Source organism: Anomalospiza imberbis, chromosome 1 (genome assembly GCF_031753505.1).
Source record: "Anomalospiza imberbis isolate Cuckoo-Finch-1a 21T00152 chromosome 1, ASM3175350v1, whole genome shotgun sequence".
NCBI lineage: Eukaryota > Metazoa > Chordata > Aves > Passeriformes > Viduidae > Anomalospiza > Anomalospiza imberbis.
In genome coordinates, this window is record NC_089681.1 from 136,748,423 (window position 1) to 136,820,511 (window position 72,089).

The window sequence follows — 72,089 nt, forward strand, 5'->3', positions numbered from 1 at the left end:
GAAGAAGTCATTCTGTTGCCAGAGCCTAAAAGATGGCAAAAAGCACATGAAAAATTTCATTAGCCCGGAGGGGCACAAAGTTTTGGTTTATAAGGACCTATCATTATTTCAGATTACATGAGACGAAAGAGAAATTATTTATGAGACTTTGAGGATGTGGTCATCTAGTCCCTCCCTATTCTATAAGCTTTCTGTCTTCATTTTTGCTATGAGTAGATTTATAACCTGGCTTTTGTAATTCCCATAAAAACTCCATACATTATTTTTCATTCTAACAATGCCTCTGATAAAACTAAAACCAGTCTGTTTCCTAGGATAGAGTGCAATAAATGCTTTATGTAATATCCTCCCTATAACATAGCCTGAGGAAAACTTGAAATGAGAAGTGGAATGGACAGGAAAATTTTGGGGTAACATAACATTCACATGGGCAGTGGGAGGAAGTTTTGTATATTATAGGAAGGCTAAATATAGGCTGAGTCAAGACAGTGGTTGTAGAAGTGGGAAATGTGCAATGAGAAATAGTTCTTTTTCTGATAGCAAAGAAATGGAGAATAGATTTTGGGATCCTGGTTCAAGACAGTGAAAACTGAAGAAGCAAAAGAAGTAGTGAGAGAACAGATGAGGGAAAAGACATGAGCCAGAAGGATTGAAAAAATGTCAGTGTCTGGAGGTTCAGAAAATGAAGCAATACTAAGATTTTGAAAATTAAGGATGGCTTTGGCACTGGAGGGAAAACCACTGAACAAGAGCCAAATGTTCTGTTTCCAGCACTCAGACAGCACACCAGCCTCTCTGTTCTTTGAGATATAGGATGATAAGAGAGTGTCTGAACCTGTCTGCATCAGGCAACTCTTGAGCACATTAATGTGATGGATCTGATCTGGTTCATTTTGGATGGAGAAAGCTTAGGAAGCTCAAGATCATAAAATTACAGGACTGCAGAATCATTTATGGAGAAGACATCCAAGGTAATTGAATCCAGCCTTTGATCATCACCATGTCAACTGAACCAGAGCATTAAGTGCCACATCCAGTCATGTTTTGAACACCTCCAGGGATGGTGACTCCATCACCTCCCTGGGCAATCCATTCCAATGCTTAACAACCCTTTCCATATGAAATTATTCCTGATGTCCAACCTGAACCTCCCCTGGCACAGTTTGAGCCTGTCCTCTTGTCCTGTTGCTGATTGCCTGCCAGAAGAGCCCGACCCCCATCTGGTTACAGTCTTCTTTCAGGCAGCTGTAGAGAGCAAAAAGGTCTTCCCTGAGCCTCCTTATCTTGAAGCTAAACACTCCCAGCTCCCTCATCTGTTTCTCACAGGACTTATTCCCTAGACCCTTCACCAGCTCTGTTGCCTTCTCTGGACAAGCTCCAGAGCCATTCTTGCAGTAGAGGGCCCAGAACTAAGCATAAGACCTGGGATGAAGCCTCACCAGTACTGAGTGGTGGTCCACTGACAGGTGGACAATCACTTCCCAAGTCCTGCTGGCCACACTATTTTTTGATAGAAGCCAAAATGCCACTGGACTTCTTGGCTACCTGGACACATGCTGGGTCATGTTCAGCTGCTGTAAACCAGCTCCCCCAGCTCCTTTCCTGATGAGCCACTTTCCAATCATTCTGCCTCCAGCCTGTAGGGGTTGTTGTGACCCAAGTGCAGGACCTGAGACTTGGCCATACTTAACCTCACACCATTAGCCTTGGCCCATTGATTCAGCCCATCCAGGTGTGATGATGACATGAGCCAGCTGGCATTCACTGGATGCATGTGACTAGACAGTCTTCATCTTAAATCTGGATCTTCTCTCACTGCAAGAGCTTCTGACAGTTGCCTTGAAGAGCACTGAGCAGTGCTGTCAGAGGAAAACCCAAGGTGTTCTCAAACACACTTTGTTTTATGCACTGAACACAAGGCTCAGTTGACATGGTTGTTGACAACTTGCTCTAAGACAAAAGAAAAAGTGGCTATGAAAAGCTGTGGCATCTGGGACCCTGCTTCTAAAGTGCAGACATATTCCCAAGCCTGGCCTTGCTGCTGCCTACTCTGTCAAGGATTTGTTTCCTTATGAAAATTCTTTCCCTTAATATTTGATTTATGATTGTCTGAGAAAATATTCTAATGAGCATTGAAACACTGAACAGGACTCTCCCTTGGGGAGAGATGCTGCCACCCTGGTGCTGCAGTCTGTCTTCTGTGCCCTTCTCACAGCCTGACTTGATGTCAGGAAACCCTGGATGAAAGGGGGAGTCTAGTTCTCAGGAGAACAAAACCTGACTCATGAAGTGCTCTCAGTCACACAGTAAAGTTAATTTAAATTTTCTTTTTGCCTCACTTACCTCTTGAGAGTATTCAAGTGACCTCTGCCTCTAAGCATTGGACATTACCATTTTCATTCTAACATCCCCATGTCAAAGACACAATTGCACTTTCAAGGGAAATCTGAGAAACAGAAGCAAAAGAGATAACAGAGGCTTCTGAAATGGTGGTGGTGACAGCCCAACTGGCTTCGGTGCATTTGAGTCTTCCCTACTGAGAATTTTTCTCACCTTCACAAAAAGGACCAGTATCTATTACAGCCACATGTGTCGATTCTACAGATGCACCCTGTTGATTAGGTGAACTTTGTGTACCTGATCTGCCAGTGTTCGGAAGCCCAGACACAGACAAGATGTTCCTATTATTCAAGCGCTCCCTACTCAAGTGCTCTGCGTTGCTACTGTAACTCAACCCCAAAAGATTTAGGACTGAGGACCCCTGTGTGCATCTACCAGCAGCTACAATGCTGGTCATTGTCAGCTTCTGCATGTGGCAGCGGGGCTGCCTGCAGAGGCAAGCTTTGTGTGCTGGCTAGGCCCACTTTAAAACAAAATCACAGTAGGGATGGGGAATATGGTAAATGTTTTGAAGGAGGCTGAGATTTTGAAAGGCTGAGGCTAACAGTGTTTTCCAGCTGAAGGTACAGCTGCTTCTGCTGCAGAACATTGAAGGAGGATAAATTCAGTTATCAGGCTTTCATACTACTTGAATCATATTGCATCAATATATTTAGAAACAATCTGAAAAATGGGCTGACACTGAGATGACAACATTCACTGATGGAATCATCTTAAGAAAGCAAATTTGACCAGTGAGGCACAGAGGAAACTCATAGTCTGGAGTGACTGTGTGACAAAGTGGTAAGTTGAACTCTGTAACCCTGACAGGTAAAAAGGCATGCACAGGAGGCTGGGCTGTGTAAATAACTGTGTAAGTCCCTAGTTCAGTGCCGCCAGCAGATTGAAACATATGAGGCTTATTAGACCACACCTGCAACACTGAATCCAGTTTTGGGCTCCCAGGATAGGAAAGCCTTGATAACTGTGAGTCCAGTGGAGGGCCACCTGGATGGTGGCAGCTGAAGTGCTTGTCCTTCAAAGAGTGGCTGGAAATCAGGGTCTGTCTAGCCTGAAGAAGATATGGAGTTGGAGGCCTTCCAGCATATCCTGGCTTTGAGCAGGCTGTTGGGTTTGATGACCTCCAAAAATCCAGCCTGAGCTCTCCTGCTATTCTATAATCCTTAGGAAAGTTAGCTACAGTTATTAGCTTTGTTTAAATATCAGCTTCATATATGGGAGCAATCACAATAAGTAAACAGAACATTAGAAGTTAATAGGAAGGGAGCAGAGAAAAATCAGCGATTTTTAACATAAATGAAAGGTGTGCCTGGATCATGAACATCATGTGCAAACCTGTTCTTCCACTAAAAAAAGGATAGAACTAGAAAATGTGGGTGGAAGAAGGGTAATTAAAAGTTTAAAAATGAGAGTAATTCATCTAGAACTATTCTTTCTGGAAAGAAGGTAAGAGGTGATTTACGATATAATAAATAAAGTCATGATTATCATAAGATCATGAAATAGACCAGGTGGCAAGCTCAAAACAGTCAAAGGGAACCATATCTCTGTTGTAGACAGGATGTCTCAAGAAAGCAGCTGGCTTGTGACTGGGTAGGAGAAAAGGTTGGATTTTATGGACATGATGCCAAGATTTCCATGCAAATTTTTCAGAAAATGAAGAAAAAATGGACAAAGAAAATGAAGAAAATCTAACTAATACATTACAGCAATACTGCTGTTCAAATGAATTGAGACAATGCAGATATTTACCAGTTTGCAAGTTCATTAAAGAATGGCTTCACCTTCACTTACTGCCAGTCAGTACAGCTTCCTGCAAACAACAGGTTAAAAATCTGCTGTATGAAAATCAGAGCCTTTGTTATGGAGCTCAGGACAAATATATTAGTGCATATAGCATACAGCTATTTATATGTTTATAGGGATGTACCTTCTAAAAGGTGTTTTTCATTTACCTGGTATTTACCTGGCTGTGCATGTATGGGGCAGACAGGGCAGGTGGCAAGTGGGATGTTGGCCTGTGGCCACGCCTGCAGGCAGGGGCTGCAGGCCCTGGGGCAGACTCCAGTGCTGCTCCCTTACCTGTGGAACTCCATATCACGGCTGCCTGGTGGAGCTCACATGCCATGGCTGGAAAAGGCAGTGGTGCACGTGGAGATGGATGCAACACACACCTCTGCCCACAGCATGAGCAAAGACATTCCCAGTCCCAGCAAATGTCAGCCTAAGTCCTTGGATTGCTACTGTTTTCCTGCACTTCATTCACTTGCTCTGGGTTTTATTTTTCTGTCCCATCCAAATTAATTTTCAAGTCCCATGGAAATTCTGTATTTTTTTCCCTGATGTTATCCACTGTATGTAATTTTAAAAAATCTTCCATGTGAGTTTACTGGCAAATTTTATCTTTACATTTTGGAGTAAGCAGGTCAGACCCAAAGCTGAAATTTAAGTAATATATTTTTTCACCCCCTGAAATCCTGATCAATTTTTCATGCAGTTCACCCAGTGTAGAGTTCACATAATGATTACATTTTGATGAAAGTCTTATTAAAATCTCAGAAGGTAATAGACATAAGAGGACTCATAAAAGAAATAAAACCGATCCACAAAGATTTTGTAAAAACCTTTGGTTTCTGATCTAGTTCATTCCTCTTGTATGCTGAATACTCCCAGTTTCAACCAGGACTAGGTTCATAAAATGAGAACATTTTATTATTTACGCATTCCCATTTCTACAGACTGGACCGAATTCAGACCCCTTTGGTGCTATGCCCAAAACAAATGAAAAAAAAAAAAAAAAACAAAAACCAAACACCTCAATTTGAAGGTAGATTCTGCTTTTTAACTCAGCACTAGCAAACATACGTTAAAGAAAAAAAAAAAAAAAGCCACTATAACTAAACCTTTTAATTTTATTCCCCATCTTAAAGTTTCTCTTCCAGCTTTGAATAGGTTTAGTCCCAGATAGAGCTGATCTTCTCATTATTGATGGAAACTTTGAAGCTTTATCCCCTGACAGAGAGCTGAAGGTAGAGAGTCTGTAAAATTTTCCACATAGCACAGGAATATAAGGGGCGAAGAATTCAGAAAGGAGACGCAGGGCCTTCCTTATGAACTTGAAATCCTGGCAAGCAGTTCCTTGAAGTTGTAACTGAAAATCAATCTGATATATAATGAAATTCTAGTCATCACATATGCAGCAGCCAGTCTCTCCAGCTCTTAGCTCGGCAGCGGAGGAGCGGGGCCATCGATCCGAGCGCTGCTGCCCCATCAGCAGCACTCCGCGGCTCCGCGGGGCTGCCCCGCCGCGCGGCTGGCGGGCGGTGCCGCGCTGCCCCAGACGGCAGGACAAACAGCCGACTCCAGCCGAGGTGTCCAATCGTCCCTAATCATTTAAGTGCACTGCACGGCGAGCCCCGACTAGTCCCACAGTCTCCGTGCTGCCATCAGTCTTTCCAATAAATGAGCTTTGAGCAGGCTCCAGAGAGAAGAGGAAAGTGGGTTGATCAATTCTTTCCAATATTAGGTTTTCATTTCAACTTCTGCCCCTCCATGGCTACTTGGATTGGGTGCTCTGTAATTATATTCATCAAGGTCTGTCAGCACAAATTGACAGCCTTGGTTTAAGGGCATAGCTGTAGTTTGTTTACTAAGTCAGAGTGAGAGACTGTTAGCATTGATTATTTCTTTTAAGAAGAAGAGCTAGAATGGCTTTTTTCAAATTATTTAGTGTTTCTAAAGCCAAGCTATGCAATTTATACATGGCTCTTGCTGATCTCCCTTTATTCCTGACAAAGAGAAAAATTATCTTGTCTGCTGCTCTAGCCACTTTTGATATTAGCATTAATATTAACCGACTTGTATTCCTCTCCAGTGCTACATTATTAATTTGTCTACATATTTGCAATGCGTTCATCACTGTATGCTTTGAACCCTGCCAAGATGTGCATGTCCACACACTGCCAGTACAGAAACACTTCCTAACATAGGAGTAAAATAACATCAGTAAATATCACTCTTGTCATAAATGGAAAACTAACCATGTCTGGTAAAACTAATGGAACTCTTCAAAAACGTCAATGAATATCTGAGCAGGGGAACTGATTGACATTATTTACTTGACTTTCCAAAAGAGCCATTGATAACTCCTTTAAAAAGCCCCCAAGAAGGTAAGCATGAGGCAGGAGGGAAGAAATAGCCCAAATCAAACAGCAGTAAGAGCTGGGCTGAGACCAAACCTGTGAGCCCTGGCTGGCAGATGGGGGTTGCAGGCACTTGCCTGTTAAGACACCTCCCAGTCCTAATTACAGGGCTGGTTTTCATGCTTATAATTTTAACTGTTCCTGCAGAAATTTTCCATGCTGGTGCCTGCCCCAAGCTGGCTTGTCTCTTAAAGAATTGTCCCTTCAAAACCAATCCAGCTCCCTTCGTAAGAGAGTTGTGGAAAAAAATGCATTTGCTTCTTGAAAGAACAAGCAAACAAACTCCAGTAACTCTTTGTCTGAGACTCCAGTGCCCCCGTGCTGTGTCTGGACTGTGTGGAAGGAGAAGCAGTGCTGCAGTGGAAGCTGGCCCTCCCAGACCTCTGCATCCTCCTCATGCCTGCACCCTGCCCCTCTCCTCCCTGCTCACACCAGCCCACCCTCCAGCATCCCGGCAGCGCTGCCTGCCCGGGGAAGCCTCTGAAAGCAGGAATGTGATTCACTGCAATGTGGTCGCTACTGAAACAGCTATGATTCAGTGGAGGGACAAACCTGTCCTGGTGTTGAGCATGACTCTGAAAGCAGGAAAAGCCATGGGGTCCAGGCAAGCAGCTGAGCGTGGAGAAAAGACCTTGTATGTGTCCCTGGAGACAATGAAAGGATTCAGGAAAGGACAGCAATGACATACAGAAATTATTTTATTTGGGTGTTCTTCTGCTGTGGGTAGAGCTGCTAAAATGTGTCCTTGGACAGCAGCCAAGCTGGACTTTGCTGGACATTGCTCTCATACGGTTTGTTGTGTTAATCCTCTGACTTAGGAGGAGAAGCGTGAGCTTCCTGCACTTTTGCTGTTCCTGCACTCCTGCACTTTTGCTGTTTCTGTAATAATTTTCCTTCCCTTGCTTTCCTTTCCTGAGTTTTCCTGCTCATCTTAGAGGCAGCTCTGTGGGGTTTTTTAGGGATGAAACCCATCCTTAGCCTTGTCTTTAAAGGGACTGGATAGGGACCGGTTAAGCTGAGTAGGTAAGAGAGAAAATGTCAGAAAAACAGAGATGGGGAATGGAGGCCATTTGGGAGATGCTGTGACTGCAAATCATGCTGACTGATGCTGTGATGGGGTCCTGAGAAGCAGGGCTGTGGTCAGCAGATGCTCAAGGGGACAGCTGGAGAAAAGACAGCCAGGAGCAGAAATGGTCAAGCCCGGGCTCAAGTGGGCTGTGGCACACTTCCCTCAAGAAACCAGAGATTGCTCATTTTCATCATTTGACATCCTCATGCAAAGCACTGCATGCTCAGTGACTTTCCTCTGCTCTGTCAGGGCTAATGCCTTGCTACTGATACTTTGATTTCTCAGGCTGCTGGAATCCACATACTGCACACAGCTGTCACTGGGGACTGCACCAGTGTCATGAGGATGCAGCCCAGCTGCTCTATTTATTGCTTTTTCTTGAAGGTCCCTGCTGAAAAATCAGTGTTAAGAAACACAGTGTAAAAATGTTGCCTTCAGTACTAAATTAAATGTTTATGATGCATAATTAAGTTTTTTTTGCAATGGTCTTTTGGGACATTGAATAGTTCACTGGTTTGTGCTGAAGTCAATGAACAGTTTCTGCAAGAAAAAAGCTAAAAGGAAACCTGGCACTATTTCCTTTTGCTAGTTAAATATGAACTTGAAATACTGCATTTGCCTATACTTTTCTACTTAAACGAAAATAACAAGCATGCACAGGAAGTTTTGATTTGGATTGAACAAAATTATCTTCTGGGGAGGAATAGCCCTATTTTCCCGCTGATGGGCTGAGGCTCAGAGTCCAGAGAGAGACTATCTGCTGAATTTGGAGCACCTACCTGAGATGCCAGGACCTTAATCTTTTAGCATTTGACATCAGAGTGTATTCCATTTGTGCAAAACACAGTTTACATCGACTTTGTTCATGACTGAGAGCTTGGGAACTTCAGCAAATCAGATCCTAAATTGCATCAGGCAGCCTGGAGAGGAACAACCCCAATTTCCTCTTCAGTGTGTGAGCTGAGAGCCTCAAACTTTCTCTGATCACTGTCCTTGTATTGGGGCATCAGTCCTTAAATAAATCATAGTCATATTTCTAAACAAAACCCAAGGATCCTGAGGGCTGAATCCTGTGCAGTGCATTTTGCTGCAGTGAGGATTCCCCATGGGCAGATGAAATGCCATTCCTTTTCCTTCTTATTAAGAAAATGAATAGCACTTGGGTTTGTGTAGGCTGCCTGAAAGGAAAAGTGCAGAGAACTAGGATTTTTATCTTGACCCTTCCCAGAAAATTCAAGTCCTCAGAACCCAAGGGCTGTGGAAATACCAAACAAAAAGGGCTGTATAATTGTTGTCCTTTAAAAGGAATAGAAGACTGCAAGCAAACCCTCTTGAGCATCTTGTACAGCTTTCTTATGTGCTCACTGGAAACAGGTTTCCCTTATATTCTCAAATGAGATTTTGTGTAACTTCTTTAAATTGGTTGCAACTGCTGTTTAACATGCTTGGATAGGACTCATGCAGGGGCAGTGTGACTTTTTGACCTCCAATATGAACACAGAATCACAGAATGATTTGGGTTGGGTGGGACCTTTAAAGGCTATTTTGTCCAGCCCCTGAGCATTTTGAGTAGAGTCTTTTGGATTAAGTGATACCCATGGATAAGATTAGGCTGGAAACTCCCCACTAGAAAGAGCCAACTCATGGTCCTGTGCTTGCTGTGTCCCATTACAGTACAGGGCCCACTCTTCCATGTTTAAAGTCATGTCCATAGCCCTGTGGTTCTCCCATTCTGCAGTCCAGGAAAGCACTGCACCAGCAGCTCCTTAGAGTACATTTCACCGGCACAGGTCTCTGGCCAAGTATCTCTCCCCCCTTTTGATGTTTTTTTTATTGCTAGCTGTTTCTCTTTCTACAGAGTATTATTTTCTCATGACAGAAACCAGACCTTTTTGAAATTTGCTATCAAGTCTTGGCTCTCCTTAAAAAGCTTAAGCAATAAAATCATGGACCTGGTGCTTTTCCTTTTCTAGTGAATGGGCACAGAATATAAATTACCTCTCTCTCAAATTCCTCTGCCTGGCTCAGTCAGTTTTGGTTCTGATGAGCTCTAAACTTTTGGATTTGAAGGGGGATTTATATGGGAATTGTTCCAGGTTTAAGTGCAGCTGCTCGTGCCCTGCCCCAGCACCATTTCTGTTTGCCTCAACTTCACTTGAGTCATTTGTTTGCCAGTCACTTTCTCCCCTCCTGGAAAGCCATTAGAATTGATTTCTGTAAGTATTTTAAATAATTTGGCTGGTCCCTGTAGGGCTGTCTCAGAGTTTGCATAGACTGCTGTCAGGGATGATACTGGAAGATGCTGCATTTGTACCAAGGGAGAAATCCCCCTTCCCACATCCTTCTGTTTCTCATTTCTTCTCTGGGCTTCTAAGCAGAAAATTTTCCTGGTCCTTTGAAATAAATAGTCAGTGGAAATAAATATGAAATCTGGGCTCCATGGAAATCAATAGCAAAAAGCCTGCTTGACTTCAAAGGGCTGACCTAGATGGTTAATGGCACTAATTTAATGCTGCACGTAGGATAAAATCTACTTGTGAACCATGTACTGTACCTGAGGAGCCCAGGGTTATAACACGACAGTGTTACTAGCTGGTTTAGTTGAAACAGAACCTAATTTTTCTCATGGCTTGGAAAATTGTGGACGTTGTCATCCTTTTCCTATAAGTAAGCTAATCTTTTTATTGATATAGTGCACACCAAGCACCACAGTGATTTGCGATGTGGGAAGGTCTTTTGTTGCAATTTCAGCATGGACCTGAAAGCAGCTTTAATGACAGAAATGGAAAAACCAGTAACACACGCCAAATCATTATTCTGAGAGTTCCTCCAAACGATATGGAGGAGTATGAGCCCTACAACACAGAGAGATTGTGGAAAATCTGTAGGCAGCATGTGAATCACGTTGTCATGCTTCTTTATGGCACACATGGCACCACACACTTTATTTAAGCCAGCGCCCTGCAGATCAAATCCATTTGGAAGAAAGGTGATCGGTTCTGTGGAGTTGCTGGAAATGAAAAAAAATAGGTGTGTGAGACATGCCCGCAGTTGTCTGTGAAAATGTCAGGGCAAAATAGGGGTATTAGAAAGACTTCAGAATCTGGATGTGAGGTTTTAGCTTTTGTCCTAACTGGACTTGGAAAGGTATTTCTGTAGTTTCAAGTTAACCAGTTCAAAGCCTTATTGCTTTGGGCCACATTTGCACAATGGAATTAAAAACACATATTTGAGGAAAATTGAAATCAAGAAGTTAATTACTAAGTTTCAGGATTTTTTTCTTCCAAAAGAGGACAAAAAGATAATAAGAAATAAGATCTGGGTGGTAAAGCTACTCATTGAAACATTTTTGACATTCAGTCAAGTGTCTTAAGTAATCTAACAAACTGGTGGGATTTGAAATTGCTTTTGTTCTTGTTAAGGCATTGTTCATCCCTGCCTGCATAGTCCTGCCTGCCCCACTTCTCTCTTCATAACAGCCCTGGTTTGTGCATGGCAGAGGAGTGCAGGAGAAGCCATGGAAAGGCCCATATGGCTTTCCTGCTGAAACATGCCTGCACCCCACCCATAGAAGTATGTCTCAGCCAACTTACTAGCCAAGTTAGAATAGGCAGGTGGTAATGTCCGTCTTTAGGAGCATTTCACTGTTTTTGCAGCCTGAAAAGTGAAATAATTGCTGTAATGCTATTTACTGCATTACATTAGCAGCCCAAAGGCACCAGCTCCTCAGTATGGCCATACTGGGAAATCCATTTCACAGCTGCCCTGAGTTTATTGTCACTTTGTTACTTGCCCAGACTACTGGGATATTAGGCTGGGCTTTGTAATAACTCCAACTTTGAGCCATGGTCATGGGATTTACCAGCAATTACATTCTGTCCTCGGTGAGCAGTCACACCACGGGCACAGAGGTTTCAACAGAATCTCCCACCCTGCACAGGATCACAGGATGTTTCTTCGAACGCTGCTTCCTATCACAACTCCTGCTGCACCAGGCTGAGGGTGGGAAGGCTTCTCCCTTACTACTGCCTTTCCTACCACTTGTGAGGGGACCATGTGAAGGTCTCCAAAATCAGAATGGATTGTGCTAACCTTGGGAAACTGCAGATTTTTCAAGTTAGAGTTTTCAATTAATTTTTTTTCTGCCACTACAGCATCTAAGAATCTCAAAGTATTTTATCCAAAAGTCATATTTGACAGTTCTCTGTACATAATTTATTGCCCATATGCACTTTTCATTCTAAAATCACCCTATTCAAACAAACAAACAAACTAACTTTCTGCAGGAAAAGCAATATCCAAATAAAATATTAAGTATGTGTGCTATGGTAATGAATACTTTGTATAATCAATTATAGTCTAACACAATTCAGGTAATTTATATGATTTTCATATAGTGCTGTGGATGCCACATGTACTATCTGATTATCTGGTGAGAGACTCATTCCAACACGGTGTGTAGCAATTGTGCAAGTTATAGTGCACAATGGAGAAAAAAAAGTGAAGTTCTGGCAAAACACATTTCTTAAATTCCTAAACTTTATGCTTATGAGTATTTGTTATGTACTCCAAGATTATTATGAATTTGAGCATCACAGCATCATGGAAACATTTTGAAAACCTTGTTGAATCAGGTCTCAGTTGTAATTCTTACAATATGGTAGTGGATAAATCCAAATTGTTATTTAACATCCTTTTCCCTTTTAAATACAAAGGAACTGCCTTAAAACTGTGATCTGATTGTCTGGACACCAAGAATAAAGTCTTAGTTTATGTGACTACTTCATTTATACATACATATATATATATACATACATATACATACATATATATAAAGCTAAGTTTTTATGAAGGAGAGCATAACTTCTCTATATCTTGCTGTGTCCCAAAGTACAACTAGAATAGTTTCTCCTGTTCTGAGCATGGAGGGATACTTTCAGCAGCCAGTTTTAGACTCTGACAGCACAGAAGCTCACACAAACAGCTTTATGTGGACAGGCAATTGTTGGACTGTTGTTGGTGCAAGCTAGCAAACAATGTAATAATATGTATTACCTGAAATTTCATTAAAAGTGTCATTTTTTTAATGAATTGTGTGGGAGTAAAGAAGTGATCCTCCTTTCTACACGTGGCACTTCGACCTGCCCAGTCTGCAGTACTTGCCCTGTGTGCATCCCCTAAAGGGAAGCTTTGCAGGGGTGGTAGTTGTGTGACCATATTTTGCCTGTTCATGTTGCTTTCCTGTCTGTAGTCCTATAAGAAATCCTTTGAAACCTGTAAACTAGAGGTTCAGTGGGAAAACCCTGCAATTCAGCCACACATGCACATAAGTGCTGCTGCTTGTATTTTTTGATGAGTGCTGCTGTCTGCTCTTCCATTTAAAACTGACCCAAACATTTAATCTGTGATCACAGAACATACCTGATGCAGCCACAGCAATAGTAAAGTGATGTGTGGAAACTATTTAAAGTATTTAAGCATAATTTCACGACATTTAGCAACTGGGAACAACAAAAACCTCATGTGATCTGTGTATACTTTCCAGAACATGTCCCCAGCTGGCAAAATGCCATTTCACTACTTGCTTTGCCCCACTCCCCAGCTCCTATCCCTTCCCCTGTTCAGTGGAATAACAGGCAAGGATTTGCAGCTTTCAAGAGTTTCTGCCTCTACAAAGGGTCTTTTTAAGACCAGGAAGATTGCAAAAGGAAGACACAGAAATTAATGTAATTTTCTCTACCTTTCTGAAGCTAATCATAGGGGTTTTTTTGTGTGTCTTTAAATCACTGAGTTTCATCAACAGCAAATAATAAGGGATGTCTTGTTTCCATTAGGGTTAATATCACAATTTTGCCTGATTATTCTCAGTACATAACTCAGTGGAAACAATGCATCTTTTGTAATAAAGCTTCTACCAGAAACCTTGGATGTTTTACAAGAAGGAAACATTGGCTACAACTGTAACATAAAAATGTGGTCTATGATTCCCATATAGATGTATAGTATTAATACATGCTGCCATGCCAAAAAGTTGCTGGTATACCACATCCAGAATGGGATGGATGAGGGAAATGTATTTTTCTGCTGCCTTTCCATGCCTTTTTTTTTTTTTTTAAGTGAGGGATGTAGTACAATATACTCATGTAACAATATGCTTAAAATCACTTATGTTCAAATGAAGCAAAAGACTCCAAAGCATTCACTGCCTCCAAAACTATTCTCTTACGGTTTCAATTAAAAGGAAATTATTTGCTTTGTGAAACTTTGCCTGGATCTTTAATTCTTACTTATTGTCTGAATACAGCTCTAAAAAGCTTCTGTACTTCAAATCACTAACCAGATTTCAGTTGGCAACAGTCATATGTCATGTCATATCATGTCATACAAATATTGCTTATTCAGTCCAGTCTGCAATAATGAAGGTTTCATATCATCTTGATCCTGGCCTATCTAAAACACAGTTTAGGCACTCTGCTGCCCAAGGGTATTTTCAGATTATTTTTTCTGGTACTTCCTGATGAAGTGACAGTTTAATTTTTCAAATCATAGCATTGATTACATTAGTTTTGTGCCATGCATAGGCTACTGATTCTTTCCTCAAGAAATGAGTATAAAAGCAAGCAGCAATGGCCAACTAGTCATTAACTGCAAACTTTCCTATACTCCTTAAATGTCTAGAATAGTAAGTTCTTTTAAAACAGAGTATGAAAGGAAACTACATCCAACCCAAAATGCAGAGTGCACATACATCACTGTGCCCACATCCCTGGTGTGTGGCGGTGGTTTGCGCGGCTGGTTTCACATGGAGGAGACACAATGTGCTCCAGCTGGTGGGCCCAGAGGCTCCACCTTCTGTTTGCTCACTGGCTTTCTTCTCAAGAGCTCAGTCTGCTATTCCTTCATCTTCTGTTATTTTTCTGAGCATTGGTAGCAGCTGTGAAGATCCAGGGCACTGCATCAGCAGCTTGTGGGAACTGGGTACTTCCTGTATCATCCCCAAAAGCTGCAAGGCACCACCATTCCTGAGCTGCATCTTCATGCTGAAGTGAGCACTTGTCCCTTCATGGCTCAGACTGACTTATTGCCTCTGCTTTCAGGAGAGGTTCACGCCACACAGAGTACAGAGCCTCCTCCTGCCTCACACCATGTTCCTACTGAGTGTGGAAACGTCTTCTCAACTTTTTCACATGTCAGTGCTTTCTGCACCTCCACATAAAGAAATGGATTGTTGCTTGTTTAGGTATGGCAATGTGCAGTTGTGTCAGCTAAGCAGCTGAGTACAAGAGGGACGGTTTTGTTCGAAGTGCCAGGCAGGGACAGATGTGTATCTTGTCAACTTCTCACTTTACCTTGTGATATTTCATTGCTAATTGTTATTGTGACAATGAGGGAACTGCTTCCAAAGAAGTCTATTACTTAGTCCAAAATGGCTAATAAAAATGTCCTATGAATTGAAATGTAGTTCAGTTTGAAAGGAAATTATATCTCCCTGGAGACTAGTAAATGGTTTGGGAAAAAGTGTTCCACTGTTCTCTTTGTTGCAACGATCTATGCTGGAAAAAATCTTTTTATTACAGCTGGTTGACTTTAAAGACACGCTGGTTCAAATATATTGATGGGAGAATAAATGAAGAACAAGTTCTTGTGAATGCTGCTAAATTAAAATCAATGAACTGTAGGCACTCAAGGCAAACAAGTCTTCATCTACTCAACATTTCTGTGGGCATTTTGCTGGCTGATTTTACAGCCATCGGCAAATGAATAACTTTCTTTTCCTACAGGCTAGTTGTTATTTCTTTGTGTTGTTGTTACCCATAATATTTTGCTGGCTTCTGTTTTATTTCTTTTTAATCCGCTGTCATATTTGGTCATATCAGTCTAAGAAATCTTTCCAAAAGCAGACAGACCATCAAGAACATCTGGTTTATCTCTGTGTTTTCCCTAGGTTTGGTGTCTTCAGCATGATAGTTTATGAGTGTTTTTCCACCTTCATTAGTCAGACCACTTTATGAAGCTGGGTAAACAACATTATCTCCACTTACCAGCTGGAAACAGTGATGCATAAAGAGAATGAGTGACTTCTCGAGGCAGCTCAGGAACAATGAGTTCAAAAATGAGTCACTGCTGAGGTACCCAAATGGTCTGGTTTCCTAATGCCCACCCAAGTCTGATCTGCCATGGCATGGCTCCTACATCCATGGGAGAAGTGAAGCCAGACAATCATGCAGCACTGCTTTGTTCCTTTTGTTCCTTTGGGTCTGCTGGACACGGGTGTTATGGGTGAGGAAAAATACTTGCTGTCAGACTTCCAAAAAAAAAAAAAAAAGTGTTTGGTAAAGTGTTCCCCAAAAATATTTACTGAATATTATCAACAAAACTTTTGATGTGAGAACTGAAGGCAGTTCAGCCACAGTTGAGCAGAGAATCTCCAGCTGGGTTTGGCTGAGACAGCTTCATCTCAGCAGCCATCCAGCTGTGTCACTGTCTTGGCAAGACTAGGGCCATTGCACCAGCTCAGCTATTTCTAAGTTATATTGATGACATATCTGAAGATGAGCAAGGCTGACATCCAGACTCCTAGGACATGTCAATGCAAACAATATTCGCAATGAGTGACCTGTGGTGTGTCCTGAGAGATACAGACTGTGCACAGACTCAATCCTTTATTCCTAAATATAAGGGAATCCCCAAAAATTTGAGATATGAGTTGGTTTTATACTTCTCCAAAAGTGAAGGAAATCTACATTTTCCTTCCCCTCAACCTGGACTAATGATTTCATAGCTTGTCAGTAACCTTTAAATAAGATTAACCGCTGGCCTATGACGTTTCTTGTGGTTCCTCTCCAGTAGAAGATCTGGTCTCTATTTGCCCTGTTGAAATTTTTCTTGAAGCATCTGCAGCTTGCCATGGTCAGAGGCCTGAAATTGGAGTAAGGTAGACATTTGGCCTGTCATGGCAATAGAATAAAATTAAAATTTTTGTTAACTTCCATGCTCATGAAAATAGAAAGACAGAACAGAGAATAGGTCTTATGGTACACTTTTGGTACACTGTCATGTATTATTGCCCCAAATTTGTTAAAATCAAGAGAGCCTATCTGAAATACAGAGCAGTGAATAGCCTGGATTTGCTACTTGCTTAGGCTATGATGAAGAAATGGAAGCACAGAATCCTTTGATGTGAATTTCATTCCTAGAATTAAAATTTCCTGTTTTCCTCTGTTGGTGGTGCTTTTGATCTCTTGAATTGTTAAAAGCTGTCTCATTTTAGGGTGATACCGTTTAACTGAAATACTTAACTCTTGAAAATCTTAATATCAAGAATTATCTGAACCACTGTGGGTGCCCTGTCGACTCCCTCTGCACAGACCACAGTCAGTAAAATGAGGGCAGGGGTTCTTCTTACAAAGGGTTTTGGCCAGAGAAATATCTGGTTTCTTATGAACATGAAAAACATGTTCAGTATTTGTTGCTAAAACACCAGAGAAGCAAGCTTGTTTTTGAAGGGTATTGCTGCTGCTTGTGTAAGAAAACACCACAGTTCTGTGTTTAGTGGAAATGTGCCAGTGTGCTTGGACTGGCCTGAGCATCCAGGGCGCCTGATGCTGGGTTCCTTATGGCAGTCCTCTTCCACAGTTGCTGCAGCGGCACTACTCTGTGTGTGTGAATAAATAATAAAAGCTGTGACTCCAGTATGGAGATTTTATATGACAGCAAACAACTGGTTTAAAGTCCACTACAGCTACTGTCACACAGAGCCAGTTTTCTGGCTCCCTCCTGTAGGCCCAAGGCTTTGGTTTGTAGAAGGCATCCATTTTATCCCCAGTGATTTGTGAGCCCATGTAAGCACCCATGACATACAGCAGAGCCCTCAGAGTGAAAAAGCTTTTTGTTTTCTTCTCCTCATCTTCACTGAGCATCTGTTTGGCGGCTGCTTGATAAGATGAAATTAAATTAATGGAATTTAATGCCTTGCATGCAGGAACAAAATACACAATTTGAAGCCACTGATAAAAATTACATAATGTTATATGTAATCTGGGTTTAATACATGTGAAATTATTTCTGCGAGAGTCAAATGGTGTCATTCAAGATTATATTTTAATGCAATACAAGGTCTTTGCCCTGAGAGTGTCTAACTGGTAAAATCCCAGATGGGCTCCACTGTGTCTGTTGCTTATTCTCACAAGACTATCATGAGGGCCATTCAGAGAGAAGCCTTTTCTCTTTCAGACTAATGCATCATGAATAAGCAGTGGAATCTTACTATCACATCCCTGAAATCCAGCTAGTATCATCTTTCTGTTTCCTTTTAATCAGAAATCTAACTGACAAGGTACCAGTTTTAGAAGAAGACCTATGGAGGAAACAGATACACTGATTTTGCATTCTGTTGCTTGTTTATCCTGTGTGTAAAAGAGGGTCTGCATTTTTTGTTTGCTGGTTTTGGTGGTTTTTTTTTAATACCTTGTCAACTCTGCCTGCATGGTTTTATTGGATGATTTGTTGATGTGACAGAGGAGAAGCTTTTACTGGCACCCTTCTGATGTTCCTTTTCAGGCCATTAGATGGATATCATCTACAGTGGGATTAGGCTGTGCTTGAGGGCCTGGAAGAGCTAAGATTCTTTTGAGGAACTTGAATTTGAAAACAAAAACATCACAAAAGCCAAAGCATTAATTCCATTTCCCTTTTACATGAACACCTGGAATAGTGAATAAAAATCCATAAGCCCCCAGTACCGTAAAACCTCCTGAAATAACAGGTGGAAAGCAAACAGATAGCTCATGGCATTTGAGCATGGCCTCCCCAGCCCACAGAGGGGGAAATGGCAAGAGAGGAGGAGGGATGAGCAGAAGGGCTGTATCAGGACAGGGCACGGCCTGCAGTGCTTGGGGATCTCACACTACAGTTACCCACACAATTGCTCTGAGGTCAAAGCTGTTTAAAAATCACTGCTCTGAACTGCCTCCCTTCCTGCCTTCACTGCTTTCTCCATTGTGCCACCACTCTGCTTGTAGGGGTTTTCATTTCAACCAGACATGAAAACCATGCATTAGAAGCAAAAGTACCCTCCACAAACCCACAACTTTTTCTTGAAAAGTTTCTTAAACTTGCATTATGGCATGGTTTAACAAACAGTTGCACTGGTATAAGTAAAAAGATGCTGAAATATAGCACATGGACAGAAATAACAGTCTGGGGGCAAGAGCTCCTTAACCTTAGCGAAAACAAGCTTTGCTCTTAGGGAGAATGCTCTCCTAACTGCAGCCTGGGGCTGTGCTCTGACAACCAGGCATCTGTGGGAAATGCTTTTGCAACTAATGCTTCCTTTATTCTTAAAATGTTGCAGTTCCCAGTCCCTTCTGTCTTAACAACAAAAAATGAAGTGTGGATATGGTTTGCAAAACCTGTGCAAACCATGGTTCAAAAAGTTCTGGAAAACAATTATTTTCATCAGTCCTCTAAGCAGCTTCTTTGCTTCCAGGGGCTTAGTAGGAGAGCTCCAAAATGGAGGAAGGACCTGCAGTGGGACTACATCACCTTACACTGAAATGTTTTCAATTTCTACAGTAACTTGAAGTGATCTCAGATGTGTGAGATTCCTTTCCTATTTAGCATGATGCAAACTCACAGGTTAAGAGTCCTTCCCATGCTGTGATCAGACCAGGGTCTTGGCAAGGCTTTCCAAAATTCTGCTGCAGCCCTGTGCTGACTCCATCTCCCACAGGGAATGTGACCAGTGGCAGAGACATTGTCGTGCTCACCTTGCCTTTTATCTATGGCACAGGAGGAAGAGAAGCAGGGAAGGAGGTCATTCAGGAAATATCCCTGCTGGCAGCCCTGTTTTTTGGCTAGGGTGTATTTGGTCAGACAACTGAGTGTCTCCACATCTTCACTGAAAGGGACCCATTTCAGGGTTCCCATGTCAGCCTGGCTTTTGCTGACTCTAGGACATGAAAAAGAAGTCCCCATAACACTGGTGATTCCAGCAACTGCAAGAGTCTTTGCATTTGAGATAATGCTTTGCTCACTAGGTTCAAAAATCTGCTTTTTTAACTAATCTTTCCTCAAGTTACAAGAACTTGGGCACGTGGACCTTTTCTGCTTTTGCATTTGTAAATTTCTTAATATACAGGGAGCTGATTCTTTGCTACAAACTCAATGAATGAAATAGTGAAAAAGAAACCCAGGGCTTGTCATCCTGATATGACTAAATTGCAGCTCTGGGCACTGCCTCAATACAGGCTGAAAAATGTTATTCATGCACTTGAGTATGAAGTACTTCCCCTACCAGCCATTAATATCTCTCAGCAGCTTCCTGAGAATAAGATTATAAACTGAATATATGGAGCAATCCTACGTGTGTGCTGCTCCAGGATAATCCTAATCCTTCCTGAAGAACTTGGAGTATTTTTCCTCCTCGTTTCTCTCCTGTTATGTGCCCATCCTGACAAGCTTGCAGCAGTTCTTGTGTGACACGATTAAAAAAAAAAAATCAGATGTCTCAGAAATCTAGAGACTGCAAACAAAAAGCTAATCAGAACTGTTCAGTCCTCACATAGTGTTACTCTAAGAAGGGTTATTTAAGTGCCTTAGTGTGCTTTTGCATATCTTTCTAATTTTAGTCTATTTAATAATGCTTAGCAACAAGTTCCTAGATTTGAATTGCTTGTCTGGGACTAACATAGTATTTCTGTAGAATTTTACCCTTAAGATGTGATACAACCTCAGAATTAAGACCATTTTAATATAGCTTTGAAGAGTGGAGTGCCTTTCAGACTATCCACATTGGGTGCAGGAGGGGCTCCAAACTGTGATATCCCCTTGTTCCAATGGAAGTCACTTGTGGGGAAAGCCCACAAAGTTAGTATCTGCTGGGCAGTTTGAACAACTATTCTGCCATAGCCTATAAAGCTGGTCACAAATATATTATAGCACATAATTTAAAATAATGCAGTCGAGAGAAAACTGGTAGCTGTGATTCAGTTTTAATCTTACTGCTGACATGGGAGAAATTAGGTTGTGATTCTGGCTGTTTGGGATGGTGAAAGCAGTCTAAGAAGATAAATCAAGGGCAATTTGAGGGATTGTGAGTGCAATGGATCAAAACAAAGCAATTGTCTTCTTTCCCCATCTCCCTCTCTGCCCTCTTTGAGCCTGATGTAAGTTGCCCCTAGCAATTATTTTTTAAAAAGGATAGTCATGCTTAGTAGGATGGTCTTCTTCTAAACTAATGCCAGCGGATTGGTAATAGCAGCAAGGAAAAAGACCAAACACTAAAAAATCTGTTCTTTGTTTTCCATGGGAAGAAATTAAGATTTGATGGTAAGGACTTTTCTTAAGTAGCAGCAAGTAAATTGTCAAAGCTATGTATATTCCAGCTCTGTATATAGCTATATTCTGTGATAGACTAAATCATCTGCATTGGAAACAATGGGAATTGGATTATAGTCTTCAAGGATTTTGGTGGTGTATGGCTTGAAAGAGATGAATAAGAGCCACTACTGAATGTAATAAAGGGAATGAATGTGTAACTGTGTCCCCCAAAGGTGTGGGATGATGACTGGAGGTGACTCAGGTCTGCAGGACTCTGAGTTCTTGGAGTCCTGGAAGCCACTTAATTCATGCTGAACATACAGTGAGGGCTGCCCTCCAGCCCAAGTCCTGTAAGCCTTGGTCACCTATAGACACAGATGTAAAGAGCTGTGATTACCAGTAGACTAGAAGGAGGTGAAGGTTTGTCTGGCCGGCAGGAAGATGGATGAGCTCATGGTTGGGTGCACGCTGGGGCTCCCAGCAGAGGAGCCTGAATGAGCTCTAAAGCTGCTACTGCTTTCCCAGCAGGACAGACTGTTCCTGTTTTCAAGAGTTTAGAAGCAGGTTTTTATAGGAATTTGAGCTTTACCCTTTTCCTCCAGAGAAATTAAGCTCTTTTAGCATTCTCTAAGAAAAAAAGAGGGAATAAACACAGCTATTTGAGAAATCAGATTTCTGTGATTTCCCCGCAGCTCTCTTCTGCAGTGAAGGGCTGAAGGGATATGGGAGGGAAGGGCTCTCACAGCCAGTTCCTGGTGTTCAGGTGCTGTGATACACTCCTGTAGAGTTCATTCCTTAACAAGATATGTTGTAGTAAATGTATTATGTACCTGCTCTGACACGTTCCTGCAGAAAATATTCTAGTCACCAGTAACTGACCCCATGTGAATTAAAAGGCTTATTTATTAGGAAATCAGATGAAAGGTAGCTTTATGCAAACCAGCTAGAGTTGTGAAAGGAAGCCACATTCTAGATGAAAGGGAACACTTAGTCCAAAGTAAAATATGTAGTGTGTTTGGTCACATCCCTGGCATGACAGAGGATGGCTTCCTACCCACAAATGATTATATTGTCTTCAGATAATTGCTCTCTTATCAGATAAATCACTGAATTTCTTATTAAAAAATGGGTATATTCTTCTTGAGGATTGCTGTGGTGTCAGTCCATGATGTGTGGGTGGAGACAGAGCCCTGCCACGACGCCAATGAACCCAGCCAGCTCTGTTGGGATACTGTGCTTAGTGCTTCCCAACAGTTTCCTTTTGTTCGCTTTCACAGCAATTTCAGACTGAAAAAGTCCACTAACCCCAGTGTCTCTTGCTTATTCCTGCTGTGGCACTGGGAGCTGAATGTCCTGGTTCTGCCAGCTCTCCCCCTGCACCAGGTGAGGAGAAATCATGGCCTCCTTGGAAACTGCTCAAGTTTGTTTGGATAAATGTTTGTGTCTCCGTGTCGCACCTTTGTATGGGTGCATAAGTCAGAAAGGGGGGATCTGAAGCTCTTACAGAATCCAGCAGCCATGTCTGAAAGTACAAGTGCATACTTCTGGATATTTGGGAAAGCTTTGCTGTTGAACCCCATAGATGTGCACATATGATGGACACCTATAACACTCTGTGACCCACATGGTGTCACTCAATCTGCAACATCAAAACTTCAGGAAGTACCCCACAAGGATGAGAAATGGGAGCTCAGGGTATTTTCTACTATCTGCCAGCAAACAAAACTCTTCTACATCCAGAGGCAAGGCTGCAAGTGTATTTCTGCTGTGTATGGCTCATTTCCAAAACAAAATTAAAGACCAGATGAGAACTCTGTTCTTTGAAACCTCCCCTGAAGTGGATGCTGGCATAGGTGACACTGAGTGGTGAGGAAGTGGCCTGTAAGGGAGGGTGTGCTGAGCACAGCCAGGTACTCCAGACTAATGCTTCACCCATGTCCCCAAAGCATGATTTCAATGAAAAAGTGCTGATCCTTTTATACATAAGGATCAAAATTTCCCAGCACTTAATGGGAAAGTGAATTTATAAAGACCTGGTTGGCCAGGCTGGTGCCTGCATTTGTGTCTCTAACATGCCCTCATTCAGATGGTCTCTATGGCTTTTATCACTTTAAGCAGAGTAATACTTCCACAAAAGAATGTTTTTGCAAGCAGTAGTGTGTAGTATCAATGCATTAGCAGCTTCCTGGATTTTGCTTTGGTTTTAGATAATTAGCAAGCACACAGGCAAAATTATTCCACTCTCTGACTAATAGTCAATTCACTCAGTTGCAGGATGTATGATCAGTAATTTTATTTTAAAATAAATAACTTAATAAATGTAGATTGATGGTTTTTATTTTGTCAATTTGCCTCAAGAAAGAGTCAGTGAACTACTGCTGATGGTTGGCTGTTTCCCCAGAGAGATTTCAACACATCTTGTGTCCTCTTTTTCATGGGAAGTGCCAAGTGTACAAGCATCTTATCAGATTAATTCTGGTGTGAGGCTTTACAATTATTGTTATGACCATTTATTCTAAGCACTGATGGGGAATTTAGAAAAAAATTATGATGTGATGAAGCTCACATGCAAGAATTTAGACAGAGAAAATATAATGATGAACTTATTCATATTAGACTAATGTCACTAATTAAAATTGAATTAGTCCTCATTTACACCAGCCTGAACTGAATTAAGTTAATAATGCTCATCTCCATTCAAGGAAATACTGTGGTAACATGTACTGTGGTTCAGCTAATGGAGAGAAGGTAATTTCTTTCTTATTGTTTCCAACTTTGCCTATCATGAATGGTATGGTAATTCCTCTTTGTGCTGCAAATGAGCTGTCAACTTTTCTAGCCTCTGCAGTAACTTTCAACACTGATTATATTCAAGATCAGCTGCTCATTTTGACTTTTAACACTTAGCATTTGTATGAGAACTGCCATAAACTACTGGGATCTAATGTCCTTAATGATCATAAAGGAACTAGTAATTCAAGTCCTGTTTTTTAAATAAAATTTTTATCCTACCAGTTGTTTTCAGGGATGACTGTGGCTGGAGCATATTATCTCATTTTGAATTTCTCATTTAAACAACAAAAGATTTTTCATTGACAAATATTATAAATCTTTAGATATCTACTTTGTGCCCTTAATAAGGGACAGCTTACTGCAATTGTCCAAGTCTGTAGGTAGAGGACAGGATGTTGTCCACATAAATTTAAAAAACCCCAACTTTGCAACCCTTAAATCAAAAGAAGTCTCCATACTTTTTCGGAGCAGCAGCTAAAACATCTTCAGGCCTAATTTATGCTGTTGACAGCTGTTGCATATATAACACCAGGAAGTCTGGTTTTAATTCTTGTAATATTCCTGGGGAGGTGGGTGGCTTAGTTAATAAACTTGATCTTTCACCTTCAGAATCAGATTGAGTTCCCTTGTTGCAACATGCCTGTCTTTAATTTGGATGCTCATTTACTTACAGAGGTTATCTGCTGACCTGCAAGAAGCAGAGATTGATGTCCAACACACATCCCCAAGTCCGCAGGCAGATGTGCAGTGAAAGGAGCACAGAAGTGGTCATCTGCCCTGGGCAGAATGCCAGAGGGGCATCCTCTGGTGGCCAAGAGGGCTGTAGGCATGGGTAGAGGGGAGGAAACCATGGCTTCTCCAGGTTACTGCAGTAAGGAGACATTCCTGAGGTGTTTAAGGCTGCAGGTACATATCCTGTCCCGTGCTGCCATCTTGGTCTGCTCCAAAGGGAGCAGTCAGGCTGGGATGTCAGCAAGATGGCTGTTCCTCCAAAGGTTGTTCAGAGCCATCAGGGACACCACTGAAGACACTTCCAGACAAAACAATTCAGCATTTACTGAGCATAACCCTTGCTAGACAGAGGCCATCAAAAGCAGGCATATTTTAAAGTGTCTGACTCCCATGTGCTAGCTCAAGCTCCAGCCTCAGCACTACTATAAACAGGAAACAAAGCTCTTCAGTAACAGAGAATATTCTGCCTTGGTGTCCACACACACATGGTCACTTCCCAGCTCTCATGCCCCTGAGGCATTCAGGTTCCTTCACGCCTTAGATTCCTTAGCTGTCACTTGGACATCCATCACAAAACACCCAGAAAACAGTCCCTAAAACAAAGGACAGCATCAGATTTTGACTCCTATTAACTCAAGACACTTCAGTGCCCTTAACATTGCTGGTTTGTGTATATAAAAAGAGGCTCCCAGAGGAGAGCCACTAAGGTGATCAAAGGGCTGGAGCACAAGACAGGTTGTGGAAGTTGAGGCTGTTCAGCCTGGAGAAGAGAAGGCTCTGGGGAGATCTTATAGCAGCCTTCCTGTGCATAAGGGTGGCTTATAAAAAGCTGGAGAGGGACATAACACAAGGGCATGGCCTTAAGCTAAAGGAGGGTAGGTTTAACCAGCTATTGTGAAGAAATTCTCTACTGTGAGGGTGGTGAAACACTGGAACAGGTTGTGCAGAGAGGCTGTGAATTCCCCATTCCCAGAATAGTTCAAGACCAGGCTGGATGGGACTGTGAGTAACTTGGGCAAGTGGAAAGTTCCCTGGCCTTGGCAAGGGGTTTGGAGGTAGGTGATCTTTAATGTCATTTCCAACCCAAACCATTCACCTTGTCAGGGGCTGAAAAAGGCAGAGAGCTCCCCAGGCAGCAGAATTATTTTAATTTATAGGCCCTGGAAAATATTACAATAATTATGACTTGAAATACAGTGTTTTCTGGATCACTAGATTAATATCTGAGAGTGCTAGACAGGAACCTAGCCTACCAACAAGTGTCTACTTACTGAACTTTCTGTGCTTTCTCTGATACAGCAAGAAAAGCCTGTCTGTCTGCTTTAGATTTTGAAACCCTAGACCTAAGCCTAACCTCAAATGTACCTGGGTAGCAGTTCAAACAGGAAGAGATCCTCTGCTCGGTGGGCTATATTCGTCTTACTTCCCATCTCCCTGGCTGGCCACTGCTGGATGATGCAGTAATGATGTCCTAAAATTCCTTCAGCTCTGGACTCCTAAACAGCTTCAACCTCAAATGTACTCAGGGGACCAACCACTTCTGTAAATCATGCAAGTGCCCCACTAAAAACAGCTCTCTGCCTGTCTTTCTGGGCTCTGCAGGTTGTGACAAGAATAACCAGTCTGGCTGCTTTTGCTTCTCTGACTTAACTGATTTCAGGAGAGGGATGGCCCCATGGGCTACATATCACTTCAGGGGTAAATTTCTCATGACAGACATTTATGCACTTAAAGACATTTTTACTGAGACATGCTGTAAAGCCTGGGCAATAAACCATGGGGGCTGAAGGCTGTTGTGTCCTGCTATGTAATTGCATTTCACAGCACATTTCAGGTTAGAAGTAGAGGAAAATAATCAGCCAAACAAGTTATGCTACCTGTATCCTGTACAGACCAGAAAGAGAGGGGGAGGGTTCATACTAAAGGGAATTGGGTCTCCTAATGCAGTTTATGGTCCCCTGGGAAATTATGATGCTAGGTTACAATTAGGGATATGGGGATTTAAAGGATCTAGACTGTTTTTACGGAGGGCACAGAGACTAAGAGGCATCTGTTTATGGGCTTATGGCTGGAGCTATCTTGGAGTATAATTACTAATGTCAGGATGATGAGAGAGTACCTAAAGCAACTACAGAGCCTCTCCTTGCTGCATCCTGGAGCTCCTAAAAAGACAGGAAAGAACAGAAGTTAGAGATACTCAGGGAAGGCAGGTCCTCTCTACATAGCTGCCTTGAATGCTGGGTGCAGATCCCAATGCATTTAGAGATATTTTTCTGAAGTTGCTTTGCAGCAACAAGATTTTGGGATAGAAGAGCTCTGCTTTGGAGAGTTGAAGTTGTTACTTCATTGTGCACAACTCAGTGTCATATTCCAAGAAAAGGTTCCCTGAGGACTAAGTGGACAGGCTAAGTTATGCCAGGTTTAAGGTTTGAGTTGGACAGATGAAAGAATCTGTTCTTGATGCTTTCTGCAGAGCTAGGAGGGTTTTATGGAGAGGAGTTATATTTGATGGTCAAGATCCTTTTATCATGACTTCAGGCAGGTATGGCCTTTGGAAATTTCTGAGCTTATGCACGGGGATTGGTTGTGAGACCCAAACACTTCCCTGTGGGATGGTGTAGTGGGCAGGCAGAGGTTGAAAACCTGGTGGTGAACTGAAGGCATTCTGTCCCTCATGTCTCTCTGTATATGAAGATTCCATGTACATCCATTTGGGATTTGTGTTTGGGAGTAGGGATGAAGAGCTGGAAACAACCAAACACAATTTTCCTGCTGTGCAAGAGCTCAGAAGGATGAGGTGAGAAGAAGAATTTGGCAGCCCCGAGCCCTGCTGTGATGATTTCAGGGAAGGTGCTGCTCCCCATCTACCTGCTTTTGGGGTCCAGGTCTTGACAGGCTGTCTTGCATGCTCCAGGCAGTAAGGGTGAAAGCAGCTGATAGAATGGCTGAGAAGCTTAGTTTCAGTCTGAAATAACTCCTGCTAAAATTAATTTCATGCTTGTTTTGGGTGGGGATTTGGGGTAAAGCTGGAGGGAGCAGAGTGGTTTCACAGAATCAGATACAGCCAGAAAGTTCATTATTCTTCAGTACTACACAACACAGAAAATTCTGATGAGAACAAGAGCTCTTGTCCTTGCATTGTTATTTATTGTATAGGATACACAACTTTTTAGTTCTCTAGATCCTCTCTCCATCTTTCTAGAATGAACAAGGCACAGCAAGACCAGACATTCTTCCGGCTGTAGTTTCTTAAAATGCAACCCTGACACAGACACGCCCCATCCCCACTCCCCACCTTGGCTTAAGGCCTTCACCCTGTAGATTTGCAGTATTGTAGGCCTTGGAGGAAAACACAGAGTCTCCAAGCACACTATGTTGTAGCAGCTGGAATCCACAACATGATTTGCAGCCAGATCATTGCTTCCTCTAACTCATGAGACAAAACCTAGTAACCTCCCTAACACCAGTTCTCTCCCTAACTTTTCAGACTTTTCATGGTGCTGCAAAAATAAACTGTTTGTGGTAGGTTTTCTAATCATAACCCAGCCCTCACTACCCCTGGAGCTGCAGTAAAACTGCACTAACTCCAGTCCTGCTCTGTTGCTGAGACCTAGAGGGTGCAGCAAAACTAACCTGGCAGCATGGAAAACTCTCTTACAGCAATCTTTGTCATACTGGGCAGGTGTGACACTGGTAGAGCAGCATGTGTAGATCCCCTGGCTTTACAAATGCTAAAACTGAGTTTATCATCAAGCTATTTGACAAAGCTTCTGGGTCAGAAACCTCATATTGTGGCAGTGGCAGCATCCCTGTTCTCCATAATGATCAGGGCTCTGAAAGATTCAGCAAATGTGGCTTGTCTAGGTGTGTTTTCATCTAGAATGAAACCTGATCCTATCTCTAAGGCATAAAGAAAGGAAGTAGTTCATGCAACAAAAAGCAATATAAGAGGCCTACAAACCCTGTGCTTCAGTTTTTCTCCCAACCTTTCCACCTTCCTCAAAGCTTAACAAATACAGATTTTTCTTCAAGATGCTTTTTGTTATTCATCCCCAATGCAAACTTGTAGGGTTTCCAGGGACTTGCTGTTACAGAACAGAAGAACTATAAGTACTTCTCAAGGCTGAGAAGTACTTACAGTACTTGCTATATTAGTTGCTTTCTAGACTCTGCAGAATGCAGCAATAATTAATGTACAGAGTTTTACATTCCTAAACACTAATCCCAATTGTAACTTAAAAATTTTCCACATGTTGATCTTTATTGTCAAAGGTGTTGCAGAATCTGCATGGTATCTTCAGCACCACCTGTAGTGGTCTTGATCTGTACTTAATTGGTTCAGTACTCTCAATTTATATACCTGGAAGAATCCAGAGGCTCTCTCACACCATCTAATCTCATCATACCCTACTAATCCTTTTGGCTTCTGCACGAGGAAGCAGGAAATGCCAACCCATGTCTTCAGGATCTGGATTACATGCCTCAGTCCTAATCTCAAGCACTAGGTGCACTTATGGAGCCAGACTTTAAATCTCAATAGAAGGACTTGCAACATTGAGGTGAGTCTTCAGTGCACTTTTCTAGACTCTTCAGGGTATCATAACAGTGAAGTCTTGTCAAACAGGGTGACAACGGCTGTATTTTTAGGTTCTAGAAGACCAATCCAAATGTTACTATGCTTCCTTAATTCTGGAAAAAAACCCAACACCTGTTTTGACATTTCCTGAATCTCTACGACCTGCCATGGAGCTGTGCCACTTCACACAATCCAACAGATGTTTTCTGGTATTTAATTCTACTGATGATTCATGCCAGAAAATTAAGCTGGAAGTTCGTTGGGCAGAATGCATTTGGGAGCAAAACTCAGAGAGGAGAGTTGTAGTGGCTGAATGTGTCCCCCACTCTGTGCCCTGCACGTGCCTCTTCCTCTGTAATTCAGCACTGACAAAATGGTAAGGAGAGAGGCATCACTGCTTTGGTATTCCTGGTACCCCCAGGAGTCAGACTAACTGTTTGCGTTACTTTTTTGATTGCCAGGTCCTGTTATACTGTAAGGGAATTTCTTTGCACCTCTGTTGGTTTGCCATGGATTTCATCACACTAAGGAAACAAATGGGCCGAGTTCAATCAAAGAGAATTCCTTATCTCCTGCAGACTGTCTCTGCTGGCGGCTGCAGCGCTCAGTGGTTGCTACTGTAGCAGGCAGGATTTCTCCTTATTGGTATCACCTGGGTTCAATTAAGCCTACATTCTTTATCTGGAGAATTCAAGTGCAAACGTCCAGCTACTTTTGGCTTGTGTAACTATGGGCATGGCTGGAGAGGTAATCTATAGACATCTGTGACTCTAATTCCACTGTTGCTGCTGAAGTAGGAATTTTCTAAACTTTATTCAGCATTTAAGGAGATGTGTAGATTGAGATTTAATTTATGTTAGTCATAGGCACTGTTCAGTGTGGATATTTTGCACACAGTGTCTTTTAAACTGAGATCAGTATTTTGTGACAAAGCCAAACTTTCCAGCACCAGTGACTTAAAATAATATGAAACCACAGTGTAAACCAGCTAAAGAGTGGAAACAGTATGTGAGGATGTAGGTCTACATAACAGGGCTCCAACAGCACTCCAGGCCTGGATCCTTGCCCATCTGGCATCTTTTCAGAAGACCAGATCAACGCTCATATGCCCCATATCCTATCCCACCATCTGGGATAGGGAGGAATTTAAAAGGATGACTCCATCTCACAGCCTAGATGATGCAATAGGCACCTGATGCTGATGTCCATTACAGAGGGGTGTGAGCCTCAGCCTTCACATTTCAAATGTGTGCCCTCACTTCTAGACTTTAAAACTGGGAACAAACTGCTTTTGATTAAATGGATATTAAGAAAATTTGACTACTGTGCTTCAGCTGGAGTAGTCTCTTAGCTCTCAGACATTTGAGCTCCAATGGCTTCAGAAAGTCAAATAGCCAAACAGGAGTGCCCACAAAGCTAGAGAGTGACTTAGCAGTGCCTCAGGAGGATGGAGTCAAGCAGCAAGGCAGATAAAATATCACAGCTGTGGTCTTTATGAGCTTCACACACTTCTTCAAGTGTGTGTCTTTATGAGCTTTGAAAAAGTCACCTTCCCTTTCTCTGTCTTTAAAAATGGTCTCACAAATACTACTCTGACTTAACAAGAAATTCATAACAATCCCTAGATTTTTATAAACCAGCATTTCCCAGCATTTCCTTAGCATTTCCCTTTGCCTCTACCTAGTTCAGGGCTTTACTCTGGGGTTTGACATATTCTGGTTCTTTTCAAATTGAGACCAAGCATGATGTGCATAATTTTTACAAAGGAATGGCAAGTACCCCTTCTCTGCTGTTATCTATGAGGAAAGGTTAAGAGAACTGGGATTGTTCAGACTAGAGAGGAAAAAACTTCAGTGTGATCAAATTGTGGCCTTCCAGGACCTGAAGGAAGCCTACAAGGAAGATGGAGAGAGACTTTTTATAAGAGCATGTAATGACAGGACAATGGGGAATGGCTTCAAACTGAGAGTAGGTTTAGATTATATATGAGGAAAAAATTTACTGTGAGGTTGGTGAGACACTGGAACAGGTTGTCCAGAGAAGTTGTGGCTGCCAAATCCCTGAAAGTGTTCAAGGCCACATTGGATGGGGCTCTGAAAAAACTGGTCTAGTGGAAGGTGTCTCTGCCGATCGCAGGGGGCTTGGAACCAGATGATCTTTAAGGTCTCTTCCAGCCTAAACCATTCTACAATTCTATGATTCTATGATAGATTATTTAATTGATTTATATTGCTTCTTCCCTTCACTTTTTTTCCAAAGACTGTTGCATCTATAAAAAATCCAATACTTTCATTTTGAACTGATCCATTAAACAGTACGTGATGAATACATAAGGTAATTCATGGCAAAACTTTCCATAACATCCAGTAGCTATTGGTACCATGAAGTAAAAAGTGTCATCTTTTGCAAAGTAATAGTTCAGAGCATGGTGTAGGCTGGTAGAAAAATGTGTGGTGTATTGAGTTAATTTAGCCAGCACTGAAAAAAAGAGTTGCACTTGTGTATGGAAAAACTGCTGGAAATGAAATTGAGGGGTGTGATGGACCTTTGGGTGGAAATTTCTCTCCCATGAGAATCAGTGCTCCAAAAGCCTGTGCTCAGGACTAACTAAGCCAAGTCCCAAAGGGTGACAGAGACCGGGTCTCTGATACATGAATTGGCATCACTGAGGGCTGCAGGCTTGTCTAGACCCTGAGAAGGCTTGCTGTGCAATATATACAACCTCCTGGCAATGGGGAGTGTTATGTCATATCCCTTAGTTTTCTGAGGTGGCTTGTCCATTGAGGCATTAAAAGCATCTACCTAAGGATTTCAAGCACTTATCAGACAGAAATAGAATTTGATCCAAAGTTCGGCTAAGTCTGCCTAAAATCTTAATTTATCCAGCTGAACATGAGGTCAGTGTGATCTATGAAAGCAGGTCTGTGGTCAGAGGTAGGACTACACCTGTGACTGGTGCTGATGCTCTGCCTGTCTGCATCTGCTGTACCTCTTCCCATTGCCTGCCTACACAGCTGGGTCTGGGAACATTAGTGCTATAGCTTAAATGCAAGTCTGTGTGCAAGCAGTAATCTGTCTCACACTCTGATTTTTTGAACGCAAGATCATGTTCATTTTGGAGCCTTTAGGAGACTCCTTTTGGAGAATCATTTAGGAGACCAGAGTCTGAGCTGGGCAGTGGAATTGAACAGCTTGATTGATTTTTCCTGTCAGCCTGTGGCAAATAAAAGCCCTCTTTCAGTGCAGACAGGACAGATCCTTTGCAGATCTGTTGTGTAGATCTGCAGTTATGGCAGATTTTCCAGAGGTGAAGAAAATGTTGGTCCATGACTGTAAGTCTGCTGAATGCAGTGCAGTGTCTTGGGATGACTGCTGAAGTTTCTTGCCAGCCTTCAAAAATGGAGTGAGGCCATTTCCATTCCTAATTAGCTCTATAGAAATTGAATTAGCCCAAGTTTCTGTGGAGAGCAGAGCTGGCTCTGGAAGCGATTCTGCTTCTGGCCCAGATGCTAACCAACATCTGTGCTGTCTGGGTCTTGCCTGGGTTGAAGCCAGGTACCATGTCAGTAAATACATATTTATTGCTTTACACACATATCCTTGCACAGAGCACAGCCCACATATGTACAGACATTTATCTTTGTACTTTACACATGTGAATTTCTTATTTTCTAAGGAAGACATCTTAACTGGAAATAATGTCCGAAAGCAGATGGGCTAAGAAGTCTTTGATGACCAAATGGTTATTGTTAGTTTCAGCAACAAGAGCAGTCATCAGTTAGGGAGAGTGCCACTACAATTGAATAATGATGGGTTTTAGTATTTCTTTGCATAGAAAAAGGCTGGGTTGAATGAGCTTTAAAAAAACAGTATCTGCAAATGTTTTATTTACATAGTCAAATTCCTTTTCTTAGTCTAGCTTGGAAAAAAGTCAGATGCATGCAAGATTTCAAGTGTCTCTGAAGCATTTGTTAGGGCTTAATTTGATTACAGACTCAACAGAAGTTTTTAGATCCGGTTTTGTTTCTTTAGTAGTCTTTTAGTTTATTCTCTTCAGATTTAGTGATTAACTTTACATTCTGAATGGGACACAGCCTTGTAACAGGTGGAAAATTAATTTTTTGGTGGGGACACGATAGGCAGCACAATTCAATTTGGTATATAAGCAATCATTTAGTTGAGAAAAAAAGTCAAAATGGTTGGGTAAATAATTGGGTTTGTGGAAGCGGGATTCCACAGCAGTGGATGAAAAGGCACCAGGAGCACTTCATAAGGACCAGGTCCTCAGGGAAAGAGATATCACGTAATCTTTGCATGTTGTGAAGTCCAGATTTTCTTTTCATGAAAACATTGTCTTCCTTTTCTTTTTTATTTTTTTTTCATAAATCTGACTTCAACGTAAGATTTCATTACTGTTTCATTCAAAATCCTATTTAGAGAAGTGGGTCCCTAATGTATCATGTGACATTTTCAATATGTTTCTAGAGATCCGTCTGAAATTATGTGTCCTGTCTCTCCTCGATATTAATCCTAATCCAAAACCAAAATAGATAATTGGGTTAGTCTAGTGATTTGCCATTTACAGATCCACATGGGCCCACAGCATTTCTGTGGTAAATTACAACAGGTATCCTCAGAGGATTCCTAAATACAATTTCTAATACATAATTTCAGTCCTACAATAATTTCCTGATTTTCTTGGTTGAAATATAAAGGAAAACTCATACTTTAGATATTTTTTAATACTTTACCCCTTTTATAACTGTGAGAAGATAAAAAAATTAGCTGGATGTGAGGTCAGGTCTTTTTGCTGCCAATATCTTTATAAAAGCAAGTGCATGTTCATTTTGGTTGTATTGACATTTTGGACACTTGTGTTGTCCAAGTCTATTCATTCTTTGATGCTGGACTGACATGATGGGAAGTGTTATGAGGTGTTATTTCTGATGTGGAACTGTCCAAGAATGAAATTATTTTCCAAGTCCCATGACCATATCTTGCCATGTGTTCACAGTGGTCAGTTCTGTGCCTTTTGGGACTACAAGGCAAGCAGGGATGAGCCAATGTTTCAGCTTTGTGAGGAGTATTTCACACACAGAACTCTAATAATCTTTTTTGTTTGAGAAGTTCATTGAAAGTAGCATCTGCCTTTGAAGTCCCACAGCAGCTATGCACAGGCGACAGGGACAAAAGAGTGGAAGAGAAGGGTGTATACACAAGGTGCTTGCCTCTGCATATTCATCTACTCTTCAAATTAGACTTTGCTGTTTTTTAGTCCCCATCCATCGGTCCTTAGGGGCTCTGGCCACACAGCCCAGCGTGGCTCACACCATTGGGCCATTCCTTGGGTGGCAGGATGGAGCTGGTTGCTGGATTTTGGTCACTGTCCTTGACATTCTGTCACAAATCCAGGCAGCCAGACAGATTCTCAGACTATACCTCCAGAAGTTGTGCTACCTTGGAGGTACAAACCAGCTGGAAATCCTGCAGACTGGACCAGTGGAGATTTTTTTCCATGATGAACAGGGAGCTCTTCCACAATTCAGCTGAGCTGCAATGAGGTTTGGCTGCCAGACCTGCCCAGCAGGCTGGACTCATTTCCACTGTAGGGTAATGGCTCCAAAAGGTTTAACCACCTTTGTTCCCATTCTCTGGACATATTTTGGCTATTGCTGGGGATGTAGCTGCCTCAGATAAAAAGATCACAAGCTTGCATTGTTCTTAACTAGCAGCATTTCTCTGTAATTCTCTAATTCAAAGCAGGCTTTGCTCACTTTTGTGCTCTCTGTACAAGCCATGATGATGATAGGATTTCCAAAATCAAAGCTGAGCACTGAACTGAATTAGGAGAGAAAAAGCCACACTGCCTGGTTTGGGAGAGCAGAGAATAATTGTGGAGGATCCTCCCAGCCAGTTTGGCAGTGGTGGTGAGGGAATGGTTTTCTTCTATCAAACTTGTTTTATTTTTATTGCAAAATAAACATTTTCTGGGCATTGCATGGCAATTACTCACTCTGCCCCTCCAGGGATGAGGTTGCACCAACCACACATCACAGAGGAAGGCAAAACTTTCCCATTTAGATTTAAACTTACATCAAACAAAGTGAACATCAATGGAGCTTGGTGTTTGTTCCTCTTAAGACTGGCTCACACTATTTCTCTAAACACTATGGCTGCATTAACAGATCAAGCTTTAAACTTTGATTTGACAGGTAAACTGCTCTTTAACTTTTTGCCCCAGCATGGAAATAAGATTTATTCCATATTCCTTTACCTTCTTCTTTTCAAGAAAGCTTTTTCACTGGGGCAGGCCAATCCATTCAATAATTTCAGGTATGGTATTACAAAAGTTAATTAAACAGGATAGTAAATTTATTAAAAAATGACTGATTATTAGCTAAGGTCATTCACCATGGCAGAACATAACAAAAAGAGTAGTTAAGTAAGCTGTTGGAAAAATAATGTGAAATTGAGCCTAAAGGAAGTTATCTTTCAGACTGATCTAAATTTATACTGCCCAGCCCTGCACACAGGCAGAATGATTGTAAAGTCAGAAATATGTGATTTCTCAGCTCCTTAGGGTTATCCTTCCAAAATATCTTCGGCTAATACTGAAAATAATCAAGTGATACTAAAACATTTGGTAAAAAAAAAAAGTTTTCCATGAAGTTGCAGCTGCTCAGTTAACAATTGTTTCTTGCTTCACAGGAAGAAAGAAAAGTACTTTAAATGCCACCTCAGGGTGACTGGTTTGCTAATGCTGCTTAAGTAATGGCTACCATTTCACTTTTATTGTGCTCTTGTTAATTAAGTCCCACAATTAAAGAAAACAAATTCAGTGAGAGGAAATAGAGTTCTTAAGTTATTAAATGCTATGCATCTGTGAAATCTGGCTGAGAAATAAGGTTTCAATACTTGATTTAGTATTCAATAGCTTTTTATTAAGTTTTAGAAACCAAACAAAAATCTTCTTTGCCTTACGTAGCCAGGATAAACCTCTGCTGAATGTTCTTGAAGATAAATGAAGAAGGAGAAACACTGTTTGCATGTTCTACTCAGGAAGACTGTGAGATCAGCTCTGTTGGTCAGACCATTGTGCCAGTAGCACCAAGGTCATGGTTTTGAACCCTGTATGGGCCATTAGCTTAAGAGTTGGACTTGATGATCTCTGTGTGTCCCTTCCAGCTCAGAATATTTTGTGATGTGTGCAAATCTTGGCCCTGGACCATACCCAGCTCACAGCTGCCCATTGCATTCACCATTTATGGTGTCTTTGGTCATCCACGCAGAGCTACTGCTGAGGCTTGGTTACAGCTTCATTTCAGGTGTCCTGCTCCACTGCAGGTGTCTATGAAATATAAAACAAGAAAGCAGGAGTCTACTGAACACTTAAATAGAAAATCATACAGTTCAAGATCTGAACTGTCTAATTAAGCAACATTTTTTTATTTTACTTTGTTGATCAGACAGGTGTGTTGGCCTATTTATTATCCAGGCTGCTAAATCTATAGTTCTGCAGATTCCCAGGATTGGGGTGTGACAGCAGTAGTGTGATATGCACTATTTGAGTGCATGGCAGTGACACATGAACTTTGGCTGTTTTGTTCTAGCACTGTTTTATTTTATTTTTCCAAAGGTTATATGGTTAAACATTTTGTCTCAGAAACATTTGAACAGTGGCCCAGTGGAATGGGCTTCTTTTGCCAATATGAATGAACTATATTAAAAACTGTGCTTGGATAGCACACACTGAAAAGCCATGAAATTATTTTCCAGAAAGTTTTCCCAGCTTTCTCCATGGCTAAAGGCATCCTTTTACCCCTACATTCTTCAAATTCCAACATTTACGTTGTTTGTATATTAGAGAACATTTTAGCAAAAGATATTTCTGATTTGGACAGTAAGGACATGTACAAGTTTTATTATCTGGCTGCATCTCTCTGACAAAAGCTGAAATCCACATCAGCTTACCTTTCTTGCACTCCACTTCTTTTTTGACTATTAGAGATGACTGACAAATCAAAAATTAGTGAGCTTATTTTTTGCTCCCCTGTGGTATATAAAAACGTTCTCTTTGCATTAGAAGTTCAGACTTAATCTGTCCTTGAAAATACTACAGGTTTCTGTAGGAATGAAAAATTAAACTCAGCAGTACCCGGAAACAGGAAACTATTCTTATCCCACTGGGTTTGCAAGTGCAAAACCTGGTGTGTAGAACAACTGTTCCTTAAAATCCAGAACCATGGAAATTACACAACATATTGCTTTCTGTTTCATGTGTTGTTATTTGATTCAGCTTTTCAGAACAAAAAAATTTTGTTCTCATTTTATAAGAGTAATGGCAAGTGAACTGTGAAAACGTGTGTGTGATATTTCCATGCCTAGTCCAAATTTAGTTATAAGGTTTTAGCACCTATTTTACTGGCATTGTAACCATTTAATATAAACAGATAGAAACAGATGCAAAAATGCAGTTTTGAGTGCATCAGGCTAAGCTGTGCTAGTAAATATTTAAACATGAATGTGACAAAGATTTTATTATTCCTGCAGAGGTACAAACATATCTTGTAAAGTTAAGTGTCAACCTCTCTTTCTTAGGTCTATAGTAGTTCACAAGATTAGATTATTACATTCACAGAATTAAAGTAAGTAAAAATGTCAATTAAAAAAAGAAGTGACTTTTTGGCCTGTATGGAATATGGATGTTATGTTGGTTTTGAGTAAAAATTTTCCAAGCCTACATGAAGTCACATCTAGTCCCAACTCCTCTGCCATGGGCAGGGATACTTTCCACTAGACCAGGTCCTCAAAGCCCCATCCAGCCTGATCCAGCCTGGCCTTTTCCTTTTTGGCAGTTACTGCTTTTTAAACAGGCACAAAAGCAAAGAAGTCCTCAGCTTCCCAGTGCTGTCTGTGAGCAGCAGTAAATGGTCTCCCCACTGCTAGGTTTCTTTGCCCTGCCAAGCTGCTTCATTCCTCATGTGTCCACCCGACCCCCTGTGAGTCTCCTTTGTCACTGCCTGGTCACTGCCTTGTCACCATCTGCATCACTTTGGTGTCTGTCCTGCTGCCCACACCATTGCATTGCATTGCTAAAAATACTGATAGAGATCATAAGAGAGCCACTTTTTAATCTTGGGAGTGTCCATTTAATTCTGTATAAATATTTGAGTTAAAATTTAGTACCAATCCAAACGCTTTGGAGAAATTAAAATAAACTGCATCAGTCAACATGGTTGCCTTTATCAACAAGAAATGTCATCTTCTCCAAAACAGAAATGGTTTGTTTGACAAGATCTATGCTCCTTGAAACCCTACATGCCTGTGCTGATTCTGTGTTACTCTCATAATATTTTTTTTTTAAGAGACAATAATGTTCCATTATTTTGCTTGGGTAGAGAAGCAATGCAGCAGTTCCTGGGTAGATCCTCTTCATCTTTTTCAGTCTTGGAAAAGTAAGAATGTATCAAAGCCAGAGAAAATGTCAATGTGTTTACTCCTAAAGTATTAATTTCAGCAATTCCCCAGCCTTTAGGACCCTCTGGGGTAAGTTCTTTGGTCCTTTTCATTTAAGAAAATTTAATTTTAGTAGATTCTGGCTCGACTACTCCTTCATGAAAGATGATTAGCTTTTCAGTGTATGTATGTACTATGAGTTGATTCAGTTCTCCCACTCTGTTCTGAAGGCAAAAGCATCTATTAAATATCTGCAGTCCTTTTGTTTGAGTTCCTTTTCTTCCTAACACATTTTATATTCCCCATTATTAATGCCAGTGATGACTGAACCTTCATTAATTTCTTTACCTTTCTTGTGTTTTATCACTTGGCTCCAATTTTAATTTGTACCTTACGTCTTGCTATTAACTTCCCTTTTATATTCAAACACTATTTTTTCACTTCTGTTGTTCTGGTCAGATCTCCTAACCAGGATGTTTTTGTGGCTAGAATAACTATTTTTTCTCCTTCCCTTTCTGGATAGTCAGTCTGGGTGCATCCAGTAGTATGTCCTTGAGCAATTTCCAGCTTTTGCTAATATTTCCCACTTCAAATGATGTACATTGCAATGGCAATGAATCAGGAACTGACAGACAGAATTAAAACCAGTGTTCAGCCCTCCTCAAATTTGTAGGAGAAGTAATGGAATAAACAATGTCAGAATAATTTAATACTGAGAGAAGTAATTGAATTAAAGCGCTTTTGTGTACATAATGTCAAAATGCATAAAAGAAAGTAAGAAACCCATATGTGGAAAGGAAATACAGATTTTCAACAAAATCAGTTTCAGAACATGCAGTTTTCCTACAAAATTCCCTGTTTTGTGAATGCAGACAATTACTCACTTTCTTGCATGAGACCCAGCTGATGGCTTGATGCTCACCCTTGGACTGAGCTAAAACACAATGCTCAGTCTGTACTGCTGCACCTGGTGTTTAGTGCCCGAAAATCTTAGGAGAACCCTCTTTTAGGATGCGATGAGTTACCCCTGGATCCATCTTCCTAACGAACTTCACTCTATTTTATGTTGTTTTATTCCACTTTCCATAGCTAGCCCAGTTTAGGTGCCTTCAGTTGGCTGGGAGGAGTGCCATCTGCAGGGAATGCCGCAATGGAAGGTGGCACAGGGCCACCAGGGCTGGGGATTGCCAAGCCACATGGTGCCTGAGCACAGCGGCAAGCTCATAGCCAGACTGGGGGAAACTTGGGTGTAAATCTCAGGGAACTTGCTCTGCATCCTCCAGATTCTCAAGGAATCTCCCCAAATCTTGAGGTGCTGAGATGCCTTGGGATGCATAAAAGTGAGGCTAAAGCATGGCAGGAGGCTTTGGCACAGCTGAAATAAGGCTTAGGGATGTCACTGAAGTCACTGATGTTGGACCAGGGACCCAGAGACATGTAGGGTCAATGCTGCTGCCACTTGGGTCCTTGAGGCAGCCTTTAGCTTTGGGCTGTGTTATGGCTGGTACCATGAAAAATACAGAAAGCTGAATGGTTTCATGATAATTTGTACACAGTGAGTGCCCTCACCTCAGTATTTGGGATACAAATTCTAGCCTGAGAAGAGATATAAGAGATATTCTCCAATTCTTCAAGGATGTCCCTCCACAGCTCACAACATGCTGCTCACCTGAAGTGTGTATTACAGCCATGCATGGGAAATTTATCTGGGAATGTCACTTTTTCCTTGTGGTCACCGCCAACACAGCAGAGGTCTTGTAAGCTGGGGTATGGGAAACTGCCCCAGAAGCACACCCATCACCTCCCAAGCAATTTAGACACTCCTTTTAAAATTTCCTGTGAAAAGTCCAGATATTTTTCCTCATCTGTACTCTCTTTGGTTAGAAGTGAGGAAATATCTTCATAAAGGCAAAGGTCACATATTGCTGAAAGGAGACCAAAGAGGAGGCATGGGGATAAGGATGACTAGAAATGAGAGTTTACCTGGATTTTTAGAGAGCTGGAGTCATCCTATGTTTGAATGTGTCTGCATGCTGTGAAGCAGCTTGGGTGGAAGAGATGCTGCTGTGGGGTAAACATGGGGCAGAAATTCTGGATTAGATACGGTAACACTGTATTCAAAATGGGACAGAAATATCCCAGGTTCTTGGAAGCAAACCAGAATATTATCTTTGTAAAACCTTTGAAAATGCCAATGTTTGTGAGGAGTGTTCTTGGTTAAAATCCTATTAAGAATAAAACACAATTTCCTCTTGGAATTTATAATTTAAGGGAAATCTCAGACTTTTTTTCCCTATTGCTGCATCCTATTACTACTACTGAGATTAAACTGGCTTATTTTCTTTTAACACAGACCTGTGTTAACCTGACATTTTAACACCTGTTTGTATCTTTTTATGTCAATCTTTGTATAAATACTTACTGATGTTTGATAGCTTTCCAGAGTAATGCTTTTCTTTCTATAATATTATGCATCTGATGAGGAAATATTTTTAATTCTTAAAGAAAAGCATGTCAATGTATTCAATGTTTTTCCTTACTATTTTTTATGGTGAATTTAGCTCCATAATTTAAATATTTTACTACACACAAAAGAAGTGCCACAATCATTAGTGTAATGCTCATGATCCACATCTTATTTTTGGTAAAGTGTGTGACAAAAAGCCATAATAAAGTGGGTTATTTAATCAATCTACCAAATGATTGGATGGGAAAGGTGAGCACATGCTTTCAGGACCCTGAGAATTTTCTCTGCATCTTGTGAAGAAGTTCCAGGCAGCCCCTCCTGCTCTGTTTTTAGGGAAGTCTTGAGGCATACCAAACCTGAAATGCATACTGTAGATTGTCAAAGGCAGCACCAATTTCACTAATGGCAGACACTTTGCTTTCAGGTTTTCCTAATACTTTAAGAACCAGAGACTACATTAAATACTATGTACAGCTTGTGGCTGCAAGCCAAAAGGAAGCCCACATGACATTTAGTGCCCTTGTCTGCAAGCTGATAAAAGAGTCTGGATTCTCTAAACTCTTTAAGTGCTCAGTGTCAAGCTGGAATTCGGTAACGGCAGCCCGAACAACTTATGTTATTTAAAAATGCACACTTAGCTCTAAGAGGTTTCCAAGCACTCTAATGCTGGGGTATTTGAACAGAGTAATAGGGTGCTTTTAAAAAAGCTTTTTATTTTGCAACTATATGTTCTTCATCTTGTTCAGATATTGTTTACTTTAGAATTCATCTGATAGACTCAGAATTAAACATGCTACTCAATATAATGGGAGAGGGCTTTGACAAGCCTCAGGAAACTAAAAATGTTTGACGTGCTTAGACTTTACTATATCACAAAGTAAATTCTGCACAGTTTGAGTATGTGCTCTGGGATCACATATGCTAGACAGAATTATTCCTATCCACTCATTTGAACTACCCAGGCCTGCCAGTTTGCAATGTGCAGATGAACTTGTGTGTTTGCTCCTGCCAGGAGCTCCAGAGCTGTATACAAGTGTGCTTAAATCCCTGTGCAAAATAATCCCAGATGTCACTGTCATTGGCTCTTAGTCCATCCCGGATAGGAACTAAATTGCCTGGTCTTTGTCTTGCCTACACACAAACAAGCACAGCTCATAACTCATTGCAGGCACTGCTACACCTTGCTTGAAAGGAAATCATGCTTGCTTAGCTCCTTTCCTCTCCTTTCCACTGTGGAGCCATGGCAGAGTTGGGGGATCACACACAGCCTCTTAGTAGGACTTTGCGTAGTCCTGCACTGCATCCCTAATTCTTTCAGTTAATGAGCATTTAAGTGAAAACACACTGTGCCTGTGGTGTGGACTGAGCATCTTCCACCATCTTCCAATGAACTAATGGAAAATTGAATTTCTGAGAAAACAAACTATTTTTGTGTCTGACTCTGCAGCAAGAGGAGAATTCACAGCTAAAAATTAAAAATAAGGCACCCACTGAGACTGAAAATAATTTAATTCCCAACGGAATTCCAGAACTCCTAAATCCTACACCCCTAGGGAGCTGTAATGGATATGCTTTGTACATCTGCAGAGGGTTGTCTGTCCACAAATTTAAGTTACGTCCTTCTGCTGTCCCACACCAGTCAGACCTGGAGCACAAGGGGAATTCCTCTGGCTTAACATCAGCATCTTTAGGAAAAATGCAGACTGGGAGATGATTACAAATTACTTTGCTTCCACTGCAGTAGTATCCAGTGCAGTGTCTGAAAGACAAACTCCATACACTGAAATGTGTCACACGGTGCTGGAAAAGGCACGGGAAAGGTTCATCCATCTGGACTGAAGATTTCTGCTGCTCTGAGATGCAGATGCTGGCAGCTGGGGCCAGCAGTTAGCCAGGTAGATCCACCTGGGAGTTATCCCATGCTTCAACCAGCTGGTGTTGTCCAGCTGAGGAGCATTACCAGTGAAAATCCTGTGAGCAGGAGTGTAGATACAAAAAGTGTGAGTGGATCCTGGGAGTTCTTTAAAAGAAGCTGCTTAGATGGACAAAATAAATGTGGCTAGGGAAGTCAGACAGGAGACAAGACAAATTTGTGTTAAAGCTCATTCTGGTGCAATTGTGAATGGGAAACAAGCTAAAAATAAAATAAATAGCAAGTACCCATTTCTCCTTCTCCCCCTCCAAATGCCAATGGACAGAGATTGCAGGTTCTGTAGTGGAAAACAGTCAAGAGGGAAGATGGAAACATCACTGGTGTTACAAGCTGGCAGCAATATGAAGCAAAGGACATTGAAAAGAAAAGCTTTTTACCTGTATCAGGAGCAAGAGAAATGGAAGCAATGATACAGCAACATTATTTGAAAGAGAGATAATAATGACATAAAGTAAAATATTCAATAAACCCCACTATTATCCACTTAGGAAAGAGCAAGATAATAGGCTACCTCCACATGGGGATGATAAATGACTACAATCTGTTAAAGACTAAGTGGGCTGTTGGACAACAGCTATTAGAAATAAATATTTTGAATAGGAGCAAATTAAGTCTCTCATTTGCTGATGTTTATTTACTATAAATCTTGAAATGCCGTGTTAATTTCAAAAGTGACAAAGAAAGATAAATTGATGATATTTTAAAAGATATTTCGGTGGGTTGGACAGCTGTTAATTTGAATTCTGTATCATGGAAAACCTGATGCTGAACTCAATTACAGAACATTATCCAGAGTCCATAATTATTTTATCCAGGATAAAATTTGAATTTTCTGGGTAGGAGCAAAAATATGGAGCAAAAGGAAAGGCTATGTCCTAAAAGCCGTATCTATGAAAATTATTGAGGGTTTTTGTGGCTGAAAACAGCTCAGCATGGAAGGGCTGCAGAGCAAGAACACCTAACATGACCTGAGTATACGAAGAGCAGATTCTAGCATTGTCATTTTGTTGAATTACATTCACAGGACATTTGAGGGCTCTTCCTAAGCAAAGAAAGGCATTGCAAGAGGAGAGAGAAATTTTTACCTGTGAAGTTGATCATGTAGAACAAACTTCCAAGACAAATAGGGCATTCCTTTGCCTTGATATCCTCTGAACATCAGATTTGAAACAGAGGCAGTAAATGTTAATGCTGAGAGCAAAGTGGGGACAACATGTTTCACTAGACAGGGTGGTTGCATGACCCACCTGTGTAGGAGCACCACTGGTTCTGTGGAGTGAAGGGATGCTGGAGTTGGAGATACTGGAGTTGGAGAGGCGATGATGTGGTTATCTCAAGGAGGAAAGAGACAGTAGAAGGCAGAGGGGACTTAGAAGGAGTAACCAGATTGGACAAAATAACCAGCTAAATCCATGATTTGTAACATCCTGAAGAGTTACACCCAATTTAAAATAGTTTATAACTTTTTGTTGAGACCCAGGATTGAAAGGCTACAACAGCTGTTGCATAAGAGCTTGGCTCCTGAGGAGAGAGCTATCCATTGTCCATGTGAGTTCACCCCTGAGCAGGGTGGTTGTTCCCCTTCCCCTGTGTGGTTTCCACCAGGTCAGTCATGGGATGAAGCTTGCTGCCTCCAGGAAGGAATGGCTGTATGATGCAGGATGCTGATGGTGTGGCCTTAGAGGGCCTTTATGTGTGGTTAGGATTCATGTTGCGGCTCAGACAGAATCAAGCCACTTCACACATCTGACAGGAGCTTTGAAGCTTTGAAGTCTGCAGTCTCCATTTCAGACCTGGTGAAGAGCTTGAATGCCCCCAGCCTTTTCCAACTTGATCAACTGCTCAAATAAAACATATGATTTCTCCCCACAAACATCACCTTACTTGTTTCTAGCTCTTTAAAGTTTATGTTGTGTGAGGATGTGTATCACACACAGAAATTGTAAACAGAAATTTGTTTAAAGACATCAGGTTTTTTTTCACCTCAATTTTTGGAGACTTTTGTCCAGGTTTCCTAAAAAAATGTGCAGACCTGAAACAAATGTCTGGATTGAGTTGAGACCTTGGAATGAAACTGCAAACCACAATAATTTCTTGTGGTTTCTAGTAGCACTGGTATTAATATCACCTAGAAAGCATATGCCATACCTCTGAGTTGCAAAGGCAGGCCTGCAGTCAGACCACCAGCTACTCAATAACCTCTGCACAGTTTGAAGTGGGGTGACCCAGAAGTCACCACCACTGACTCAGCTCTAGGGAGAGGGGTAAATGCCTCTTTAACACCAGTGAACACTGTGCAGTAAGTAGAAAGTTTCAAAAGAGGAAAAAATTCTAGAGAATGGAAAATCCAGCATCCTTAGCTATCTGCTCTAAAAATTTCTTGTCAGTGTAATTTTGGGGTTTTTGGTGCTGTAACTTCAGAAATGTTGCTTCCCATATAATTCCCAGGCTTACAATGTGGTCTTCATATCAGAAAATATTTCTTATATTTCTGTCTGGGCTAGACTGGCACTGGCTAAATCTGCGAGTCTGATTCAATGACTCTTACATTTATTACATAATTACATAGGAAAAAGAGGAAAATATTTTGATTAAACAACAACAAAAAATTACATTGCTATTAAAAATTCAGGACAAAATTATGCATAAGTAAACTAAAACAATAAAAGAGAGAGAAAGTAGTTGCATAATGTCTTGTGTGCATGTGCTGTGGCAAGTTCAAGTTGTCTCCAGAGAGATGATTCAAACACCAAGTTTGTGCCATGCACTGACGGAGCTCAATGAGAGCCAAACCGTCCTGTGAAAAACAGGATCCCTAAAATTGCATCTTATGGAAATGAGGTAGAACCCTACTGTGAGTATTCAAGGACAGGCATCTGTGTCACATTTGCCAAAATGAATTTGTTGTTGTTTTGTGGCTTTTTATTTGTAATTCTAAGATTCAATTTCAGAACTGGTTCTAGTTGTAAAAGTGAGGCACATTGAGAAAACATCTTGCAGGTAGTAAAGATGTATAAATTGCAGCCCACTGGATGGACTGGGCAGGTACTGCCATGCTATGGACACTGCAGCGTTCCTGACCCCAAGGCCATGGAACAGCCTGTGCTCTGCTCTGGGAAGACCACAAAAGCCAATTGATAGAAACACAGCTCTGGCTCTCCTTTCTCACTTAACAGTGGCCTTTTGGTCTGAAAGACTAAAAAGCATGGTCTTAGGGCAGGAGTCAGAACAGCTGACTCCATAACTGGCATTGCTCTGCTCTGATCCAAAACAGAAGGCGGATTTTTGCTTCACTATTCCTTCACCTGCAAAATCGAGGCAGAACCCCAGAGGCATGCGAGTTGGGAAATGTTTAAGTTATAATGCTGCAATGGTGCTGTTATTATTTGAGAAGTACATCTTCTTCTTCCACAGGGGAATGAAATTCAAGACTTGTCAGACATGGTTTTATAATGCTGCAAATGGAGGAGAGACTCTTGCCCCTGATGGAAATCTGGGAAAATGCTTTGGCTTGTGCCTCCTGGGAGGGTGACAACATCTGTCTATGAAGCACAGGCAGTGTGTGACCTCTCACAGTCATCTAGTCAGGAACCCTGTTTGTTGGCTGCTGAGACCCATTCTCATGTGTCTTACATCAGGTACAGCTTTTTACTCACCGTGTGAGTACATGTCTTATAAGCATAGTAGTATGGGGTGACAGGAAAGGCAAATAAGACGTCAGAGAAAGAGAAATGGTGAGATTTTGGCTTGGCTTTATGGCTGTACCCCTGCAGTGGAGCTGCATTTTAACAGCCACTATAGAGTCAGAAGCATGCGGGAGCATTTCCAAGTATGTAGTATCTGGAAACAGGGAGTAAAACCTTTCCAGAAGCCAGAAGCTATTGATTCCAGTCAAAGGATTTCTTCCTAAAATGTATAGCCTGCTAGAGAAGATTTCCAGTAGTCATTAAGGGTGCCCCTAGAGCTTACCTAAAGTGAAATGTGAATTAAGACTAAGATGAGGTGTTGCATCAGGTGAGATAAAACACAGATTCCCTATGGTTGAAGCCACGATAAGCTTGTGTCCTAGGAAAATAATTCTGCCTATATCTTGCAGGTGCTTGCTTCAACCAAATAAAAGCTTGGAGAGAGATTTCTTTCGAGTTCTGAAAACATTTAAAAGCAATTACATTTAGGTGAAGTGAAATGTTTGATGAAAGTCTCCAGCTCATGCTCAAGAAAAGTCTTTGAAGTAAGAATAGTAGGATTTTATTATCCTGGAAGTGTATAATTTAGTGTAAATAGACATCTCATGGAATGACAGGGACAGGAGGAGGATTTATATTTGGAAAGTAGATTTAATAAAATATAATAATGTATTACACTACACCAAAAAACCCTCTCTTTAACATGTGCTATAAAAATTGTTCTTTGATGCTTTCTGAAGCAAGAGATCTAATTTAACTCTCTTTCTTGTTCTGCTAAAGAGAGAGATATCCAACTGCCTCACAGGGAAGTCATTGCTTCTGTCATTAATGAAACATGATTTGTGATTCTTTCAAGTCCAAGAGGAGGTCAGTAGCTTTGATGACCTTTTTTCTTTACTTACATAATAAATTAATAATTTGGCTAAAAAATAGTTAAACATCTCTTGTTGATGTTTTACTTCGGATTTTGTCCTTTGGAGAAGGACAATTAGCTACTGTGAACGCAGAACACATGCAGCTGATGCATCACTGAAGCGGGGGAGCTTTTTAAATTTTATTTATTTGTGCACCCTTAATACCCTGTGCTCCTGCACAGACAAAGAAGGCAAACACTGCATGTTTGGAGCCTCACCTCAGAAATCAGATTGCAGGTGCTTGGCATGTTGATGTGCTGAACTTTTGAGGAGTGGGAAACAAGGGGAGAGTTTCCCCTCCAGCTTCCTCATGCTGTGACCCTCCTCCTCATGCGCCATCATCTCTCTGGGTATAAGAGCCTCGTGCACTCAACACAGCACGGTTTGCCCAAAGGAAGCTGAGACAGCAAGACACAAAAAGTGAGGCATTATCTCCTCTTTCCATCAAGACTGCCTGAAAGAGGATGCTGTTTCACTAGTGGTCCTTCAGGAAACTTTCTCTGGTTTTAACAGTGCCAATCAGTACATTGCTTTGATGAAATCTGCTTCTCTTTTAGTCTCTGTGAAAAAGCTTAGCCCCGACTAGCTGACATCCTCTGGATATAGGCAAGCATAAATTAAGGTCTGTGCATAATCACAGACTAGGAACCTCAGCAAGTCTTTGGTATTTTTTCAATTTATAATTGATAGTGCAGTTGCGGTGTGCTGCTTCTGAGGCAGTCCAACTTGGAAAAACACATTTCTCCATATTCCTTGCCTTTCCACCAATTATGTCTTTAGAGAGGTTCTCTGTGAGGCTCCTGGGGCTCTGGGGCCTTGTAAGATCTGAGGGTGTACACACTGGCTGAGTCCACCAAGATTTCTGAACTGGGACCTGTAGCCCTCCTTGAGAATGGAGATGTTCTGAAATTTGTGAGGCTGTGTTTGTCATGGATCCAAGGGGAATCAGCTGCGGCAGGGGTGCCTGCAGCACTCTTTTCATGGAGGGCTAACACTATAAGGCTTGTAAAAAAATGAAAATCACAGTCCTGTAATCTACCAGAAGCTTTCACATAAGATGAGTCTCAAGTGCAGACAAAGGGGTGAGGTAACATGCAGCTGGGTATGAGACATAGCAGATGTGTTGGTAACATGTCACAGAAATCAAACAGTCTTCACCTGTGCATCTCTCACTTTTGTCTCCATGCATATGCTTTACTTCATGGACTGAAACTAATATTTTCATTTACTTGTGCCTGGTACTTTATTTATTTTATTATTTTTTTTAGGCTGGTCCTGTGTTCTCTATGGATTTTCTTAATGTTCTGTTATTTTTTCTGGACTGTTCAGTCCTTAAAACTCTTTCATTCTCTTTCCATCTTTCCTCTCTCTCTTTCTTTATCTCACTCTGCCTCCCCTTCACTTTTTCTCATCTGGCTACTCCCATCATGATATATAATAAAGTAAATATAAAATTATCTGCCTCAAAGTTAACTGCTTCAAAATATTTTCCCTCAAAGATCTCTCTGCCCCCTATCACTGTGTTTGACTCATCCTGTGAGACAGGTCACCTGCAAGCGTCCTTTTTCCTTGGATTTTGTCCCTTTTAACCCTGCTCAGATGAGAATGCATTCTCAACACTTAATCCAGTCAATTTAGTTCCCAACCAGTCAGCCTCTGCCTGCTTCCTAGCTAAACCTGTTAAACCCTTTTGCTGGTTCTCAATGCAGACCTTCAGTTTCACTGGGAACATGTATGCCCTTCTGTCTCTCTTAATTACTGGATTCATCTTGTCTTTGTTCCCTGTCCTCACATTTGACTTTGTGAGCAGTAATTATCTCATCCCATTGTTTTAAAATCCCTAGTCAGTTTGTGAGGTACAGCTCCAGACATGTTGTGCCTTAAACATCAGTTTTGCCACAAGTATGCAGTGTAAGAGTCCAGCTGCTCTGTATGAGCTCTGCAGGCTGATTTCTCCATGCAGTCACTATCATCTCCTTTCCACCTCATCCCAGTCTCCCCTTGGCCATCTCAGAGCCTCGTAGTCTCTCAGGTATTAATACCATTTATGATTTCACTTCTCCCCGTAAGGACCCCAAAGACCCTGGGGCTCAAAGACAGCCTGGTCTGGGAGCAGAAGACGAGCAGGCAGAGGCACTGGGTTTTTTTTGTGAACTTATGACAATTTTTCAAGTGAATTGTAATGGATTTCCTTCCAAGCACTTGTCTGGTCTCCCCCTGAGCTGGTTAAAACTACTTCTGTTCTTTGCATACTCCTTCAAGGAGTTCCACAGTCCTGCAGCAGTGCAGCTGTACTTCATGGAGTCATCTGTCTAATCCCAAAGCCTGCTCCTTGACAGAGAAAATGGTCAACTCAATGCTCAAAATCTGGTGTATGAAATCAGGACTGGTTTTCAATGATCAAAATCTGGTGTATGAAATCAGGACTGGTTTTCATAGTGTTTTCTTTCTTTATCCTTAGCTACATCATACTTCAATTGACATTTCATACAGTCTTGTGAGATGTGTCTGCAATTTGTCACAACCTGCCCTTATTACTTTAAACAATTTTGTATCATGTGTGACCTTTGTCTCTCACTGCTCATGCCCTTTTCCATGTTATTTATGGGTATTTTGATCAGAACAGACCTTAGTGCAGATCTCTAAAATTTCCACTGGTAACTTCCTTCTATTGAGTTAAATGACCATTTTGCCTGTTCTGTTTCCTGCCTTTCAGCCATTTCTCTATGCCGGGACTCCCCCCTTCCCTAAATTTCTTAGCTTCCCTAGAAGTCTGTGGGAATAGACTTTCATAGATAACCTTCATCAATACATTTGCTACTTCTTTCAAGAACTTTGAGATGTTGTAAAGGCAGGATTTCCAGAAGCCACACTGGCTCTTACCAAGTGGATCATATCTATCCAGATCAAGGTGTCCACTAGTTTGATCTTTTATTTAAACTTTTATTACCTTGGCCGGTACAGACATCAAGCTTCCATGCCTCTAGAACCCCAGATCCTCCTAACGCCTCTGTTAACTTGGTGTCACTTTTGCTTCCTGACATCCCAAGGTGGGCATTATCTCAGTAACTGAGTCCAGACATTCTTAGGTTGTCTTGAACCTCTTAATGTTTGCTCCTGGCAGTCTCCATACCATCTATTTTTGCCATGGTTTCTTTCAGGCAATCCCACTGAATTTGAGACACACTCTGTCCAAGTCCTCTCCCAAGAAGGTTCCAGTGTGGAAATGTCCAAGTTTTTGCTACAAGAACCATGGACACCCAGAATTCACCTTGTTTCTCTGCAGTGGTCTTGCCCTTCCTGAGCATGGCTTTTAAACCTCAGCCTCAGCTGGCCCCAGAGTCAGACCTCTGCCAAACTTGACCCTGGTGTGTTGAAGCAGTGCTTAGAATCAGTTTTAGTTCCTTTTATGCCATTGCTCCTTAAAATATTTCATGGCCTAAGTATATTTTTACATTCAGCCCACTGAATTTCTCATGACCATTGGATAGAGCTCCTTGAATGACACTTTTGGAAATCAACCAATCTCTTTCACCTGGTGATTCAGTCAAACAAACACCTACCCTTTCTCAAGCCTCTCCTCCTGGATACCGTGTATGTTACTCCAAGTGGGTGTCTGCCATCCAGCGCTTGCCACATTGCAAGAAAGATTTAGCTGTCTTACCTTCTGTGCTCAGTTTCCCTATTTATACAGCTTCCTCCTCTGCATTTTATCATGTCTGTGAAAGAGTTCTGGGTCTCTTTTGCTTAGGAAGGGATGATGGATCTAAGAGTGTGATGGTGAAAAGACAAAGGGGAGTTTCCTTATTGAGATCCTGAACCAGCCCAGTGCATCTCTCTATCCTGAGAACAGGGCTGGGTGTTGGTGGTAGTGTCCCAAAACCTGACCTGCGCTTCATGTCCCTGTGTGGCAAATAGCAGTGCACACAGCAGTGACAGAATCCACCGAGTGCAATCACTTTTCTGCTCATGCTACCCCTATAGTTTCTCTCAGCATTCTGCTGCCAGTGCTGCTGTCCCTGCAAGACAGGCAGAAATATAGACCCCATGCAAAATTATTTTATTTTATGCCTGGAAAATACAGGTTTAGCTGTGCTTAAATATACAAGTGGTTTACAAGAAAAGGTTTCTGAGAATAATGTAGCCAGTACTGGTGTCTCAGATATTAACCTCTATCTGTTTTAATTAAATTTGTAGTCTAGTTTCTGGTGATTAATAATAATACTTATATTATCATTATTATTACATAGTTATTATTAATTATATAATTAATAATAACTCTTCTTGCTGAAAGATCAATAAAGATGCACATTTGTCACCATTTTTCTCTTAGATCAGTGGTGTTCGTCAACATAAAGATATTTCAGTTCTGTTTCCTGATCAGACATGCCTTGAAAATTATATGCTTTCAACATAAAGCATAATTGTGTACATGAAACTAGTGTTCATTTTGTTTTATAACATGCTTCTCATAGCCTGTGGTCTCCTGTCATCTTTACCCTCTCTCCTCCTCCCTTACAACAGTTTTGAAAAAGAAATAACCTCAGAAGTTTGGAAATGTAACATTTAACTGCCTGTGCCATTTCTAATGCAATATGTGCCCATATTTCAGCCAAGATGATGTAGCATCCATCACTTCAGCACAAACAGATGCATTTTCACAGACTTCTTGGGCAGAAGAGCTTCTCAGCCAGCCTGTCTGCCCTAGAGTACACAGGGTTCATCTGACAAGACTGAGCCCTGCTGAGCTGGGGGTGTGAGGGACAGGACTGCACCACCCTTTGGAAATCAAACCCAAAAGGAATATTGGACAGGAACGGAAGGAATGAGCATCAAACAATCACCTCCTCTTCCATCATCTCCACGTGTTGTCACTGTAATCCCCAATACAGGCTGCCTCAAAATGCAGAGAGCCTTTCAGAAGATTATCTGTATCAATGTAGGCTTTGAAGTACAGGCTGCTGGCATCTCATTACAGACAGAGATCAAACCTCGGAGATTAACGTGGTCCTGGGCCTGCTGGACTTCATTCACACGTCACAGAAGTGCTAAGCTATCAAAGGGCTCTGTCTGTGTGTGACTTTCTCAGCCATAAATCCAGCAGCACAAACCCACTGCCATTAATTTTTTTTAAACAAATGAGTCCTTTCGGCCCGTGAGGTGTCTTTTTCTTCATGGGGCTGAATACAGTTTGAGAAATTGAAACAGCCCAAACTGAAAGACAAATTGAAGTGATGTTCTTGGGGTATTTGGGCTGGATGTTGACTGTATCTTTTTCTTTTGGTAAAGCAAACAGGAAGCCATTTGAAGTGCAGACTTGCCCACTGAGGACAAATCCAGGGTGTAAAAGGCAATCCTGGTGCCAGCCATTTTCTGCTCTCTTCTGGGACTCACGGCTGTGCAGGAACTCTGCCAGCCAGAGGAGTCAGGGCCTGCACATGCCGCTTTGAATTAGCTTAGAGACAGCATGTTCCCACCAGCCCATCCCACTCCACCAGTCCCTTGGACAACAGATGTTAAAGTACAGGAGGTGGGTTTGCTTCCACATCAGAATGTTCTGAAGATGGGAGATGACTTTGAATCCTTTATAACTCCTGTCCCACAGCTGCATTTAGGACAGGGTTGTGCTAACAAGTTATGCCAGAGCCTAAAGCTTCAGGTATGCCAGCTCTCCCCACTACTGCAGCAGAATCTGGGAGCTCACAGAGGCCATTGACACTGCTTCTGGGCTGGAATTTGCAGATCATGCTTAGCCTTCTACTGTCATTACCACGTAGCAAACTCAAAATGGTTGTGAAATGCAACACCAGTATTCAGAAGCAATTTTATTCATGAAATCTACTTGCATACTCCCAAGCACTGTGAGAGGTAGCTGCCTGTCTGGATGGAATTTACCTGGCTGGATCCACATATGTGCCTTGCCGAAGGGCAGTGATATGGTTCTGAGAGGATGGTGCTGGGAAGGTTGTTTGACTTCGAAGTTAGAGTCACCCACATGCCTAGCAGGCACATCAATATCATGTGCAAGATGTTCCCTCCCAAGGGGGAGCACAGATGACCAGGTTTTTCGAAGCTAGCAAGAAAAAAAGGAGGATCAGCTACAACTGCTTGGCCAACATAGTCCTGCATACACAGTCTTGAAGGTAACCAGGACTTGGTGGAGATATGTCAGTATCTCAACAGGATGAGCTAACTCTGCCTTGCACCTCAGCAGTGTCTGGGTGGTCAACAGCCTCCAGTTTGCATCTGGTTGTACCAGGCTGACCTGTGTGTGTCACCAAGGTCTGCAAAGCACCATGCAGATGGGCCTGGTTGGGTGCATTTTTCCCCAGGAATCTTTTCCTTTTATCATCTGAAATTGAGGATGTTCTTTTAAAACACTCATACCAGCAACTTAACAGAATTTTCACCAAAGAACAACAGATAGACAAAAAAAAAATTTTCTTGAGGTGCTTCTGTTTCCATCTCTTCTTAATATGTGGAAAGAACAATAGACAGTCATCTCCCTGCTTCCCAGCATTTTCGTTCCAGTTACACCATAATTGCTGGCATCACAACATTAGCTTCTGCTGTTGGAAACAGCCTGTGAACTGAGGAATGGGAAGCAGAAATACTGGAGACAACTTACTGTGGGAAAGGACCTAAAATTGAAGGAATTATGGGGGAGGGAGGAAAGAAAAGCATGGGGACAAATGTTGCTTGTAGACATTTAAGTATTACTTAAAAGCATATTCCTTTTAGAAATATGGAAGGTTCCTAAAAATACGATTTTATCCCTTCTTCTGTTTGGATTTGTTAATGGTACACAGTGATCTCTCTTTCGGCCAGAGGAACCTTGATCAACAGCATCAGATAGTGTTCTGTCCACTGGAGACCACTTCTGTGCAAAGCCTGAATGTGCTCAATTCTCTGTAGATATACCTGTTCTAGTGTTCGATTCAAGGACTCATTTCATGCACCATAAACCTCGGCTTGGGATACACTCTCCAAAGGTGGGACACTAGTTTTTTTGTCCACTCCCATCTCTGCTCCATTGCAGAGATCTACTACATCTGAGTCTGGCATCAGCCAGGCTCAGAACAGATAAGTTTATTTGGATGGGAAGCACCAAGTTTTAAATTAGAGCTGACATTTTAAAGTGGAACAAGAGCAGGAAAACTTCCAAGACATCAATACCCAGTGCTACTCAATTCCAGAACAGAATAAAATAGGTGAGGCCAGACCCTTTAAGTTTGTGGCTCTCCCAAATTCAGTGTTGCTCCCAGCAATGACAAATATATACTTAAAAGTCCTAGCAAAAAAAAAAGTCCAAGCCAAGCAGAGTGCACTTTCAGTATGCAATTAGCATAAATATACTTTGTGCTAAACTGCCCAGAATTAGAAACAAAGAGCTTGAGAAGGCTCTAATTGTTTCGAAGGAATACATGTCATGGAGAGGAAGACAAAGGGGAGCTATGTCCAAGAAGACATGAGACAGAGGCCAAACCAGCAATTGCCTGAATCCAAAACAGTCCCAGAGGCTTTCTCTGAAGACTTGCCAGTGGACTCAGCACTGGAATTTGCCAGGGACTTAGCCTAAACTCAGCCATCAACCTTGCCACTCCTGGCAAATGATACATCTCAGTTGGCACAGTGAACCTGCCACACTTACTGTGAGAATGGCCACAATTACTGAGTTTATCGATGAAGTCCAGCAGATGAAAGAAGGAACATCAAGCACATCCTAGAAGCAACACATTTAAGATGAATCTTTTAATTGAAAGATTACTTAAGAAGAAAAATGTTTGCTTGAAGCTTTTTTCTCCTAGCTCATGGTCAGCATGGAGATTGGCAGTATGTGGCAATATAGCAAAGGCACAGGGAGACCTTCACAGCAAATTGATGAAGTTAACTCTAGTCTTGATCATTTCTTAGCCTGCCCTCCCATCGGATTGATAGCATTTACTCAGATTATCTCTCAGTGGCCAGCAGATGAGACTCAAAATACAAACTCTTCCATCTGCAAACCCCATCCCACACTGCACTGTCTGTGCTTTCTGGCTGCTGTTAGGCAGCACCATGATGACCGTAGCCAGAGACCCCATTGTGGCCAACACAAAGCCTCTGCAAGCAGTGATTTGCAGGCAGGGCAGCAGGTGGGGAAAGCTCACACTGCCTTTGATCCCTTCTGCGTGTGTCTGCTGGGATTTGGTGCTGCACATGCTGCCGTTTAGCCCTCTGGTTCCATGGTGCTGGGTCAGGTCTGTTGTCCTTAGGCTTTCAACATGCCCTGAGTATTCACAGCCAGGATCCTGACAGGTTTCTGTGCCAGGGCCTTTTATGTGATGCTGCAGATGAATCCTTTGTCCCCAGCTCAGACTTTCAGACTCCTCTCAATCTAAAGTTTCAAAATTGTCTCTTGGACCAGCTCAACACTCTTCCCCCCTCCCCCTCCCCAGATAAACAAGGTTTATTTGACTTGGAAAAGAAACAATAATTTTCTTCTTAATTATGAAAAATGTGCTGTACAGAATACCTCTCCTAAGACTGTGCAAAATTGCATTTAGCAACAATGAAGTTACAGTGCTGTGATTGGGGCCTCAGAAGCCATTTGTCTAACCTTCAAATTGGTTGACAGTTTTCATCACTTCCCTTTGTCACTGAGACTTCCTTTATTTGTCTCTACCTCTTTCTTCTATATGAGATGCAATCTTTACTATGTAGACATGAACATAAATATTTAGACATAACTGGAGAAGCTTTCAGATGTTTGCTAAGAAATAAATCTATCTGTGAGTCCTTGGTTCAAGATGGAAGCAGGAAGTAATTGCCCATGAAATTCCCTTTGGGTTGGCAAGAGGAATAGTTACTTCATATCTGTCGAAGGATGCCTTTGGGTAAATGGGCTGCTGGAAGTAAAATCAATGCTCAAGAGCAGCACTTTGGTGAAATGTTTTGTGAGATTTTGTTTTCTTTCCTAACAGATTGAGAGACTCTAAAAATGAGAAATATCAAAAAGGTTGTGTTCATGTATTAAGACTTTCTTCCAGTGACACACTAAATGCCAAGGGGAATGTACCTTTGTGTCAGAAATACTGTGTATATGCTACAGACCAGTAGCTGTAGAGGCTCTTGTTTCCCTTCCCTTTTTGGTTTGGGCCAAAATCCACTGAAGTGAAAGGAGAGCTACTACAATCCCCTTGCAGGCTTTGGACGAGATGCATAAACAGCCACTGTGCCTCCAGCTCAGTCCTTACTACACCTGCCCCAGTTACATGTCAGCTGAGGCAGATACTGTCCATGGATATGTGCAGGTTTGGCTGGGGAAAATGCAAAACAGTCAAGCCTTCTTTCATGTGGGCTATATGCAGTGGCATTACATACAAGTGACATACATGCTATATGCAGTGGCATTACTTGGCACTTTGAGAGTGCATACGGCTCAGCTGATGGTCAGCAATTGAAGTGTCAGGAATCTGACCTTGTTGCTGTGCTTTTAAACTTTCGGGCACATCCCATTCTCAGGAGAGACTGAGTCTCCTGTTTCAGTGGTGAAACTTGCTTGCTCAGCTTTCCTACATTTCAATGGGTTTCCATTAGAGACATTTTTCCCTTTCAGTTTTCTGTCTAGTGAGGAAGAAGCAACTTGAGATGCTTGGAGAACATCTGCTTTGATGCTCATTGTCAGTCTAATTTCCAGGCATCAGATGCTCATGCTTCCAGAGCCACCTGGAAATCCTGAAAGTTTTCTTACTAAAATGGCACTAAAAACTGTTGAATAAAAATTTTACATAAAGGAAAAGTTGCACATACGTATCTTCCTGTTGACATTTCCTATCTTCAAACACTAACAGTTCTATTTAGGAAACAGAACAGCATTTCACAAAGTATTACAGTTCCAATTTCACTTTGTAGTATGTTTTTCTCCAACAAAATAGAAGGAATAGCTTCCATCCATGGCTGCAACAGAAATTGCAAGGCTTCACCCAAGTCTCTTTGTATTTTGGTTCTCTGGGAGGGCTCCTCCTACCCACCCCCAGGATTGAGACTCATCTGTCTGCTTTGCAATAGCCAAGAGGCTCAGGACCCTTCTGAGACCAGCAAGGTGACCTCTGAAGTGCCCCTGTCTGGAGATAAGAACAGCTCATGGCTCCAGCTTCAGAGAATAGGGAGAGGGATGGGGTTTGTTTGGGTCTTTTAAAACCTTTTGTGTTATTTGCTGTAGAGGCGTGATGAGGTCATCTCCTCCTGGATTCCTTGTCTAAATGCCAGCACCTGGTAGCTGACACCAAAAGTATGGCAACTCGGCTTCAGGAAAAACAAAATTTGAAACAGGGGAAGCAGACGCCAAACAGCAGCTGCATCTGGATTTTGGGTGATCAACTCCACATGTATTTTCCCATTACTACATAATACCCTAAGAAAACATTCTATTTTTCCTTTGCATCCCAGGATCTCTTCATGTCTGAGACTTGTCTTGACCATGTTGAGTGAAAAATCTGCCAGATCAGAACTGCTAAGAAGATATTGGTAGTGCAGTGGTTACATTGCTGATTGGAACCTCCTCCCATGGGATAGCTGTTTGAAGACATTTCACAAAACACATGCTCCACAAGCCAGGGAGTATAAGGCAAAATGTGCAACCTGAGGCACAGTGTGCCCAGATCCCAAGAATCTGGCTCTTGCTAGATTTAACTTATTGAAATTGGGAGGTCTTAGTCATTCCTAGAATTGGTAGCTACCAGGCAACAAATTGGATGTGAGGCTGTTCTCAACTTTTCATTCCTTTCTTTTTTTTAAGTGCTATTTTTTCCTTTGAGCAGATGTTTTTAATACAGCATCCTGAAATGCTTACAGCTGTCAGTGTCTAATGAGCCTCTAGCATGCCATTTCATACTATCAGTTTATATCATTAAACCATACCACTTGCAGAAAAAATGTTATATTTGTATGGTTTGCAGTATTTCTGGAATAATCTAGTTCCTGTCTGTCAGCACTTATTGTCAATCATTTTTATATAAAGGTTTGCATCTTGGGGGAGAGACATACACAGACATATACATATTTTTTTGTTACTGCTCAGTAGGAGATGAGCCAACTAGAAGCTCTTCTGGCAGTTACTGCAGCAAAAACGTATCTATGACTTGATAAACTAATTATACATGTTCTTGCACAGGAGTTCTTGGTCCTTGGATCAAAAAAAAAGAGGAAAAGGCAGTTTGATTCCTCACAAGAATAAATCTGCTCCCAAATATGTGTGTCTGTGCATTTACTATATTTTTTAAAAATTACATGAAAGTGTTTTAGTAAACAAAATGTGCCTTTAATTTCTTTTAATGATGCTTCTGGATCTTTAAATAAAGCCAGTTATAAGAAATAATAAAAAAAAAAAAAAAAAAAAAAGGAAAAGCCAGATATTCCAAAGAGCAGCATCACTGATTTCAGTGCAGCTCCAAAGCAATTTTCTGCACAAAAGCACTTGGCCTTCAGCAGAAGCCACTGCTCTGTAGTTTCAAAGCACAACCATCACAATGAGACTCCTCAACTGGGTGCATTAAAAGCCTGGGACCAGAGCAGGCTTTGAACAAGTTTGAGAAATATGTCCCTAAGTACTGAGTGGTCCCTTTTTGCTATTAAGTGATCATCTTTAAGTGGGACTCTTGGTTGAGGCAGAGTTGTTCATGTTCCCAAATGTTCCTTTATAATCCTGCTGCTGGTCTGTCCTGCAGACCACTGGGGATGTGATGTGGCACCCTGGGGCTTGACAGGCATGGCTCCTTCAAGCCTTTGAAATGCCCTTCTGTTCTGTCCTCAGTGACAAGGTAGCACCACATCCTACAGAGCACAGACAGTCTGTGAGTGTTCAGCCCTTTTTGGATGAAAACTCATTGCTGACACCCCTTCCTCAACCTTTTATTTTTACCTCCTTGTGGACACTGCTGTAGCCTCCTGTGTCTCCCCAAGGCTGTCCCATCCTCCCTCTTCTAAACCCCAGATGTCCCAAAGAGGCCAGTAGTCTAAGGATGCCATGTGGCTAGTGTAAGACAGCTTACAGCCAGCCCAAATTATCTGTAGCTCAGCATTACTGTTGGCCTGGCCTGGTATTGAAATATTGCCTAAGGTACTGAAAAATAGCAGATGGAGTTCTGCAGATCACTGTGATTCCGAGGAAATACTAAGCGGCATTCCAGTAGTGTTGGAGGATCTCTGACACCGCTGCTTGGGCAGAAGCAAACCTCCAGGAGCCGTGGGCAGTTACCCATGGCATGGGCAGATACCCATGGCATTGCCTGGCTGGGAAATGGCGTCCATGTGCCTGGAGCAAAAGCACTCAGAGAAGCCTTTATCGCTGTGATGGTATTGCTCTAGTGGAGCGAGCCTGCATCCTGGCCCTGGTGGAGGGGACAGAACTGCTTGCTGTGTCCCTGCCTATCACAAGTGCTGTCCTACACCCAGGCAGCACCATAGGCCTCTTGACCACCAAAAACTTAGTTTGCTATTAGTTCTTGCAATATCCCTGACATCACTGTGAGCTGTCTGGCATGCAGAGGGGCTATTTCTAAGTTTCACAGTGTCTAGTGGAGTGCTGTGCTGGCTTGTGACAAGAGCCATAGCTGTCCCTGTCAGAATACATTGCAAGCAAGAGTAGACACTGCAGCATGGGAGAAGAGCCAGGCAGACACTCAAGTCTCAGCTAAAGTAACGTGTGATCAAGCAGTGTACCACATCCCCCATGGGAATTCTATGGTGATCTCTTTTCTGGAGTAAGTTTGGTTTGAGTAGGGATGATAGAAGCTTTGTGGAAAGGTGCTCCTGCTGAGATGACAGCAGGAAAACATAGAATGATGGGGGGTACCAGGCACATATTGGCTGAGGCTGACGTCGAAAAGACCAGCTCACTGGATTCAAATATATTGGTAGGAGAGGGCACAGAACACCACAGAAGTACAGGCCCACATCCACACTTGCACACCCTCACACACTCACAGAGACCTTATTGGAATGGAAAAACAGGGTAAACCCCAGACACATCTCCTTGGGATGTACACAAGAGCTCAAGCAGATTGCTCCCCTATTCTCCTGGGCAGGACAGGGAAAGGCGTGGGGCACTTTGGGTGCCCTGAGTTTTCCAGTGACGTTGCAGTGAGTCTGCTCAAGGCCATTTCAGGGAATGTGTCTACTTATGGAAGGAGTCATTTATTTTATGAGACTGACAGACCATGCTGAGCAATGTATTTAACCACACAACCTCTCATTTGATGGTGAGGAGTTGCTCTCAGCCTGTACTGAGCAAAAATTTCAGTTTCTGCATCAGGTTTGGAAAAGGGCATGTGTGCCCAAAGGGCTTGTCCATTTTTTACAGCTCTCTTCTGTCTCTCCACAAACCTTGTCTTGCCACCCCAGCTCCCACAGTACTCATGCCATACATGGGTGGTCACCAGGGATTTACAAGTGACAAGAAGTTCTCCAATGGCCCTTGGAGTGGGTCAGAGCTGGGATTTGCTCTGTCAAAGAACAGCCCCTATTTGAAGGTCTGGATTCCTATGGCTGAGAGAGTACTGGTAGTTCATGGATGCAGCTAAATTGTGGGCGTGTTTATTGGAATTACAAATAGCTTTATACAGACGGGTTAGCCTGGTCACTGGGAATTTGTATGGGTAATTATGGGCTCATTATTATCTTCCCTGCAGGGAAGACACATGACCCAGTAGTCTGAGGAAAAAGTTGGGCGCCAGGAACTCCTGGACTCTAATCCCAGCTTCGACACTCCCTTCTCTGGCCCCAGGCAAGTGACTTAACTTTGTGCCTTGGTTTCTCTGTCTGTGAAATAGGGATAATATCTCTGAGGAGTGTTGTGAGGATTAATTAGATAATGTTCACTTAATGCTTTGAAGATATGAAATGTGAAATCTTATTATGCAGCTTGGAATGCTTTCCAGGCTCTTTTGATTTCTGACCGCACGCTTTCATTAGATCACCTCCTTCCCCGCGGAGGTGGATTCGCTTGGGAGCCACCCCAGCTAATTTGGGAGTTGTTTTTTTCCAATAGCTTGGAGCAGTTCCCAAACACTCTGACTCACACCGGCTTGCTGGAGAAGCTGCCTCTGACACCTGACCCTGGCTGGGCAACGCCTCGCCTCGGTGTGTGCTGGCTTTCCAAAGACGAGCCAGGGAGTGGCTGGAGACAGGATGAATCAGGTTTAACGGTCTGTAATGAAGCCAGGGATGGATTTTGCCCTCTGGCCTTCTCCAAAAGCATCTGCACTGCTGGGATTCCTGGCTGACCGAGGATGTGAGGAGCAGCTCCCTCAACGCTGTCCTGCCAAAGGTGCAGATGCTTTCTAAGCATTTGATTAGACTCTATTTTTGTCTTGATACTTTGAGGCTTGGACCTGTGACATAAGATATTTTTTTTTTAAAGGAGTGAATTATCTCCTCAGTCATTCTCCTTATATACAGTTAGCTTCCTGAGAGAGTTATTCCTCATGAAAATGCAGTTTTCTGCAGTGATAAGTCGCTGTGCAGGACACAATAAGGTCAATTTTTCCTGATTAAGAAATAAGAAATATTAAGAAATATTAAGAAATAACTAAAGTAGGCCTTGTTCCTCAAGTCTGCTATTTTGAATAGTTCAGTGATCCTACGAGCCATGTCAATCAGCCCCTCCTGGGGACCTGCCCCTTCCCACATGCTGCACACCCTCATTGAGCAAGGCTTCAGCTGGAGCAGCTGTGGTGACAAGGACACGTGGGAGCGCCATGGGTGGCGTGGCCAACCCAGCTGCTGGCACGGGTGGGCAGAGCCCTGGGCACCTCGGGCTGAAACACAACAGCCTTGGAAACGCCTTACCTCAGCCAGGAGCATCTCGGGCTCCGGCACAAGCATCTCCTCAGCTGCATCCTTCCAGAGGAAAGGAGTCCCTGCGCGCAGCTCCCCCGGCACAGGGGGTTTGCCACCCGCGGGGCTTTGCATGAAGGTGCCGCCAGGATTTGTTTTGGGCTACCCAGAAGCAGGAGCTCCCTCGAGCGGAGCGAACCCCCCACTGCAGCCGGGGACCCCCGGCCGGGACCGCGGCCCCGCAGCGCTCGGGCGGCGGCGGCTCGGGCAGGCAGAGGACAGACGGGTGCTGGGAGGAACGAACAGCACGGAAATAACTGGTGGGAAACTGCCACTTCCAGAGCCAGCTCTTGCTTCCCTTGAAACCGGGACCTTCCTCAGGGCAGACAAACTGCTCAGGAAACTATCCCCCATCGCTGAAAAGTGTAGAACGGTCAGAGAAACACAGAACTTTTGCTAGATTTTCAAGTAACCCCAGTTTAGTTGCTCTCTCCTAGCTTGAGAGTGAAATTCATGTCCAGAGGGAGGGCTTTTCTGTTCGCTCTTGTCCCCCTTCCCCCAACATACTGAAAAGTTTTGTGGGAATGTAGGGCTCCAAACAGTACTTGGACTGTAAAATTTGTTTGCATATGCCCTCATCTGTAATGCCTGGGGAAAGATCAGTTCTTAGCCATACATCTCTTTATATTACACCAAGTGAGTGAAAGAAACCCAAATACAAGAGTGGAAAACACCTGGGCAGTAGCTTTCACTCTTCACTCTGTAGCTCATGAGTATGATGGTATGATCCTGGGGTGTTGGGAGTAGGCAGAGGGAAAGAGTTTCTTCGCTTTGGGGATGCAGATCATTTAACACCTTATCAGTCACAAACAGCACAAGCTATACCTAGGAGTTAGAACAGATTGTGACATGGTGCCATGGTGTGGCACTCTGACTTGAGTGCTTTGTCATGCTCTGCATCAAACAGATATAAGTTGTGCTCCCATGCAGGGAAAGGGGAGGGAGAATGAGTGAAATACCATCTGAAATAATAGAATCATAGACTACCAGGTTGCAAGGGACCTCAAGATCATCTGGAATGAACTTTCTGGCCAGCTGGCTGATGAAAAAAATTTGTGCTGGGCATCACTGTGGGATGATCAATGAACAGCAAAAGAGGAATCCAGGAGTATTTCCAGTCTGCAAAAGCACATGTTAAGGTGAACATGGACCCCCACCACAGGGGCTGTAATTTGATCCTGGGACTGTGGCCAAGGCTCATGAGATTTCCACTGCCTGTCCTTTGACACTGTTCCAGATGCTGATACCCTATTAGGCACGTCCATGCTGACCCGCGCACAGGGTGCTGTAGTCAGCACCCACGTAGAGGAACAGTATATCTGTAGAGAGCAAACCTGTTTCTTCAGCTAATCTTTGATTATATATGCCATCTGCTAAGTTATTGAAATGTCTTGGAATGAATATATGGAAGAATTATTGTAATTGAATCTAAGTAGTGCTCAAATTAATGTAAATATGACACATCAGCCTAATAATTAAAGTTGTCAGGTATGGGTTTTATTCAGAGCTTGAATTAGGTTCCTGCTTCAACTTGTTGATTTGCCTTGGAGCTTGCAAGGCTGAGCTCAAAAGGTAAAGTGTTGTGGGAATGCAGAAAACAGCACAGTGAGGCAAAGGGCTCTTCTGCTCTGCTCTGGGGACCTCTCCTCATACCATCTGCAGCACTCCTCACTGGGGACACTGCTTTATACTCAGCAGCCCCTTTGTTTCTTTTAGAGAGGCATTTCACAATGTGTACATAGCAGCTACAGCCCCCAAAGGTCATCTTTCTCCCAGCCCTCTTCACCATAGGACCCTGGCAGGTTTCCATGTCTCAGCCCACCCAATTCTGGGGCCAGGACCATGGCTGGAGCAGGCTGGCTTTGCCCAGGGCCACTTGGGCACCTCCCCAGTGTTCCCAGCTCCAGCAAACAGTGTTGGTAGAGTTGGTTCCCTTGGGAACCACTGTCTCACCAGTTAGGAGCCACTAGGCTGGGCCCATGTAACCACAAATTTCAGCTGGGATGACCCCTGGAAGCAGCCTGGTCAAACTTGGTCTGCTCTGCCTGGCCTCAGAACAGGGTGCCTGAAGAAGTACCCTTTAGGAAACAAAATGATGCATTCCTATGGATATACCAGTTCAGCATCTGGCTCCAAGTGCTTTAATTTTCAAGGCACAGTTAGGAGAAAGAGGATTAGGTTCAGGTTCCAAAGTCGAGAAAATACACTAAGAATAATAAAATGGTTCCTTTGGAGGAAAAAAAAGCGCTAAATCAACTGGACTACACCTTCAACATATAAAAGATCAATTAAAAAAAAAAAAAAAAGCCCTCCACACCTCTTCCCCAGCAAAATTATTCTCATTTTTTCTGGAACATTTGTACCTGCTTTGTGTGTTTAAGTCAGGCATTTGGCTATGAACACAGATGGTGCATGTATCTGTGCACAGACACACCTCAAACATACACAAATGCACACATGAATGAGATCCAGCCAAACCCTTGCTCCTAATATCCCATGCAAAAGTTAATCAGGGAAGTGAAAAATTGAGAGAGAAGCTACAGCCCCTTCTGTGTAACATGAAGTCCTAAGCGAGTTCATGACTCGCCCATGTCTAGATCACACATGATTCTGTTGGTTCATGGTGGCATTCATCAAGAGGTGGAAACTACCAAAGATGAAGTTGCCAAAAATATCATTTTTCTGTGGGAAATTTCTTATTAGCAGCAGAGAAAGCACAGGGAAACAGATGTGTCACCTAATTCCCTGGAACTCATGTGGGTCAGTCTCTCTACCAGTGTCTCACCAGCATATATCAGGAATCCTATTTTAAACATAACTTCTAGCTAGATGAGCTCCAAGCAGGTTGAGCACTGCTAGGGAGGCAGTAGCATATTTAGGACAAAATCCTGCTGTCAGACCAGCCTGGCACAGATAAATGCAGACACAGACAAAATGGAAAATTTGGCCTCTTGTCGTGATGAAGATTTGTGTGTGTGTGTGTTGTCACTGCAAGGCAAGCCATCTTGGACAAAGTATTTGCACTGTCTTGCTCTTTGGGGGGGTGTGTGACTGTAAACCAGCTTCCTCGCAGCTGCAGATGAATCCTGAACAGATGATTAAACAAGACCTGGTGATACAGGTCTTTCCCTACAGGAAAACCTTGCCCATGGTGCCCCTCACATGGCTACAGGAGGTGGGATGAGGTTGCCATCCAGCCTAGGAGGGCTGGGGCATGGACAAGAGGGGCAAAAAGAGCAGGGATGGCAGGGACAGACCATGAGGGCAGTGAGACAGTCCTGGTGGCTTCAGGCTCCTCTGTTTCCTGAGATGACATTATAAGGCTGGTATTTGGCAAGATGTTTGGCAGTTTGTCCCCTGTAGCTCATGAAAAGGCTTTGTACGAGGGGACAGCGTAGGCTGCCTTGCAGAGAGACTGCCTTCCCACAACACCAATTAAGTATAATCTCAGCGACTCAACTGTCTTTTTCTGGGTCTGGAGCTGTTTAGCCCTCTCAGAAGCATTTTATACCCTTGCTGTTGAGCCTGGTGGAGCTGAACATAGTCCTTGTTTTTTCTATCTCACACAGAGCTGACATCACCAAACTCACATTTAGCCACTCTTATATTTAGCATTTCCTCCTGCAGCACCACCAGCCCCTGCTCCTCCAGGATAGTGGCTCCCACCATCTAAACATGTTTACAAATGGAAGGGGGAGCATATCTGAGGAAAAAAAATAGACTAAGCAACCTTCCCTTTGTCTTGATGCAGCTAAACAGGGTCAGCATTACTGTGCACGTCTTTCTTCTTCTGAGCAAAATGAAATAAAATAGAAAGGCCCATCTCTACAAAAGTCAGCACCAGCTTTCCTTGGTGGAGTGTCCCTGGAGGTGTGTGAGTTCAGGCTGAGCACTATGGAGGCTGGAAGTAGAGATGTGCTCGGGCTCCCTCCCCTATGTTCTTTTCTTGTATATTTGCATGGTTTTTTTCTTGTTTGTTTGTTTGTTTTGTAATTTGGTTGGTTTTAGGGTTTTTTCCTGGTAAACCTTTCTTTATAGTGCTAGCTGTGCAGGGGTGGAGATGGAAACTGGCCCAGCAGATTTTGTTATGATGACTTGGTATGTATTTGCTGCTAACAGCACCCATGGTACACTAAGGGTTTTCTACTCTTTAAGAAGGGACAGACCCAACCCAGAGGAATAACTCCAAGCTCAATGAGAAGTGGACCAAAGAGAGAAATAAATTAAGAGTAGCAATTAAAAAAAAAAAACAGGCCAACTCTGCGTGCTGTTCTTAGCAGGTGACACGTTGATACATGAGTGACCTGACCTGTAGGCTGTCCCCCCCAACACCAGCTGGTCAGCTGCTGGGTTGTGTGCATCCCTGGCGAAACAGGAGCTACCCATCCTCTGACCTCAAAGTCTGCATCGTCCCTGGCTGTGGCCCTTTGCCTGTCCAAGAGTGGGACATGCAGCATGGCTGCAGAGCAGCTGGCACAGCCCTGGCTCATGCAAGGTGTGGCTCATCTAAGCTGCAGTGACAAGAGGCAGCATCAGCTAGAGGTAAGGATTAATGGATACATGGGCTACGGGCACGACAATACAGCCTGCCATGTCAGAGAATAAAATAACACCACTGGTGAGGAGCAGGGTGACAAATTCATGCAGTGGGTATTGTAAAAACATTCTAGGTTGGAGCCAGCCCCTCCTGGTTAGGGCTTGGGTTTGCTTTTGAGCTGGTGGTCTTTTGTTGTGGACATTCTCCTATTTCTCCTGAAGACAAAGTGCAAAAATACAATCACACTTCTATTATGCCCATAATTCAACTGTGTGATTTTATGTTTTCTTTATGCAGGTTGATAGATTGCTCTAATGGTTGTGTTGACATGTATTTAATAGTATTCACTTACAATTTCATTTAATAAAAGTCTTTTCTCACTTTGAACTGCGGCATTTTCTCAAATGTGGCCTATGGTAGTTTGCATTTGCTTTATTACTAATTAAAAGTAAACGCCTTTCTTGAGAACATTTCATTGCCATGTGGATGAAACCAACCCCTTCAAATAGATTTTTTTCCACATTTTATTTCTTTAAATGTGTTACCTCCTAAAGCCTGATGAAGTAAGAATTTGAATAACTATTTTTGAAAGGTAGAATTCACTGATAAAGTTCAGATTGTTATCATCTCAATTTAACTACTTTGGCTTATTTAAATAGGGGGGAAAAGGCAACTTGCAGTTCAACAAGAACAGCTTCTCCAGAGGTTTTCACTTATGTTAGCTTTGGACTGGGTTCAAACACTATGAGGACGCCTTTATCCTGTCAGCACTTCCACACTCTGAGTTCTCATATTGACTTTTCAGCCCATACAAGCCTGCTGAAGCAGTCCTTACAGTTGAAGTTGTGTCCAAATACACAGAGCCAGTACTACAGACTAAATTCACCTGGGGATGCTCGGGATTACCTTCAAGCCTCAGCTGCCTACCCTGTGCTTGAGTTTTTATGCCAGGTATTTAAGGAAAAATTCTGATGCCATGATGTTTCAGGAAAAAAAAAAAATCACCTCATTTGAATGCTTAGTCTTTGAAGGTCTCTGAAATTCTCTTTTCCAGATGAAAATTCCATACCTTTATATCTGCATGTGGGATTCAACTACTCCTCTTTTCTTGCTCTTATTCTATAGATGGAGACTATTGCTCCTGTTGCCCCCTTCCCTTCCCTTGTAAAACCTAATTTCCCTACAACGTCCGCAAAAAGAAATGCTGAAAAATCATGCATCTATAGTAAAGCTTTCAGGTGCTTCCTTCATTTGGATTTTCCATATGCCTGTGTGCTCCAGTTTCATCTTTGAATATCTATGTCCCACTTTTTATGCTTTGGGAAAAGTGGAAAGGAATAACTTTTTATGCCTTGGGAAAAGTGGAAAGGAATAAGTTATTAATAATAAACTTTTTAAGGCCATAACTGGACACTATAGGTCCAGTGACAAAACATCTCTCTCATTTAACTCAGAAGTTCCTGACCAGGAGAGGTGAAGGATACAAAAGAAAGGATGTCTGGAGCTGAGATGTAGCAGTGACTCACCAGAACCTTCACTGCCAATCACCAGCAACACCTCAGGGGGAAAGGGGAATGTCCTGAGACAGGACCTTCCTGCTGGTGATGTCCAGTGGTTCTGTGTCTGAGGAGACACTCACAACCCCCAGCATCCCTCTGTCCTTTCTGTGCAGTTTCCACTAATGAGCAACAGAGCCTGAAGGCTGGTGGAGCCTGGGCATGGCCCCCAGTTTGACACCAGTTTGGTCCAGGGCAAATGGGAGCAAGGAGCAGAACTGGACTCCCCTCAGCTTATGTACTCACCACTGTGTAATCAATGACAAGGTCCTCTCATTTTCTGTGCAAGCCACGGGAGCAAAATGCAGGGGTAAAAAAGGAAAGAAAATTTAAAAAGGAAAATTGAGGAGTTCCAGCTTGTATTTAAGGAGGTGCCTTACCCTGACAAAAGCAGGTAGAGCCATGCTGCTCTCCCAGGCTGGTATGAAGCACCTTTGCACAGCACAGCCCACCTGCAAAGAGAGGGTTTGAGTGAAGTCATGGAGACAGCACTGCGCAGCCTGTTGTGTGAAACTACACTCACTGTGCCCAAAGCCAGCACCAGCAGTGCTCCTGTCTGGCCCAGTTATCATAACTTTAGTAAAAGAAAGTTCAAAGGTGAAATCTCAACACCTAAAATTCATCTATTTGTAGCCATGTTTAAAGATGTCTTGTTTGATTGTTTAGCTGATACCTGGCTCTCTAACCAACCACAAACCCCAAAGATTTAGCACTCAGTAACATGGAAAATCTGTGGTCTTAATTGAAAAATGGGACTGAAACCCTGGGAACAGTTAGCATGGTGTCTTGTAGCTTGTCTTTCTTTTCTGAACACAAGGGCTCCCTCTGTGCAGGCATGCAGTGGTCACAGACAGGGGAAACAGACAGTGTCTCCTCATCTGCCCACCAAGGACTGCTTTTCCAGGCATTTTTAGCTGCTGTCCACACAGCCTTTGTTGTCTCATTCCCAGGCAGTTTCCAGAGCCAGCAGGCAGCTTGGAGAGGGTGAGGTAAAGCAGCAAGATGGTTCTGCGTGGGAGAGGGGAGGGAGAACAACCTCTCTGCTGCCTGGGTGTTTACAAACAAAAAGTCTGGTTTAGAAATCCAAAATAGCTATGGAAACTTTTATTTCAGCTTACACTTAAAAAATGCCCAGCCTTCTGAAGGCTTCATTCTGAGTGAAGTTTCTTGCACAATCATTAAAGATGTGGGCTGTTTGTACTCTTGAGCAACAAACCTGCTGTAATTACTTGTGCAAACTGAGTATATGTGAAGCTTGCTTCACTTGAGGGGACTCTGTGTCTCCCCTCCAGCAGGGAGGAAATGAACTGCCAGCCCTGCATGGTGCAGCAGGGATATGGGAGAAACACCATGGAATGCTGAAGAAGAGTCAGCAATATTCAATACTTTTCTATTGGTGAGCTCAATATATTTCAATCAGCTTCAAGAGCATTGCAGAAAACCCTTCTGTAACAGACACCACCCTGCTGTTGTGTTTCTGCAGCCTCCATCAGCATCTGATCCATCCCACAGGTTTTATGCTCAGAAAAATCGGGAACTAACTTGCTGCATAGCACCAACCACTAATTTTAATGACAGCTAACTTAATAAGGCATGAACAAAATTAATTGTTTCATTTTCCAAAACCTACTGAGTTGGAACAGGTTTTGAGTGAAATCTTACATGGATATCTTATAAGACATTCATGCTCCCAGCATTCTGGGAAACTTCTGCCCAGTTTCTAAGGATAATGCCATGGGTACTCTTTCTCCCATTTCTCCCTGGATCCACAACAAAAGTGAATAAGATGCTTTCTTTAGACTCTATCTGCAAAATGTCCTCCATCTTTGGACAATAAATGCAAAGCATCATCCTTCAAGTCTGACCTGTGCTCTCTTTCTCTGGCCACCACCCACTAACTCACCTCCACTTCCCTCTCCTGAGTAAAACATAAACTCTGTTTTTTGTCTTTTTGGGAGCAAGGTCTGTGCTCCATTTACATACTCACTTCCTTAGGCTTTTTTATTCTTCACTTCTTGCACAGGTCTCCACCCCTTCATAGTTCTTTCTTTCATGTTCACAGAGCACAGGCTGGAAACAGACATGGCTGTCTGATGCTTACCTTGAGGGTGGTTTCCCCTGGATGTTCAGGGCATCAGGGTTTTTTAACAAGATTTTCCAGAAGTAGACCCAGGACTTGAAGTTTCAGGATTATATCCCCTTCTGTATCTTTTCCATTATCGCAATTTTTCCTTGTCTATTATTCTGTAATTAACCCTAACCTACTGAATTCCAAACATTCAAGCTTGAGAAAATACCTGTTAGGATTCATCATGAAAGGATCATGGTAATTTTATAACCACCCTGGATATTTAAAGCATCTGGAATCTCGAGTACCTCAGTGCTCAGGGCTCTGGCTTTTATTCTCTCAATTAGTGAAGATCAGCTGAGCTGAGCGAGGTGATTTGGATTGCCTCCTCCTTGTGTAACAAGGACTTTCAGATCCTGTCAGGTCTTTCTGTAAGTAGACATGACTGGTCATCACACACAGAGGCTATTCCTTTATAGATCTAAGTTGATTTTTTTTTTAACTTCACCTTGGAAGAAGTTTGGGAGGTGATACTTTCTTTGCTGCAGCCAGCCATGACTTCTAGAGGTATATCTGCATTTCCACAAAGGTGCTAAATCATTTTCTGTGGTGGTGACTGTCTTCTTTTCACACATTAGCTTATTTTAAATATATTCCTTAGCACCTGTGTAGCTAGCTCACCTTGGCAGGGCTCAGACTAAGGTCCCACAGCTAAGATTTTCTTATGCAGTCAAATCTGCCACCTGCTCCTTGGGTACAGGGACACATTCACTGAGCTGTGGCTGCTGCAGAGGGTTACATTGTCCCTCTGTTCTATTGCCACTAGGACTCAAAATGTGTAAAACCAAAACCAAGGCTTTTTAGCTGAATTTCCAAACCTTGAAAAATCTGGAGTTACACAGCATTTTTTTGTTGTGGCATCACTGTAATGGGGCACCTATGAGATCATGTTTCTTAGCAAGAATTGTTTTAATTTCCTTTCAGACCCTAGCACCTGAACTGGTCGATGTATTTTAAGATGCATCGAGCAGGACAGACATTCCCATCTCAATTCCCACCAAGATTCCTGGGACTGGACATGGGCTTGCTGTCTGGTGACAGACATCTTGACACCTAGAGTGTGTTTCTGTGCCTTACCATTGCTGCTGCCAGGCATATCCTCTAATTTTGAAAGAAAAATTCAGCCTGGTAGACCTCCTTCCTGATTTCTGCTACCTGGGTTTCATTTTAAGAGGTCTGGAGGTGTCACAGCTTCAGACGTGGCTGCACAGCATTGGAAAACCATTGCCAAGACCAAGAATCATCCAGGTGTACATCCATGTTAAGCAAGGCATCCTAAAGTCTGTTTCAGAAAACAACTGCAGGCTGTATAGTGCCACTATAGTGAACACTATTTTCTTTTAGAGTAGTAAAGAGTGAGAAAAGAAAACCAAAAACCAACCAAACAAACAAAAAGCCAAAAATCCTGACTACAAGGCAGCTTTTATGAAGAGGATTAGCTCA